Consider the following 60,948-nt stretch of genomic DNA (forward strand, 5'->3'; position numbering starts at 1 on the left):
GGACTTGATTGCACTCACCATTAAAATTGACCGTAGGCTACGGGAGCGCAGATTGGAGAGGTCTGGTCAGGGTCGCGGAAATACCTGGGGGTCATTCCAAGGATCCAGGCAACATACCAGGCCAAACATCCAGAACCTGCCGTCTGAAGATGCTCCCGAACCCATGCAGCTAGGCCTGGCACGGCCTAAACTACCGCCAGAGGAACGCCAGCGCAGACGCTCCCAGATCTGTGTCTCTACTGCGGTGAAGCTGGTCACATGGTACGTTCCTGCCCGCAGAAACTGAGTAAGTTCACCTCATCTTCTTTATCTACTGGCAATATGAATCCGTCCCAATACTTAGTTGTCCCCCTCTCCTTTCAGCTTTCAGAAAGGACCGTGGAGGTGACGGCCATAGTTGATTCGGGGGCATGCAGCTGTTTTGTGGATATCAATTTTGCTCACCAGCAGGGTATCCCCCTCCGTCCAAAGGAGAAGGGGTTTCACATCTTTTTGGCTGATGGGTCCCGGATAAAGTCAGGGGTGGTTAACCAGGAGACCCCTTCCATTGTGACTTCCATTGCCGGTCAGCACCGGGAACACCTCCGCCTGGATGCTATTGCATCACCCCTTTTCCCAGTCATTCTGGGGCTCCCATGGTTGCGGGCCCATAACCCCCAAATTGACTGGGAAACTGGGGTTGTCTCGTTCCTTTCCCCATACTGTCGGGAACTTTGCCGAACTTCGGGCCCGGAGGTCCCCCAGGTCCTCCTGTGCTCTGAAGGGGATGCCAGCCTAAAACAAGTGATTCCTGCAGCCTATCATAAGTTTCTTGATGTGTTCAGTGAACGGGGAGCAGATACTCTACCCCCCCCCACCGCCCATATGACTGTCCTATTGATCTGTTACCCGGTTCTGAAATTCCCTTCGGGCGAATTTTTCCCCTTTCTGAGCTAGAATTAGGGGCCCTGAAGGATTATATTGAGGACAGCCTCCGGAAAGGATTCATCCGTCCCTCCACTTCCCCAGCAGGTGCAGGGATCTTCTTTGTAGAAAAGAAAGACAAGACTTTGAGGCCATGTATTGACTATCGGGAGCTGAATAGGGTCACAATCAAAAATCGTTACCCATTACCACTGGTACCAGAATTATTCCAGAGCTTAAAAGCTGCAGTAGTATTTACCAAGCTGGACTTAAGGGGAGCCTACAACTTGGTTCGCATAAGGGAGGGGGATGAGTGGAAAACGGCCTTCCGCACCCGTTTCGGCCATTTCGAATACCTGGTCATGCCTTTCGGGTTGTGCAATGCGCCGGCCACCTTCCAGCACTTTGTAAACGACATCTTTAGGGACTTCCTGGACATCTTTGTCATCGTCTACTTAGACGACATTTTGATTTTCTCATCCTCCCTGGGGGAGCACAGGGTACATGTAACAAAGGTGTTGGGGCGGTTGCGGCAGCACGGGTTGTACGCTAAAGAAGAGAAATGTTGCTTTGAACAGGCTAGCGTTACATTTCTGGGTCTGATTATCTCCACCACGGGGGTCGCAATGGACCCTCAGAAGGTCTCTGCGATCCTAAATTGGCCTGAACCCACGGACAGGAAAAGCGTCCAACGTTTTATCAGGTTCGCAAACTTCTACCGGAAGTTCATCAAGAACTTCTCGGGTCTGGTCTCCCCCATCACTCAGTTAACCAAGCTTGGGACGCGATTCAGATGGACGCCAGAGGCACAGGAAGCTTTTGAAGCACTAAAGAAGTTATTTACCTCGGCACCCATTCTGGGTCAACCCGACGCCTCCCTGCCCTACATCTTAGAAGTAGATGCGTCAGAAAACGCGGTTGGCTCCATCCTTTCCCAGCGAAAGGGCGCCAAGGAATTACTTCACCCAGTAGCATTCTTCTCACGGAAATTTACCCCTGCGGAGAAGAACTACGACATTGGGGATCGAGAACTACTGGCTATCAAGACCGCATTAGAAGAATGGAGGTACCTGCTGGAAGGTGCCTCACATCCCATCCTGATATTCACGGACCACAAGAACCTGGAATATCTGAGGACGGCCAAACGTCTGCGCCCACGACAAGCAAGATGGGCATTGTTTTTCTCGAGGTTCCAGTTCCACATCACATACAGGCCGGGATCAAAAAACACGAAGCCAGACGCGTTGTCACGTATGTACGAGGACGCCAAGGAGATCCCAGTACCTGACACTATTCTGCCTGCGGGAAACTTCTTGGCCCTCCAGACGAACCTTCGCTCCGAGATCCTGAGAGCGTCCACAGCGATGTCTACCTCCGATGGTCCTCCAAAACAAGGGGGGACTCCTATGGAGGGAGGACCGGATTGTGGTGCCGGAGGATGCCCGAATCTTAGTCTTGGGACATTGCCATGACCACCCGATGGCAGGACATTTTGGCCCGGTCAAGACCCTGGAACTTCTCCAACGTTCCTTCTGGTGGCCGGACATGGCCAAGGATTGTAAAAGTTACGTGGGCCCCTGTGCCATCTGCCAGCGGAACAAGCCTTCAAGAAATAAGGCGTGGGGCCTGCTACGTCCATTACCCATCCCTGAACGGCCCTGGCAGAAAATATCTATGGACTTCATAGTCGAGCTTCCACCTTCACTGGACCACACAGCAATTCTTGTGGTCGTGGACCGCTTATCCAAGATGGCCCATTTCATTTCTTTACGGAAGACTCCATCAGCAGCCGAGACGGCGCAAGTTTTTATTCGAGAGGTTGTTAGACTGCATGGGGTTCCCGAAGACATCGTCTCGGACCGAGGGGTGCAGTTTACCTCGAGATTTTGGAGGGCATTGTGCAAAGCCCTGGATATCAAGCTATCCCTTTCCTTGGCATTTCACCCTCAGACCAATGGTCAGACTGAAAGGACCAATCAGACCCTAGAGCAATACCTGCGATGCTACACATCATTCTCTCAGGACGACTGGGTGCCACTTCTCCCTTTGGCGGAATTCGCGTACGACAACGCTTGCCATTCAGCAACAGGGCAGTCCCCATCCTTCTCCAACTATGGGTTTCACCCTGTCTTCCTCCCGGATTTAGTCCCGGAATGCCCAATTCCAGCGACACAGGATGCACTAACCTTTTTCACTTCAAACAATAAAAAACTACAGGAAGCCATCCGTCAAGCCCAAGAAGACTACAAGAGGGCTTTTAATAGGAAGCGAAGAGGGGATCTGGTGTTCCAGCCCGGAGAGAAGGTTTGGCTGGCTACATCGAACTTGAAGATGCTCTGCCCGTCAAAAAAGTTGGGACCTAAATTTATAGGCCCTTTTTGCATCAAACGGATGGTCAATGAAGTGGCCTATGAACTTGTTCTCCCTGAGACACTCAAGATCCACCCTGTCTTCCACGTGTCCCTGTTGAAGCCGGTAGTCCCTGATGCCTTCCCGGAACGGGAATCCAGGCCCCCGGAGGCCGTAACAGTTGAAGAAGAAGAAGAATTCGAGGTGGAGGCAATCCTGAAGTGCCGACGAAGGGGGGGCCAGACCCAATTTCTCATCAAGTGGAAGGGCTACGGCCCTGAGGACAATTCGTGGGAACCAGCCCATAATGTCCATGCACCTAGACTTGTCCGGAGGTTTCTTTGTGATCACCCGTGGTGGAGAGATCGGGTGGGCATCCGGAGGTTGCCCGTAGGGGGGGGGGCAATGTCAGGGATCCCCTCGCAGGCGCACTGCTCCGCCCTGTACACGGGCACTAGGTCCGCGGCGTTCGAGTTCGCGCATGCGCATTAGAAGCCGCGGCCGCCCGCTGGGCACCAATGGCAGCGCAGGGCGGGATATTTAAATGTCCCTGAGCTGTCATTTCGTGGCCTTCTGGTCTTACCTGCTTCCTGTGATTCTGAACCTGTGCCTTGTAGGTTAATTGACCCGGATTGTTCTTGACCTGCTGATTTCTCCTGCCCAGACCCTTGCTTTGCCTGACCTCTCTCCCTGGATGCCCCTCATTAGATCTGACCTACTGTTGCTGACCTGGCGTGTGACCCGACGATTCTCTGCCTGCTCCCTTGTACCTTACCGTCCTCTACGTTACCAACTCGGCCTGTCTGACTTCGCAACTTGCTCAGCCATCCATCCATCCATCCCATCGGGGTCACCCGACCTCCTCACATCTGGCTCTCCCTGGTTGGAGCCCCTGGCGAACACCCCTACCACTGACAGGTGTGCTCAGTAGTGGCGACCTGGTCTCGGGGTACTACAAGTCCATCCCCACCATCAGGGGCCCTGGTGAACAAGTACCCTGGGGCTTAGACTCCGCGCTCTGGGCACGCCTGACCAGTGGAGTGCTAGTGGTGCCGCTCGGCGGTCCCTCACAGGTAAACCATATGTATTTTACAAAACTGCATTTATTGATTACAATATTAAATATATGTGCATATAAAGTTAAAAAAATGAATCTAAAAACAATAAACCAAAGCCAATATCCATCACCTCACCCCAGACAACATTGTCTATCCCCCTTAAAATGAAACATGACATCACGGTATGGCCATATAGTTACGAGTATAGGAGACCAGACAGCAACTTACACTGGTCGTCTACTCAGAGTATTATGGGCTAGCCCCCCTATTTTGGATAGTCAAAGATGGGAGTGATGCAAAGTATTTAGGGAATGGTAGACCATCGTGTGGCTGTGTGAATGCAGCTTGCACCAGGTGGATGTCCTGCTGTGAAGAGTATTCAACTGTAATGAATTCGTTCTCCAGAAAGATCATTTGTTGTTACAAGTCCCACGACTTCTATCACTGGATTCATTGTACAGTCTTATGGTGGGAGACTGAAGAAACATCTAGTGGTAGGCAGTTCAGAACAGGTGAAGTTCTCAGCGAGGCAGTAACAGCAGTAGTTCATAATCAGAGAAGATGGTAGTCGGTACATATAGTTCAGCACAAGCTTCCAGCTTCATAGAGAAGTAAGGTCAAAGTGAGAAGCTGCATATATATGAATAGGTGTGATTACTCACCGCCAGGCCGTGCGACATCTACTATGATTTGGCTCGCCCTCTCTACATCAGGTATGTCATCCTCCGTGATCATTTCTGTACTGTGCTCATTGCCGTCCCAACTCGTTTGTCTCCTTTTCCTCCACCTGGCATTTCACATATTGTTCACATCTGAGCCGCTATTCATGTCTCCATTCAATCCTTAGCTCATCCATGTGTGTATTTCTCCCATCATGGTTTTGGGCTACCTCTATGGAATCATGGCCAATCCGCGACGTCACTGACACATGACATCAACACATTTCACTGATAGGCGTGTCTCAATCAGCTTCATCAGGACCAGCATTTATTTTACCTTTACAAGCTGAACTCACAACATGATCCAATCCTACAATTCTTCATAACCCCAAAATATTGCACATTTATTTTAGCAGCTAGGGATGAGCTTCTGGTAGGGATGAGTTCAACCCAAAACCAGCCTGTGTGCAGTTTTGGTAATGGGCGAACAAAACAGCCAGACATGACCCGTTGGCACTCCTGAAGACATTCATTTAGCTGTGGTATCACTGCCGCCACTGAATGACAGCTTCCTGACGGGTTGTGTCAGAGAATGCGTATATCTATGCGCAGGCACAGAAGCCCTGTTAGCCCTACTCATTGCCGATTAGCAAACGCACGTAAGTGCGCATGCGTGACGGCGCATTGGCACCAGGCGGGCTATTTAAGTTAGCCTAGTACCTTGCATTGGTGCCGTTTGGTATATTACTTTTGAGCACCCGTGCATCCTGTGACCTGTGATTCCGTTGCTGATCTGACCTGTTACTGACCCTACTTGAACACTGCCTGCACTGACCCCTGGCCAGCCCTTTGTCTATTCTTCTGTCTGCTGTTTCTGCTTACTCTGCCTGTTAGTTGCCGACCCGGACCGCCTGACCTTGTCTTACTCTGCTCCTGCACCGGCTTTTCCTTGCCAGTATCCTGCTCCTGCACTTCTGCCAGTGTGCCATCCACCAGCTGCTGCTGCATTCCTGACGCACGTCAACATCCATCCCCAGAAGTCCTACCAGGCACTTGTGCACCTCTGTGCTCCGGCGCTCCCTGTTACTCTACCAGGGCCCCTGACCAGAGCTGCAAGGGAAGCCTTCCTCTGCACTTCAAGTTCTGCCACCAGGTACGTTACAGATTGTTTCACATTGTAAACACAATGGCAGGGATCCTGCATGATGTCATTGATCAAAAGTGGCCATGATCATACAGTCAGGTCCATAAATATTGGGACATTGACACAATTCTAACATTTTTGGCTCTATACACCACAATGGATTTGTAATGAAACGAACAAGATGTGCTGTAACTGCAGACTATCAGCTTTAATTTGAGGGTATTTACATCCAAATCAGGTGAACAGTGTAGGAATTACAACAGTTTGCATATGTGCCTCCCACTTGTTAAGGGACCAAAAGTAATGGGACAATTGGCTTCTCAGCTGTTCCATGGCCAGGTGTGTGTTATTCCCTCATTATCCCAATTACAATGAGCAGATAAAAGGTCCAGAGTTCATTTCAAGTGTGCTATTTGCCTTTGGAATCTGTTGCTGTCAACTCTCACTATCAGTGAAGCCATCATTAGGCTGAAAAAACAAAACAAACCCATCAGAGAGATAGCAAAAACATTAGGCGTGGCCAAAACAACTGTTTGGAACATTCTTAAAAAGAAGGAACGCACCGGTGAGCTCAGCAACACCAAAAGACCCGGAAGACCACGGAAAACAACTGTGGTGGATGAGCGAAGAATTCTTTCCCTGGTGAAGAAAACACCCTTCACAACAGTTGGCCAGATCAAGAACACTCTCCAGGAGGTAGGTGTATGTGTGTCAAAGTCACCAATCAAGAGAAGACTTCACCAGAGTGAATACAGAGGGTTCACCACAAGATGGAAACCATTGGTGAGCCTCAAACACAGGAAGGCCAGATTAGAGTTTGCCAAACGACATGTAAAAAAGCCTTCACAGTTCTGGAACAACATCCTATGGACAGATGAGACCGACATCAACTTGTACCAGAGTGATGGGAAGAGAAGAGTATGGAGAAGGAACTGCTCATGATCCTAAGCATGCCACCTCATCAGTGAAGCATGGTGGTGGTAGTGTCATGGCGTGGGCATGTATGGCTGCCAATGGAACTGCTTCTCTTGTATTTATTGATGATGTGACTGCTGACAGAAGCAGCCGGATGAATTGTGAAGTGTTTCGGGAATATTATCTGCTCATATTCAGCCAAATGCTTCAGAACTCATTGGACGCTTCACAGTGCAGATGGACAATGACCCAAAGCATACTGCAAAAGCCACCAAAGAGTTTTTTAAGGGAAAGAAGTGGAATGTTCTGCAATGGCCAAGTCAATCACCTGACCTGAATCCGATTGAGCATTTCACTTGCTGAAGACAAAACTGAAGGGAAAATGCCCCAAGAACAAGCAGGAACTGAAGACAGTTGCAGTAGAGGCCTGGCAGAGCATCACCAGGGATGACACCCAGCGTCTGGTGATGTCTATGCGTTCCACACTTCAGGCTGTCGTTGACTGCAAAGGATTTGCTACCAAGTATTAAAAAGTGAAATTTTGATTTATGATTAATATTCTGTCCCATTACTTTAGGTCCCTTATTAAGTGGGAGGCACATATGCAAACTGTTGTAATTCCTACACCGTTCACCTGATTTGGATGTAAATACCCTCAAATTAGAGCTGACAGTCTGCAGTTAAAGCACATCTTGTTCGTTTCATTTCAAATCCATTGTGGTGGTGTAGAGAGCCAAAAATGTTAGAATTGTGTCCATGTCCCAATATTTATGGACCTGCTGTATTTGGTGAGTGACATCACCCAGCATCCACGTTGGTTTGTTGACATTTAGCAGGCTGCCATTGTGGTGGAGCAGCATTGTCATTGTGGTGGGTTGTCACTCAATTATTGTGATTGATGCTGAATCTACATCGCGAGATGGCAGGACTGTTGTTGGATTTACATCAGGAGACATCCAGTACATATGTTTCTTTAACCGCCTCCCACTCGCCATATAGTCCAATGCTGGGGCAAGGCGGCTCTCTCATTCTGGGAGGACGTCATATGACGTCAACCCATTCTCACCACGCATGCGTGGCTCTGGGAGTATGCAACGCAGCGATCGGCGGTGCGCTGTGTCCCTTGGACACAGCGGATCACCGATCCATGGAAAGAGCCAAAGCTGTCGGCTCAGTCATGTGATCAGCTGTGTCCAATCACAGCTGATCACATGTAAACTGGGAAATGCCAGTTATCTGCATTTCTCTCCTCACAAGCTGTCACACTGACAGCTCGTGAGGAGAGGACAGTCGGCATTCCTCGTAGGGGACATCTACACTGATCATCAAAGCACTGATGATCAGTGTGCCCTGATGATCAGTGTAGCCCCAGCAGTGCCACCTGTCAGTGTCCATCAATGCCATGTGTCAGTTCCTCATCCATGCCACCTGCCAGTGCCCGTCAGTGCCACAGCAGTGCCACATTTCACTGCCTACCAGGGCACATCAATGCCACATATCAGTGCCCATCTGAGCGGCCTTTCAGTGCCGCCTATCAGTGTGCATCAGTGCCTGTCAGTGCTGCCTATCAGTGCCACCTAACAGTGCCAGTCAGTGCCACCTAACAGTGCCAGTCAGTGCAGCCTATCAGTGCCGCCAGTCAATGCCATATATGAGTGCTGCCTTTCAGTGCCCATCAGTGATGCCTGTCAATGCCCATCAGTGCTACCTACCAGTGCCTCCTCATCAGTGCCCATCAGTGCCACCTATCAGTGTCCATCAGTGCCACCTATCAGTGCCCATCACTGCAGCCTCATTAGCGCACATCAGTGAAGGAGAAAAATCACTAATTTACAAAATTTATAACAAAAACTAAGAAAAAACTTTTTTTTTCAAAATTTTCAGTGGTTTTTGGTTTGTTTAAGAAAAAATAAAAAATCCCGAGGTGATTAAATACCACCAAAATAAAGCTTTATCTGTCACAAAAAAATGATAAAAATTTCATATGGGTACAGTGTTGCATGACCGCGCAATTGTCATTCAAAGTGTGATAGCGCTTTAAGCTGAAAATTGGCCTGGGCAGGAAGGGGGTAGAAGTGTCCGGTAGGCAGGGAGGGGGTAGAAGTGTCCGGTAGGCAGGGAGGGGGTAGAAGTGCCCGGTAGGCAGGAAGGGGGTAGAAGTGTCCGGTAGGCAGGGAGGGGGTAGAAGTGTCCGGTAGGCAGGAAGGGGGTAGAAGTGTCCTGTAGGCAGGAAGGGGGTAGAAGTGCCCTGTAGGCAGGAAGGGGGTAGAAGTGTCCAGTAGGCAGGGAGGGGGTAGAAGTGTCCGGTAGGCAGGGAGGGGGTAGAAGTGTCCTGTAGGCAGGAAGGGGGTAGAAGTGCCCTGTAGGCAGGAAGGGGGTAGAAGTGTCCGGTAGGCAGGGAGGGGGTAGAAGTGTCCGGTAGGCAGGGAGGGGGTAGAAGTGCCCGGTAGGCAGGAAGGGGGTAGAAGTGTTCGGTAGGCAGGGAGGGGGTAGAAGTGTTCGGTAGGCAGGAAGGGGGTAGAAGTGTCCGGTAGGCAGTGAGGGGGTAGAAGTGCCCGGTAGGCAGGAAGGGGGTAGAAGTGTCCGGTAGGCAGGGAGAGGGTAGAAGTGTCCGGTAGGCAGGGAGGGGGTGGAAGTGTCCGGTAGGCAGGAAGGGGGTAGAAGTGTCCGGTAGGCAGGGAGGGGGTAGAAGTGCCCGGTAGGCAGGAAGGGGGTAGAAGTGTCCGGTAGGCAGGGAGGGGGTAGAAGTGTCCGGTAGGCAGGGAGGGGGTAGAAGTGCCCGGTAGGGAGGAAGGGGGTAGAAGTGTCCGGTAGGCAGGGAGGGGGTAGAAGTGTTCGGTAGGCAGGAAGGGGGTAGAAGTGTCCGGTAGGCAGGAAGGGGGTAGAAGTGTCCTGTAGGCAGGGAGGGGGTAGAAGTGTCCGGTAGGCAGGAAGGGGGTAGAAGTGTCCGGTAGGCAGGGAGGGGGTAGAAGTGTCCGGTAGGCAAGGGGTTATAGGACCTTTCTACTGAGCATGTTGTATTTTATCTGCAATGTCATTTTTATTTTGAATGAGTTACAAGGTACTCTGTACCCCTTACTCATTCATGAAGAGGGTAGGGTCAGATATCTGTGGGCCCCCCATTTTTTTTTTTTTTTTTTTTTTTTTAAGTGCCTCCCAACACACTCCCACATCCACTGGGCCAAGGATGTGAGGATGAGTCACTTGTCCCAGGGCCGGTGGTAGGCTAATTTGTGCCCTAGGCAAGACCAGCTACTTGCACCATCCCAAAAAAAAACAAAAAAACTTCACCTGTATTTCTACTTCACCCCTCCTAGCACACATCCTCGTTCCTCTGAAATTTTCCACCCTAGCACAAATCCTCTCCCCCCAAATCCCTCCTCCTAGCCTAAATACCACCTCCTTCTTCACAAATCCCCCTCAATCCCTCCTAGCATAATTCCCTCCAAATTACCCTTACCAGCACAAATTCCTCCTCCCCACCTAGCACAATCCCCCCTTTTAGCACAAATTTCCCCCCTTTCACAAATCCCCCCTCTTAACACAATACCCCCCAAACCCCCTCCTAGTACAAGTCCCCCCCTCCAATCCCACCTCCTAACACAATCCCCTCTAAACCTCCCTCCTAACACAATCCCCTCTAAACCTCCCTCCTAACACAATCCCCTCTAAACCTCCCTCCTAGCACAATCCCCTCTAAACCTCCCTCCTAGCACAATCCCTGCTTTTAGCACAAATTTCCCCCCTTTCACAAATTGCCCCCTCTTAACACAATCCCCCCCAAACCCCCCTCTTAATACAAATCCCCCCCAGTAACCCCTCCTATCACAAATCCCCCCTCCTAACACAATCCCCCCTGAATCTCCTTCCTAGCACAATTTTCCCCAATCCCCCCTTTAGCACAAATCCCCCCAAACACCCCTCCTAGTACAAATTATTATTATTATTATTATTACATCGAGTTTATATAGCGCCAAAGGGTTTACTCAGCGCTGTACAATAGAGGGGGGGACAATACATGAAACAGCACAGCAACAACAAACAGCACACGAGGGGTTAGAGGGCCCTACTCTTTCGAGCCTACAATCTAGGAGGGAGGGGGTAGTGGTACAGGAGGAAGTGGCTGGGGGGATGGAGTGGTAGGAGGAATGAAGGAGAACGGCTGTTAGGTGAGGGTGGGGTAGGCTTCCCTGAAGAGGTGGGTTTTCAGGGAGCGCCTGAAGGTGAGGAGGGAAGGTGACAGTCTGATGGATTGGGGTAGTGAGTTCCAGAGGATGGGGGAGGACCTGGAGAAGTCTTGCAGTCATGCGTGGGAGGAGGAGACCAGGGAGCAAGATAGAAGGAGGTCCTGTGAACAGCGAAGGGTACGGGTGGGGTGATACCTGGGAATCAGGTTGGTGAGGTAGTTAGGGGCAGTGTTGTGAATGGCTTTGTAGGTCAGAGTGAGTAGTTTGAATGTGATGCGTTGGGCAATAGGGAGCCAGTGGAGGGATAGGCAGAGGGGGGTGGCAGAGTTGGAGCGGTTGGTGAGGTGGATGAGTCTAGCCGCTGAGTTCAGGATGGTCTGAAGCAGGGAGAGCCTGCGCTGGGGTAGGCCAGTGAGAAGGGAGTTGCAGTAGTCAAGGCATGAGATAATCAGGGAGTGTACGAGTAGTGGGAATGGGAGGTGGCACCATTGTAGGAAACACTGAAGGAGGGTCAGGATAGGTAAGAGGAGAACCAGGAGAGAGGGGTGTCTCTGATGCCAAGGGAGAGTAGTTTATTAAGGAGGAGGGGATGGTCAACTGTGTCAAAGGCTGCGGAGAGGTCCAGGAGAAGGAGGACAGAGTAATCGCCTTTGGCTTTGGCGGTTAGTAGGTCGGTGATTTTGAGGAGGGCGGTTTCGGTGGAGTGTAGGGGACAGAAGCCGGACTGTAGTGGATCAAATTCCCCCATCCCCCTCCTATCACAAATCCCCCCTCCTAGCACAAATTCCCCTCCCCTAATCTCCCTTCCTATCACAAATCCCCCCCCCTCCCAGCACCAATCCTCTTCCTTGAATCCCCCCACCAAGGGCAAATTCCCCCATATCCCTGCTCTAGAGAACCCCCCTCCAAATTACCCTTCCCAGCATTAAATCCTCCCACCTTAACCAACCCCCCTTCTCCTTTTAACACTCAGCAGCCAGGCACAGTGCCCATTGAGAGACCGGCCTGGGGGGACCACAGCTGAAATCTGGGGGTAGCCTGCCCCAGCACCCACCTAGATCCAGCCATGGTGGAGAGTACATAAACTAACAGCCTTGGCTGCGCCCCTAGGAGGTTGTGTGCCCTAGGTGGCTGCCTAGATCGCTTAGTGGTAGCTCCGGCTCTGCTTGTTGTCCCCATCAACCTAGAGGCAATCTGTCTTGTGGGGGAGGAGGCAATGTTGCCAGATATGGTTCAGGAGGAGGGAGGGGACATATGCACACTGCCAGTCCCCTCTATTGCTGGCCAGCCTGGATAAGGGCCTGATACAAGGTCAGTGTGGGGTACTCCTCAAAATTCATGCCAGATACTTAAACAGGGGACAAAGGTTTTAACCTCCCTAGCGATCTGATTATGTCAGTATTTCTGTGCTCAAAGCGGTACATTTTTGTGCATGGAAATATGTATTTTTTTGTAGGCCTGTAATTCTTAGGAATAACTCACTGAAATCTTTCTGAACAAGAGTCTAGGAAACATCCCCGGTATGTTAAAATTTGAAACTCAAAATCATAAATTATAATTTAATAAATCCTAAAAAATAATAATATAATAATAATAAATGTAATTCAATAATATAATCAAACCAAAAACACTGAAATGTGAAATATAGCGCCAAGTTCACACATCGCTGAGCTCAGTCGCAGAATTGTTTTCAGTGTCTGATGAGGAATTTCCCCCACCAATCATTACACTGTTCAACAGGTAAAAAGTTTTGGGCATAAAATTAGCTAATCTTACATAATTTTGGGGTGCTGAAAACGAAAATGACCCTAAAAAATGTTGATTGGCTCTAGTTTCCATGATATATTCACCCATCTAATGACGTAAGCCATTCAAAATGATGATGCAACTTCAGCTGCATATTGCGCAATTGATACTGGTGACCAATAGAAAATTGCATGTATACTGAGATGATGCAATATTAGCCTTTAATTGCATCACTTCACTGCATAAAAGCTGCAGTATCTGTAGCTGATTGTAGTTCGTCTTTACATTTCGTTTTATGCTTATATAGGCTACTCAGTAATGCCTCGAACTTGTGTGAATAAAGCAGATAATTTCTGCTATATCTGCGGTGAAATAACTTTTATCTCACAAAAAAGGAGGATAACAGGAATGATTAAGAAAGCTTACAACTTGTATTTTGGCTGCAAGATAGGAGACCAGGACAAGAGCTGGGCACCACATACAGTATATGCTGCAATTCTTGTGGGACGGCACTGGAGCAATGGTTGAATGGAAAAAAGGCATCTATGCCTTTCGCTGTGCCAATGATTTGGAGAGAGCCAACAGATCATGTTAGTAATTGTTACTTTTGTATGGTGCCTCCAATTGTAAAAGGGCTAAATAAGAAGAAAAAGTTATCTGTGCACTATCCAAATATTCCATCGGCAATACGTCCAGTTCCTCATGGAGAGGGGCTACCAATTCCTAAAGCACCAGAATCCTTCGTGGTTGAGTCAAGTGAGGAAGAACCTGAAGCGTGTAGTCATCAACCGTCAACCTCACATGACCCAGACTTTCTTCCATCCACACCCACTGAACCACACCTCATTACACAAGTGGAATTGAGCGATCTTATCAGAGACCTGGATCTTCCGAAGAACAAGGCAGAGCTTTTGGGGTCAAGACTACAACAGTGGAATCTCCTAGCAAGTGATGTTCGTACGTCTTTCTACCGTCATCGTCATAAAGATCTGATTCCATTCTTCATCCAGGAAGGTGATATTGCTGTATGTAACAATGTTCATGGTTTAATCTCAGCCATCGGCGTATGCTATGATCCCGATGAGTGGAGGCTGTTCATTGATGCTTCAAAGGCGAGTCTTAAAGCTGTTTTGCTCCATAATGGCAATCAGCTGCCGTCAGTTCCAGTTGCTTACGCAGTTTCAATGAAAGAATCGTATGAAAACTTGAAAGAGCTTTTAAGGTGCATCAACTATGATGAACATCAATGGTCGATTTGTCGTGTCCCTCTGTGAGTGGGACAGTCGTGCGAGAGAAATGCACTATGCCAAAAGAGACTGGCCATTACGCCAGTCATTGCAGCCTGGAGAAAAAAATGTTAACTATCCAGCACTTGTAGACAGCAATAAGATCTTATTACCTCCATTACACATCAAGTTGGGATTAATGAAAAACTTTGTTAAGGCAATGGACAAGAATAAAGCAGGTTTCAAGTACCTGATTAGCAAATTTCCAGCACTTAGTGCTGCAAAAATAAATGAAGGAGTCTTTGTTGGGCCACAGATTCGTAAACTTATTCATGATGATGAGTTTCTTTCTCTGTTGCGTGGAAAGGAAAAGGCTGCCTGGACAGCATTTGTATCAGTGACATCAAATTTTCTTGGAAACAATAAAACACCAGACTACAAGAAAGTGGTAGAAAAACTCATCCAGACTTACAGAAATCTGGGTTGCAACATGTCTCTAAAAATTAATTTTCTACATTCGCATCTGGATTTTTTCCCACCAAACTGTGGAGCAGTGAGTGATGAACACGGAGAGCGCTTCCATCAAGACATTGCAGCTATGGAAAGAAGATATCAAGGTAAATGGAGCCCATCAATGCTTGCTGACTATTGCTGGACAGTTGTAAGAGATAGCCCTTTCCTCGAATACAAGAGAAAAGCCAAGAGAAGCAAAACCGACACAAACTGAAGACAAAACTAGTGAGAATCCTAAGTATTAAAATGATTCAACTTAGCTTATGGCTATAATTTTTCTTGGTAATCCTATGCAATATATTATGGCATTTAGGCTTTGTTATGCAGTCAATATCACTTGCTTTATATTTGTGGAAAGACATCTATCTATATAATTATTGTGCATTATGTAGTCATTACGCCTATAGTAGAAAACTTTCCGTTTACAGAAAAACTAGAGCCAATTGACAAATTTCATTGTTATATTTGAACTCAGAATGCGAAATTCATTAAGAAATGGATCCTTTTGTTTCCAAAACTGGCAAAAAATAAAAATTTGTTGAACAGTGTTATCACTCAATTCTGCAAGTGGTTCTGATTTACTATCGCTGTTCTCTAGCCGGTCTAAAACCGCGTCTGACCTAAAGGGACGCTTTTTGGACGCCATGGACGTTTCTCAGTTTCCAGGCAGAAAGAACAGTAAAAATGCAGGCAGGGCGCCGGACAAAGCACTCGGGACACAATGTATGTGAAATGGTTGGATACAGGAATGTTATACTATGTGATTTTAGTGTATTTAGTGAATGTCACTTTTTCACATTTCTAGATTTCCCGCCAGTTCCGTCCCGACGTCGCAGGGAACGGAACCCAGAACACAGATGCCGGCATTGGCCGGGGACGCTGCAGGAGGGACATCGCAAGAGTGAAGGACAAGGCAAGTTAAACATGAAGTGCCACGCTTCACCTATGATCTAAACCAAATCAAATATAAACGTCTGTTAATAAGTGTCCATGTGATGATAGTCCTATATAGTTGTATATCTTCTCAGATGCTTAAATTCCACGTTACTTCTTGGAACGTCCCGTGCTTCTATACACTGCAAACCATAAGCGTGTCTGTACACCTTCACCGGATGTGCTCTCACCTGATGTATATGACCAAACCGCTAGGTGAGGTCATAAATGGCCCGTGTCCCTTCTATGGACTGATGTCTTGTGTCCAATGGGCATGAATCTCCTCCTCTCTGTTAGCTCTCCTCCTCCATCAAATATGCACCTAAAACACATGACTAAAACATAGAGCTTTATCCTTACAAGACATTTATTGATAAACAATATCCAGTATTCCCATCACATGTGTGTTGTATTAAAGTGCGTCTTGTGAAGTAACTCCAATATGATACTCTGAATGGTACGAATCCTCCAACCGCTTGTGTGCAGCCAGCTGTATCACACTCTCCTGTCCTATGAGGGAAGTGGAAGAGAAAGGAGGATTCTGCTATCAGGGGAAGAATCTTTAAGTACGGATGTATTGGGAGGCCCATGGACAACAGAGAAAGTTGGCGTAGGAGAGGAGCTTTGATGTCACAACATTCGTAAGACAGCTGGCTACACACAAGCGGTTGGAGGATTCGTGTTCGAAGTATCATATTGGAGTTACTTTACAAGACGCGCTTTAATACAACACACATGTGATGGGAATACTGGATATTGTTTTATCAATAAATGTTGTGTAAGGATAAAGCTCTATGTTTTGGTCATGTCTTTTCGGTGCATACCGTATTTTTCGCTCCATAAGATGCACCTAGGTTTTAGAGGCAGAAAACAGAAAAAAAAAATTCTGAACTAATGGACTGCAGACATAGTACAGGAGATGACCAGAGACTGCGGACACAGTACAGGAGATGACCAGAGACTGCGGACACAGTACAGGAGATGACCAGAGACTGCGGACACAGTACAGGAGATGACCAGAGACTGCGGACACAGTACAGGAGATGACCAGAGACTGCGGACACAGTACAGGAGATGACCAGAGACTGCAGACACGGTACAGGAGATGACCAGAGACTGCAGAAATAGTACAGGAGATGACCAGAGACTGCGGACACAGTACAGGAGATGACCAGAGACTGCAGACACAGTGCAGGAGATGACCAGAGACTGAGGACACAGTACAGGAGATGACCAGAGACTGCAGGCATAGTACAGGAGATGATCAGAGACAGCGGACAGTACAGGGATGACCAGAGACTGTGGACAGTACAGGGATGACCAGAGACTGCGGACACAGTACAGGAGATGACCAGAGACTGCGGACAGTACAGGAGATGACTGCTGACCTTTGGGGAGGGGGGGGGGGGAGCGGGTACCTGAATTTGACAGGTACCCGCTCTTTCTTCTGTGGAGTTGTTCTTTGATCTTACCTGTTCCTCTATCCAGCCGCGCGCTGTCTACCCGGCTTCTGTAGTTTGGGCGCAGGCCGGACAGCCGGATACCCAGTACGCATGAACGTGAAGCGCTGCGCTTTGTGATTGGTCTGGCGGCTTCTGGGATCTGTCATGTGTCCCAGGTACCGCCTTACCACTCAAAGAGCACCGCTTCTTGCGCATGCGCACTTGGCACCCGGCTGTCACGCTCACTACAGAAGCCGGGAAGACAGCGCGCCGCTGGATAGAGGAACATGTAAGGTCCCAATGCAGAGCTGAGCGGCCGGCCCGGTATTCTGACACGGCAGCAGTGGAAATACCGGACCGACCGCTCCATATTCGCTCCATAAGACGCACTGACATTTTCCCCCCTTTTTTGGGGGGAAAAAAGTGTGTCTTATGGAGCGAAAAATACGGTATTTGAAGGAGGAGGAGAGCTAAGAGTGGAGGAGATTCATGCCTATTGGACAGAAGACTTCAGTCCACAGAAGGGACACGTGCCATTTATGACCTCACCTAGCGGTTTGGTCATATACATCAGGTGAGAGCACATCCAGTGAAGGTGTACAGACATGCCTAGTGGTTAGCAGTGTACAGAAGCACGAGGTGTTCCAAGAAGTCATTTGGAATTTAAGCATCTGAGATGATATACTTGTCACGGAGTGGCCATCCCTCCACCACCCCCCTGTGCCTGCTGTCCCCCAGCCTGTTGCGGCCTGTTGTCACCTCACCCCTCTGTTGTCACCTCACCCCTCCCTCTCCCCTTGCCAAGTCCTCTCATCCTGCTGCAGCCTTTGAAGACAGGCTGTGCAGGATGAGAGGAAGTGGCCCCTGTAGCGAGGATCACACCTCTCCTGGAAATATCGCTGGAAGAGTTGTGACCCCCCACCAGGAGACCCCGGCACAGTGCAACCAACCTGTCTCCACGCGCCCCCCCCCCCAGCGGGCGCAGCGCAGGCACGAAGCTTCCCGCGCTCTGCCCCTGCCGGAGACAAAGGCTGCGCTCGAGCTCGAGTGAGGGGGGCATGCTTCGTTGCCCCGACGCTGGGTCGGCCATTGCCAAGACTGCGGTTCGTCCACCACTCGGGACAGGATGCTATGCGGGATCTGAGCTGAGGCCAGACCCCACAGCCAAGACCCTACTGAGCCCTTGCAAGCCTGCTGTGTCCCTGACAAGCTGACCGCTGTGTTGGTCCCCTGCACGAGAGAGAGAGAACACCTGTTGGGAGGTCTGAGCTGAGGTCAGTCCCCACAGCCAAGACCCCGCTGAGTCCCCGTGAGCCTGCTGTTGTCCCTGGAAAGCTGAGCCCCGTGAGGATCCCTGTCTGCTGACCGCTTTGTCCCTGGAAAGCTGTGTGAGGTCTGAGCTGAGGTCAGACCCCACAGCCAAGACTCTGCTGAGTCATCGTGAGCCTGCTGTTGTCCCTGGAAATCGGTGTGAGGTCTGAGCTCAGGTCAGACCCCACAGCCAAGACCCTGTTGAGTCCCCGTGAGCCTGCTGTTGTCCCTGGAAAGCTGAGCCCCAGGAAGATCCCTGTCTGCTGACCACTTTGTCCCTGGAAAGCTGCCTCCTGTCTGCTGATCGAGTGTCCCTGGAAGCCACATGCTGCTGAGTGTCTGCAAGCCGCCTACCGTGAGTGTCCCTACAAGCCGCATGTTGCGGAGTGCCCTGAACTGCCCCATTGAGTGCCCGGATTAATACTTGCTCGGACTGTCTATTGAGTGTCTGGAGTATAGTAGCTACCTGGACTGCCCCCACTGAGTGCTCGGGCCATCGCTACCTAGATTGCCCAATTGTGGGCCGGATTACAATTATTTTGGGCTCCTCCCCTCTCTTCCCCTTTTTGGGTACCTGGACGCCACCTTCTTACCCTGACTGAGTGCCTTCCATAGTTCAATAAAGCTTTGTATGTTTACCATCTTCTTTGTGTGTTCTGTCCCGCCTACGCTTCTGTCACAATACTATATTGCCCAAAGGTATTGGGCCGCTGGACTTTCCACGCACATGAACTTTAGTGGCCCCCCAGTCTTAGTCCGTAGGGTTCAATATTGAGTTGGCCCCGCCCTTTCCATGCACATGACCTTTAATGGCCCCTCCCAGTCTTAGTCCGTAGGGTTCAATATTGAGTTGGCTCCACCCTTTGCAGCTATAACAGCTTCAACTCTTCTGGGAAGGCCGTCCACAAGGTTTAGGAGGGTGTCTATGGGAAGGTTGGACCATTCTTCCAGAAGCACATTTGTCAGGTCAGGCACTGATGTCGGGGGAGGAGGCCTGGCTCGCAGTCTCCGCTCTAATTCATCCCAAAGGTGTTCTATGGGGTTGAGGTCAGGACTCTGTGCAGGCCAGTCAAGTTCCTCCACCCCAAACTTGTTGATCTATGTCTTTATGGATCAGTAGTGGCATGCTTTATACCACTGCATCTGAAAAAAGAATAGGCTAAAACAGAATAGAAAATAAAGCAAGAGTATAGACTAGAATAGAGAATAAAAAAAAAAAAAGAATAGAATGGAAAAAAATAGAATAGAAAAGAATAGAATATAGCCATCGTCTGAAATTCAAATTTAAAAAAGAATAGAATAAAATAGAAAGAATATAGCTGTCTTCCAAAATTCTAACTTAAAAAAGTATAGAAAAGAAGATAATAACAAAGCTAGAATAGACTATAGCTTTTTTCCAAATTTCATAAAGAATAGAATAGTATAAAATGGAAAATAAAACAATACAACAGAAAAATAAAATAGAATACAATATAATAGAAAAAATATAGCAATCTTCTGAAATCTGAATTTTGAATAGAACCAGCCATTTTTCACAATGAATTTGGATAGATTAAATATTATTGATTATGAATTTGATTCCAATTTGAATTCAATTTGAATTCATTGGAAAAATTTTAATCTGGTCGAAAGCAAATAAACTAAATAAATTTCATTATGTTAGCGCTATAAAAATCTTGTATAATAATAATAATAATAATAATTATAAATGCAACAAAATTAAAATTAGCAACATAATGAACTGATCCAAAATGAAACAAAACTGATGATTTTGTTCTGCACATGTCTAGACTTCAATGGAAGTGTCTGAAAAAGATTTTTTTAAAAACATAAATAACCTTCTCCTACTCCCAGTAACTAGATTTCCATTGGCTGAAAAAAAATTGCCCAAGCCTGAATACATCTGATCAAAAAAAAATGCAAAAAAAAAAACCACACCAAAATCACCTGTAAACGCTTTTCCTGGGGACTGAATGCAGCCCAAATATTTGGTGTTTCGGAAACATCACGCTGAGAAATCTCTGGATCTAATCTGAAAGATCTGGGATTTGTGGAAGGCAGTCGGAGCCGAATTCTGCTGATATCCTATTCTAAGGCTACTTACTTGGCATGGTAAAGCTGAGAGTCATTTCCTCCTCCAGGGATCTGTGGCTGACAATACAGAATAATACATCTCCAGGTTCAAGGTCGGTAGACGGCTCCACAGTCAGCACACTGGTCACATTAAATGTCCCATCGCTGTTCCCCAATAGAGTTGTGAAAGAAACGTCCTTGTCCCAAGATGAGCTCCTGATGTTACTTTTACTGGATTTAACCCATCGGATCTTCACAGCTTCTGGGTAACAACTGCTGACTTCACAACGGACAGATCCCGTGATTCCATCTTCAATCTGTTGATCATGGCTCAGCGCCGTCTGCGGCTTAACTGTACAAGGAAAGACACAATTATTCATTATTTCTATACTAAAGGCTAATTTCACTTAAAGTGTTACTGAACCCCCAACAGTACAATCAGTCTGTAGATGCAGCAAAGCATTCTTGTTATACTCATTGTGGAACCTAAGGGGTTAATCCTCTGCATTGTGTAAAAATGCTGTTAGATCCTGACTTCTCTGATCCTCCCCTTATTCCAGTGTCCCTCTCTTATCTCCTGATAAGAAAAATCATGTAGAGATGCTCTGTACATGTTCAGTTTGGTGTGTATTGCTAGAGAGGTGTTTTTTTTTCTTGGGAGGGTGCATGTGATCAGCAAAGGGCCAATCAGCACTATCCAGACAGAGGGTCAGGGCTTCTGCATCCTCCTAGAACAGAAAGAAAACTCCTCCTACTAGGTGTAACCAGTGCTCAGCTAATGTGTTTAGGTTATAAGTCAGGTTAATATAACCCGGCTGTTTTGTCACCTGCGTCCAGCTGGAGGGATTTCCCTTCGATTTCAGTCCCATAGACAATTAACCATCATCTCAGAAATTAAGGGGAAATCCCAGGTAGCCACCAAGATCAACAGAATAAAAGGTCCCTCGATTTCTGTTCTGGATTTGGTGGAATGGTAAACAGGGCAAGTGGAGGGCGAATCTCACCAACTGGAGCACAGAGACATCATTGAACACTGACATGACTGTCACAGATCCACGGTCGCCTCCACCAACATGCAACAATCGCACGACCGCGACTAACAGTAATACGTCACGCCTACGGCGTCAGACCCCAGAACTTCTCACCAAACTCATGACCGAAGGACCGGCCGATCTAAAACCACAGTGTGACGCACGTAACAAGGCCCCACCCAGCTGCACCCAGCACAGCGATTGCCCAGCTAATGGTCTACAATATATGCCTGCAGCCTGAATGCGCTTGTTACTGGGTCGGGTTAATTACCAACCAACCCTCTCAAACTGCCACCACCGTCTTTTTTGTCAGAGAAGAAGGAAACTCTGTCAGAAATACACTATAATTGAGAAGATGTCTGATTGAGAAGTCGTCTGTCCAATATGGTCACCTACAGGCCAATTGGGCAGGGAGTAGACAAACACAGTAGCGTCTCTTCAAAAGGCAGGAATTTGTGAATTGCAAGTAAACGCTTAAAAACAGTTTAACACTTTCAAGAAAGATTTATTACTAAAAGAGTCAAACAGGTGCAATAAAATATTTACAAAGATGTCACGAAAATATATATATATGTATATAAAGACACAGCAAAGAGATAATAGGAAGGAAGTTACAGGGTTAAGTTACTCGCCAATAGCCTTGGTTTGTAGCAGATCCACGTTGCAGAGCGGGAAGGATCTTTGATCTCCTTTTGTTACGATGTTAAGTTCAGGAGATGTGTGTAGCTTAGCTTCAAGGCTTGCAGCCTATCCTTTTTAAAATCCCTCTGGGGGGGGCGGCTCTGAACACTGGCCACTACGCTGTTTTGGGAGGGGTCAGGAGAACTTTGAATTAAAACTAACAGCTTCATACTCCATGATATGAAACATACAGTTGACCTGAGGAATGTTCAATTAACTGCTGGTCAGTTTTATGAGGTTCCAAGGGGAGAAGCTGCCTTATCTGTTTTATGATGGGTGAGAAAGGTTACACTTTCTGCCTGGCACCGGACTCAGGATGTCTTAACCTGGGCTGACCCACACCATCTGTCAGGAGATAACGTTTGCCTCTCAGGAAGGGAGGGGGTAGGGAATGAAGGCTGAGGAATACTTCTACTAAAAGAAAAGAAAAAGGGGAACTCCACGTCCAACTCTGATGAGCAAGTTTGCTACAATGACAGATACCAAAGAGTCAGAAATGCCAACGCATTGTTCAAATAACAATTTGTTAAACGATCTCTATACCCCTGATGAAGGAGGTGGTTGGGGATGTCTTCCCCTGATGAAGGAGGTGGTCAGGGATGTCTATAGCCCTGATGACGGAGGTGGTCAGGGATGTCTATACCCCTGATGAAAGAGGTGGTCGGGGATGTCTATACCCCTGATGAAGAAAGTGGTCGGGGATGTGTATGTCCCTGATGAAGGAAGTGGTCGAGAATGTCTATATCAGTGGTGGTTGGGGATGTCTATACCCCTGATCAAGGATCAAGCATCTCAGGAAGAACTGATGACCATGTTGTCTTCCACATCAGACCTTCAAGGTGAGTTCAGCATGGCACCCTGACATCAAACAATACACAAAGTGTAAACAAATGTAATTAAATAATGTAAAAAAAGTAAATAAAAAACACATGTGCAGGCAAATGCTGAGCTGTGCACACCTTTATCCCCAGGAAGATCAGCCCGGATCATACACACACACACTGCTGTGCTCTCACCTGGAGGAGAAGATCCATCTCCATCATACAGCCGATTGCTCATTGACTGACAAAGACAGATGCCCGCCTGGGCCACCATCCCACCACTATCAGCTGTGCACAATGCATGAGATAGCCGCCAGATTCCTCTTTTTTATCCAGCACACAGACAGCCTATCATCAATCAGCTCTTGCTGATTATACAGAGGTGTTAATAACCATTGGAGGGGAGGGATGTCAATCTGGAGCTTCAGGTAGTATGTCTAAATCCCCCCCACCTGCTGGTCCCAAATTACATCTTGGTGGGGCGGGAGAGCCGTCACAGGCACAGCTGCATAGCAGGAGGTGAATGGCAACCTTCTGCTTTACAGCCCGATCATCGACAGGTAATGGACCGGGCAGCCCCGGGCCGTCAGACAAATGCCCGGTATGCCCTATGGCCACTCCACGCTTGGATGTTCCCATGTGAAGGTTTCCCCTCACCACCTGTTTCAGTGAAAACCGTTGCAACAGACCACCTTCCACAAAGTGAATACAAAAAAGTAAGGGGGTTTACAGATATAGTGGGGAACCTTCACATCAGTTACCCCCCCCCCCAAAACTGGTCTGGTGGGGCACTGTCATAGACATCCTCTCAGGTGCACTTTTCAGGAATCAGCCAGATGGTCCTCTCCAGGCTCCAGCTTGGCAACTCTGGTTTTATCCAATATTTTCTGACTGACTCCTGTGAGGCCTGCTCTTGATTCCTTTCCAGACTGCAGTCATTATTCAAGAGATGGTCAGAGACTGCAGACAGGAGACAAGAGATGGTTGGAGATTGTGGACAAGGTACAGGAGATGGTTAGAGGCTTCAAACAGCATATAGGAGATGATTTGAGATTGTGGACATGATACAAGAGATGGTTAGAGACTGTGGACAGGGTACAGGAGATGGTTAGAGGTTGCAGGCAGGATACAGGAGATAGTTAGAGGATGCGGAGAGGATACAGGAGATAGTTAGAGGCTGCGGACAGGATATAGAAGGTTAGAGGCTGTGGGTAGGATACAAGAGATAGTTAGGGGCTGTGGACATAGTGCAGTTAATATCTCACCACTGCTTGTGCATGGCTGCCATGACCGTGCCTCCTCTCTTCTGCAGCAGCATGTAATTCCTGGGCAAGCTGGAATTGTCTCATGTTTGCAAAGTCTAACAACTTAACCAGTTTTGTGATCAACGAAACATGCTCGTTATTCAAGTTACTTTATATTAGGGATAGGTTGTATGTTCATGTGTTCACCGAATAACAACAATACAAAAAACTCGCCATTCCTCTTATGAAGTACGTCAGACTGTCTACTCTGCAAAAAGGGGCCATTTGGGGGATATCTGTACTGTCCTGACATTTGGGGGATATCTGTACCGTTCTGACATTTGGGGGATATCTGCACTGTCCTGACATTTGGGGGATATCTGTACTGTCCTGACATTTGGGGGATATCTGTACTGTCCTGACATTTGTATTTTTTTTGTCATAATTTTTCGGGAAAATGAAAAAATAAAAAAAATTATTTTCACTATTTTTTTTACATACTGTCACCAGTGCAGTACAGCATCATCATATAACTGGCATGGCAGTGATCAGGGACACTGACTGGTGACAGTGTGAAAAACAAAAATATATATATATTTTTTTTTTATTAAATTTTTTTCTTTTTTTTAAGATTTTTTTTCATATTTCCCTATGTCTAAAGTAGTACAATGTTAACATAGTAACATTGTACTACTTTGGGGAAGTGATCAGTATTTTTTTTTTTTTACACAATTTGCTTATAGCAAAGAATTACTTTACAAGCATTTACCTGAATGACATCGATTCATTCAGGGTTTTTTTTTTTGTGCTTAGCTGTGATTTGGCCACAGCTAATCACATGACATGTGCATGTGATTAGCTGTGACCATTCACAGCTAGACACTAGTATACAATGGATGGCATGAATGAAGCCATCCACTGTATACAACTGTCATGTGATCTGCTGTGATTGGTCACAGCAGGTCACATGGTACCGGCAACGTGCTGTGCGGCTCTGCAAGCGCGCGAACTGCGCATGTGCGGGAGGACGCCATATGGCGGCCTCCCGGAAAGGTAATACATTTTTGCGGACGCCATTTGGCCATAGGCCGGGCGTCAAATGGTTAAACAGTTCTTTAGTCCTCGGCACCCAGGGCTGTTTAAGCACCCATCGGCAGAATCTGCATCATACGGTGCAGGATTATCTAGGGGCAAGAGTAGACTTGAAGACCTTTCCAACTGAGCATCCACTGGGTTATGGGTCTTGAGGATGGATCACTGGCCAGAACTTGCTCAATACGCCATCGAGCTACTGGCCTGTCCTGCATCCAGCGTGCTTTTGGAATAGACATTCAGTGCTGCTGGAGATTTTGTGACATATAAGAGTGCATCTGTCCACAGACTCCGTTGAACAGCTAACATTTATCAAAATGAATCAGTCCTGGATCAACAGCAACCATCTTGCCCCTGATGCTGATGTAACTGATTACATTTCTTAGGGATCCGGGATCCCTTGAAGACTGCCTATCCTATTCATGAATCCTGATTTCTCCAGCCTTCCTCTGGATTAACTGTGGGTGTAGGATTATAACTTTTTTTTTCTATGGTTGAACTGGATGGACTTTTGTCTTTTTTCAGCCAGACTAACTAACTATGATTTTGCTAGCTTCCAACAATTGTTTTGGTTTAGAGAACCACCAACACCCAAAGCCCAATTTTTCGGCACCTGTTTCAAAGTGCATGTAATTTTATTCCACCATTTTTCTGTATTAGTTAACAATTTTTAACTACAGGACCCATGCCTGTGCCCATCAAGAGTAACTGTGAGGGGTTACAGTGTTCAGGCTCCACCAACACCCCAGGCCCAGTTTTTCTGCACCTGTATGACAAGTGCATATAATTAGAATTTTTAGAGCAGGATCCAATCCTGCACTCGTCAAGAATAGAAGGGTTACGGTGTGAGTCCTGCTGCAGCAGGTTCTATACATTGTACGGATGTGCAACTTCTCATGTAGTTTAAGGGGACCCCCAGGCATGATATTTAAAGGAACTTTTGTAATTATTTGTTTTTACTTTACCCACTTGCCTACCAGGCACTTTCACCCCCTTCCTGCCTAGGCCAATTTTCAGCTTTCAGTGCAGTTGCATTTTAAATGACAATTGTGCAGTCATGCGACACTGTATACATATGATATTTTTACAATTTTTTTCACACAAATAGAGCTTTCTTTTGGTGGTATTTAATCGCCACTGGGGTTTTTATTTGTTGCTCTATAAACAAAAAAAGAGCATAAAAAAAGCACAGGGGGTCCTTTCTGGGAGGATGTCCATGGACGCCCTCCTAGAACTGGACAACCGCGCTGTAGCCTGTAGCAATTGTACGTACAGAGATGGACGCGGTCATCCATCTTGCTACAGATCCCCCATCTTGTATCATTCTCTCTCCCTCCAATCCCCCTCCCTCAGGAATGTGGTCTGTATGTATGCTGAGTTCACAAGGCATCAGGCACAGCGGGATAGCTTCATGGTTAAAAAACCCCAATTAGCCTGGGCCCAGTATGTCTGTGAGACTCTTGCTTAGAGCGGATTGTAAAGCTATAAACCAGTCCTTCATTGGACACGAAAGACATTCCGAGTTAGCCGTAAAACAGACATTTAAAACCCACTTTTCCATATAATTTCATATCTTAAGATAAGAAATAATTACAACGAAACAAAGCATATATTCGGATAGCTCAGTTTAATGCGAGTCGCCTGATATCTTACACCCCTAGTTAAAGTCTACAGGAGAGCAGAAAGCCATATAGTTCTAGCTGAAATAGTAAGATATGGCATATTTGATGTCTGGATGTTCAGGATATAATTCTGCATATTAATCTACTAATGGCTAGGCTACTACATGTACCTAGGGAAGGTTATTGACCATGATATAACTTGGGAGGGATTTGGTCACAGCCTGAATTCCCCGCCTAAAACATCCCTCCCCAAATGAGGCAATTGGTTCTCTGCTTTAAGGAGACACCCTGCTGAGTTCCTAAAAAAGAGGTTGTCAGGCTTAGAGCAGTAAGATGAAGAGATCTCCCTTTTAACATCAGGAACCAACTTTGGGAGAAAAGGCACCCTTTTGTTCAGGACCCTTGAATCTGCTTAAACCAAGACTGACGGCAAGTATTCTACCTCCCTAAACTTCTGTTATCTCCCTGTGTTTTTGCTCTCTGTATTTATATATATATATATATATATATATATATATATATATATATGCTACATCTTTTTCTGTAAATACTTTTATTGCACTATTTTGACCTTTTTAGTAATAAATCTTATTTTCTGAAAAGGGTTGAACTGTTTCTAAAGCTCTTTAATGCAAACTAAGAATCCCTGTCTCTGAAGAGCGCTACTGTGTGCTTTTTAAACTTCTGCATACATCTGCCTGCGGTGACAGTGTGTATACAGACGCTTATGTGACGGACGCGGCGTCAGACCCCAGCCCTTCTCACCAAACTCGTGACCGAAGGACTAGCCAATCTAAAACCGCGCTGTCATGTGTGTAACAATGCCACGCCCAACTGCACCCTGCACAAAGATTTTCCAGCTAATGGACCAAAATCTGTGTACTTGCAGCCTGGGAGCGATTGTTACTGGGTCAGGTTAATTACACAATTAACCCTTCACACTGCCACCACCTCCTTTTTGTACAGAGAAAAAGGAAACTCGGCAATATCAGCAATAACACTATGATGTTGAATAATCGTCTGTATACCACTGTCACCGCAGGCAGGATATACAGAGGTTTAAACACACACAGTAGCATATATATATATAAATACACAGAGAGCTTCAGACTCCATACTATTGGGACCAAAAGTGCAGTTAGACCAATCTTTTTTCACATTTTAATTCTTATTTTTTATATTTTATTTCTTGTGTTAAGGGATATATATGTGTGTGTGTGTGTGTGTATATATATATATATATATATATATATATATGTGTGTGTGTGTGTGTATATGTATGTGTGTGTGTATGTATGTGTGTGTATATGTTTTATTTTCATTTCAATTAATTTGTATTCATATTTTGGTGTATTAATTTTTTTTTTTTTCACATGTGATTATGAAGCGCAGCACTAATTACCAGATACACTATTTCACTATTTTCCCTACTGAGACACAGGCTGTGTGCACTAGCGGCTACCGTACTAATATAATAATATTTTGACCATAGTAAGTGCTTAAGGTATATTTTTATATTTTCATCATTATTAGATTATATGGCTGCTCGGGTTGCAGTCTGGACTATTCATCTCCACATACTATATAGTAGCGAGGGAGTCCAGATTTTTTTACAATTTTACACCTGGTAAAGACAGCTCTTTGTGAATGACCCATGCACTATTGGGATGACTTACTAAAGGCAAATAGACTGTGCACTTTGCAAGAGCAGTTGCTCCAGAGCTTAATGAGCAAAAGCTCTGCTGACTTCCATTGTCCAATTATGCAATTTTTTAAAATTTTCCTTGCACATGATTGGGTATTTGCAAAGTGAATCTTTATCTCATTTACAAAGCTCTGGAGTAATTGCACTTGTAGTGTGCAACTACACCTTGTATGGTGCACAGCCAATTTGTCTTTAGTAAGTCAACCCCCATGTGTGAGTATAATTCTTTTTATTCCTTTCATTATCAATAAATGCATTATCGGCGCTGTCTAGTGCACCTAATTTTTCTCTTTCCTTGCGGATCTCACTGTGTACCTGATACTTGCAGAGTAGATGTCGCGGAGTCAGAATCTGGAGTGAAGATAACAAAGCAGCGATAGTCCCCTTCATCTGTGATCTGAATGTTGGGTATGAAAAGACTGGCATTGCCTTGTTGGAGGTCTTTGTCATTCATGTGAGATCCGGGCCTCAATGGCGTATGGCGGGAACTACGAAAAACATAAACCTCACGTTCAGTTCCATTCTGTAATCTGAGAGTCCAGATAACTGATAGTTTCTCTAGATTCAGCGGTATTGGGACACCAGACAGCAGACAAGGGATGGTGACATCTTCTCCTCTAAGAGCTTCAGTAGGAACATCTTTCCTAGAAACTGTCAACCTTCGAACCTGAAAATCACCTAAAAATTAGAACAAAAAAGAGTGATGACAATTGTACAGGATCACTTGTGACAGAGGAAACTAAACTGCTAACGTAATCCAGAATAACACTGCAACGGCACCCAAACCACTTATGGACCCCCCCCCCCCCGCAATGTACTGTGGACAGGCGGGCCGTGCAGGCAAAGCAACATACTGGTCTGTCACTGCCTGCTTTTGGGTTTAGGGCGCACGCATGCGAGACCCCACCACCGACACCTGCTGTGATTGTACATAACGGAAGTCTGTTAATATGTCCGACTGGTTCCACAACACGATTCAGGACTGGGACTTGCTGATCAGCTGTGTCCAATCACAGCCTAGAGTTCTGTCTTGATGGACAATCTGTACACAGAGAAAGATCTGTGGTTCTTACTCCTGTAAAGCAGGGATGAGAAACAAAGATCTGCTAGTAAAAGCAGCACATAATACACACATTTACAATAGGGACCTCCTGCACTACTATTTAAGCAATAAATTCTAATAAGGGGGAGCTGCTAACACCTAACCATACAACAAGTGGAAACAAATAAACTGGTGCAGCGCTACCCTGAATATAATCATATAAATATATAATAAGAAAAATCTAAAAATAGCAACGAAATATATACAGTGAATAAATAACACAATACCTTATCAGTGAATTGATCTTCTCAGGGATTACAGTGAGTAGGTAAACGTGTAATATAATAATAATAAAGTGAATCCCTAAATGGGATCAATATACTCATGAGTAGTGACCACAATGGCTAAATTAAGCCATATACATACAGACAAGTGACACTGAGTGGATCCCTAAATGTCACAATGGTGACAGGTGCCGTGATAACACTTCAAGAAATTACATCAATAAACAATTATGAAAGAGTGTGATAAAATACAATCGCATCAACAACCCTTAGACATAAATAATTACATAAAACAGTCCAAAAAAAGGAAGGAAAAGTTCAAAGGTGCGTGAACACCTAAAGTATTCCAAGAGCTTTAGGTGCAAGTGATACTGTGCATGCATAACCGATTGGAAATTATCCATGTGTGGCTAAATTGCCCCCTTACCTCCTTGAAGTGACCCCATAAGGGCCAAATTGCTTATTGGAACTCAGACCGGGGATCTTCCATGATTAGGTTCCCCCTGCGCAGTTGATACCAGTCCAGACTGGCGATATCCCCCTTCAGTAATAAAGAGAAGCAGCCCGGTCCACTCCAATATTGATATGGATAATGCAGCCAGCTCACAACACAAATAGGGCAAAGATAGAAAAAAGACCTCCCATAGTGTAAATCAGTTTTAATATCTCTTAAAAATAAATAGCAGCCAAATGCCCACTCACTTTACATCAGATAAAACAAGCAGTAAACCTCATGCTATGGGTGTACTTGCATGGGTTAGTTGGGTGCAGCAAGATGGCGTCCGTGCCGGAAATACGTCACCACGCTCACGTCCTACGCGTTACGTCACATTGTCACGTGACATCATCAGGGCCCTGTACACCCAAAGCATGAGGTTTACTGATATTTGTGATGTGAGCTGGCTGCATTATCCATATCAATATTGGAGTGGACCGGGCTGCTTCTCTTTATTACTGAAGGGGATATCACCAGTCTGGACGGGTATCAACTGCGCAGGGGGAACCTAATCATGGAAGATCCCCGGTCTGAGTTCCAATACACACATTACACATTGTTGGGTACATATTTATTCCCCTCATCACCCCTAGATGTTAACCCCTTCCCAATTTTGGTCTTTTTTGTATAGCAAAAAATAAAAAACCCAGTGGTGATCAAATACCACCAAAAGAAAGCGCTATATGTGTGAAAAAAATGATCTAAATTTCATTTGGGTATAGCATTGCATGACCGTTCACTTACCAGTTAAAATAGTGCAGTGGCGAATAGCAAGAAATGCCCTGGACATGAAGGGGGTAAAACCTTCCAGAGGTCAAGTGCTTAAACCGGGATCCAGCAAGGTGCTTTGACAATGGAATCAGTAATAATAACCCTCCAGTATGCTTCAACCTGAGATTCTACACTCCTATAAACCCTCTGAATCCAAGATGTGCTGCAGATGCAGACAATCAGTTGGCGTTTTCTTTCATATATTCTGGCTATGCCCTCTGATTCGGCCTTTCTGGTAAAAGGTAAAAGATGTACTGTGTCAAGTCTAGGGAGGGTTACTCCATTTGGACTGTGTCTTCAATTTTCTTGGCCTCCCTTTCACAGATATACCCAAAACCTCAAAAAAAAAAATGACCACCCATATTCTAACAGAAGGTATGAGACCTATCCCTCTCCACTGGAGGAAACTGTTGTCCTGTCTCAGACAGACCTACTGGATGTGATTATGGAAAATAGGAAGATAGAACATCTGATGGCTAACATTTGGGATAGACTGGAGACATCCTCTCAGATATGGGCACTGTGGGATCAGCCATCTTTTAGAGCTTTCTTTTGGTGGTATTTAATCACACTGGGGTTTTTTTTATGTAATGCTATATAAAATAAAATACTCAAAATTTTGAAAACAAAAATCAATTTTTCTTAAATTCTGTAATACAATTTTGCAAGCAAAACATCTTTCATCATAAATTTAGACCAAAATGTACTCTGTTACAGCTCTTTAGTAAAGATACCCCAAATCAGTGTTTATTATTTAGTCTGTACCAAAACTATAGAATCTACAAACTACGGGATATACAGTATATTTGAAACTTGATCCATCCTGCTGTTCTGACGTTCGGTTTCAAATTTTGAGGCCCTAAAATGTCAGGACAGTACAAATACCCCCCAAACGTCAGGATAGTACAAATACCCCCCAAATGCCAGGACAGTACAATACCCCCAAATGCCAGGATGGTACAAATACCCCCCAAATGTCAGGATAGTACAAATACCCCCCAAACGCCAGGACAGTACAATAACCCCCCAAATGTCAGGATAGTACAATAACCCCCCAAATGTCAGGATAGTACAAATACCCCCCAAACGCCAGGACAGTACAAATACCCCCCAAACGTCAGGACAGTACAAATACCCCCCAAATGCCAGGACAGTACAAATACCCCCCAAATGCCAGGACAGTACAAATACCCCCCAAATGCCAGGACAGTACAAATCCCCCCAAATATCAGGAAGGTACAAATCCCCCCCAAATGTCAGGACAGCACAATACCCCCCAAATGTCAGGACAGCACAATACCCCCCAAATGTCAGGACAGTACAAATCCCCCCAAAATGTTAGGACAGCACAATACCCCCCCAAATGTCAAGACAGTACAAGTACCCCCAAATGTTAGGACAGTACAATTCCCCCAAATGTCAGGACAGGACATATACCCCTCAATTGACCCCTTTTTTGGAAACTAGACAGTCTTAGGTTGCTATGATTGGCCATAACACTCACATGATACCCCGGCTCACAGCAGCTGCGTATTGAGCTCAGTGATTCACTGCGTCCATCAGATGGCGCATGAGTTCCTACTTACCATTCAAAGGGAAAATCCTGACATCCTGGGTCACATTGCGTGGAATTACAAGAGTTTTTTGACCTTCCTAGATGTAGGGTTCATATCATACACATAATCTGCTTTCCATCGGTGGTGGGTTGGAATGCACAGATGTATTTTTGAACATGAGTGGTGGTGGCGCAAGATTAAAATGACTTCCATTATGACTGACACTAATTATACATTTTACTTGTTATAAAAAAATAACAGGCTTTATGTATTGTTGATATGAGGTATAATCACTTGGGAGCACTTCCTATTTTTGGGGGAGGTGTCCATGCTGTACGTAAGAAACATCTTATTAAAAAAGACAACTTCGAAGTAGGTAGTTTTTGCAAAAAAAAAAAAAAACATTGATTGTTTTGTGTAGCAGCAATAATTGATGTGTTGGAAGCAGTAGAGTCAATACAGCCAAAAACTAACATAAAGTATACACTTTAAAACAAGAAAGCTAAAGCTATTAACATCATATACACTGCCAAACCGGGACAAAGAAAGTCACAGCACATAGCTTGTTGGGATCTTCTATTCAGTAGCACAATGTATTATGTAAAAACCACAAACCATAATCCTCAAACCCACATTGCAGAGATGATGCAGTTAAAAAAAAAGAGGCAAGAACAAAAAAAAAACAAAACGATGCCATGTTTCAGATGCAAAAGCAAAAGTTCTAAAACACAGCTGGAGAGCATGCAAACAATTGGAATGGGGCCCAAGGCAGCAATGTAAGAGAAATATTGTTTTTTCTCTCTAGAAAAAAAATGATTAACTATTGGCCATTAAGCAAGAATCTCTACTTGGACATTACGTCAAAAGAATAGATGAGGCATATTTGATTTAGATAAAACAAATTTCATCTTATTATGTCACATTGAAGAGCCAGAAATACTGTACAGACACGCAGCACACCATATAAGCGTTCTTACTAGGCTGCAATGCAAGACAAAGAGATTAGGTACAGTTGTGCTCAAAAGTTTGCATACCCTGGCAGAAACTGTGAAATTTTGGCATTGATATTGAAAATATGACTGATCATGCCAAAAAATGCTCTTTAATTGAAGAATAATGATCGTATGAAGCCATTCATTATCATATAGTTGTTTAGCTCCTTTTTAAATCCTAATGATAATAGTCAGAAGGGTCAAATTTAGGATAACAGAAATCACACAAATGGCCCGGATCAAAAGTTTTCCTCCCCTGGAATATTTGGCCTTGGTATAGACACACAAGGTGACACACAGGGGTTAAAATGCCAATTAGAGGTTAATGTCCCACATCTGTGGCTTTTTAAATTGCAATTAGTGTCAGTGTATAAATAGTCAATGAGTTTGTTAGCTCTTACATGGAAGCACTGACTAGGTTAGATACTGAGCCATGGGGATCATAAAGGAACTGTCAAAAGTCCTGCGTAACAAGGTAATGGCACTTTATAAAGATGGAAAAGGACATAAAACGATGTCCAAAGCCTTGAATATGTCAATCAGTACTGTTAAATCACCTTTTAAGAAGTGGAAAGTTTGGGGATCTCTTGATACCAAGCCAAGGTCAGGTAAACCAAGAAAGATTGCAGCCACAACTGCCAGAAGAATTGTCCAGGATTTTACCTCCAATGTGAAAGAGACTTTTGCTCAAGTCCCTGCCCATCAGACATGCAACTGGGTGCACAGCACAGCATTGAAGAAATCTAAGACCCTCAAGAAGGCACAAAGTGAATGCCTCCCCTGGGCCCAAAGAGTCCAGGTGGGAAGATTTTGGACAAAACTCATCCAGAGTCAGGCCTGGGTACAGCAGTGTGTGATCCAATCGAATCCCTGCAGAGTCTTTTTATAGTCGATCATTCAATTAAACAACACTGCTCAAAAAAGTGAAAGGAAGACTTTGAAAACCCCTCAGATCTCAACAGGGAAAAAATCTCCTGCTGGATATCTATACTGACATGGACGGGGTAATGTGTTAGGAATGTAAGGATTCCCCATCATTTGATGGTAATGAAAATTATCCACCTACAGAGGACTGGATTCAAAGACACCCCGAAAATCAAAGTGAAAAAATGATGGAGCAGGCAAGTCCATTTCATTGAAGCAACTCAGAATGGTCCTCAGTAGTTTGTATGGCCCCCATGTGCTTGTATGCATGCCTGACAATGTCAGGGGAGGCTCCGAATGAGATGATGGATGGTGTCCTGGGGGATTTCCTCCCAGATCTGGACCAGGGCATCACTGAGCTCCTGGACAGTCTGAGGTGCAACCTGGCGGCATCGGATGGACTGAAACATGACATCCCAGAGGGGTTCTGTTGGATTTAGGTCAGGTGATCATGGGGGCCATTCAGTGGTATTAATTCCTTCATCCTCCAGGAACTGCCTGCATACTCTTGCCACATGAGTCCACCAGTCCTTCTGTAAGGGGCTCTCAGGACATCAGGGGGTCCCGAGCAGCTGGGTGAATCGAATGTTGACAGGGAGGGTGATCGGCGCTGCAGGGGGACAATTACTGGAACTGATCCCCTATATGGCTCTCTCTGCAGCAACTGAAAGCCAGCTTCTTCTCTTCTTCCTGTTGGCTTTCAGCTGCTGCAGAGAGAGCTGTACAGTGGATCGGTTCCAGTAATTTTCCCCCCATCGCAACCATCACGCTCCCTGTGCACCATATATTTCCCCACTGCTGCCCAGACCCCCCGTGTGCTCCCACCCCTGCAGTGCTGCCAGCTTCCCTCATCTCCTTCCATCCAGCAGCTGCAAGCACACAATATGATCCTTCAGGATAGAGGAAAGGATCCAGTGAATATGTTACATTTACTAGCTCCTTCCTTTCCTGAATGAACACAAGTGATCGGTACCAATCACTTAATGTGTTCAACCATAACTGAAGCATAGTAAACTGTGTTTTTTTGGAGGGTGGGGGTCCTGTCAGGTTGGCTGTATGGGGCCCCATGGTTTCTCTGCTTCTTTTATTCCTTCTGTTGTGTAGGCATTCTGAGCATCTATCATATTTTCCAGCTCCTCAAACCTGGATCAAAATGGTCAATAATATCCTGACAAGAGAAAAACTGATGTACAGTATAGCAGCCACATAAAGTAAATTATGGAGTTATTGGATTAAAATGATACTAAAGTCTCTTATGTTTATTTTAAAACAACAAAACAATATCTATACCTACCTGCTCTGTAATGGTTTTGCACAGAGCAGCCCCGATTCTCCTCTTCTCATGTCCCCCACCAACGCTCCTGGCCCCTCTCTTCTGTCGGGTGCTCCCAGAGCAAACAGCTTGCTATGGGGGCATCCGAACAGGTGTACTCCTAAGCCGCTGCACCGTGTCCATTCACTCGCAAAAACCACAACTTGGCCCCAGCCCCTCCTGATTGACTCACTGGCTGTGATTGACAGCAGAGGGAGCCAATGGCTTCCGCTGCTGTCTCAGCCAATGAGGAGGAAAAGTCCCTGGAGAACTGAGGCTCTTGTGAACATTGGTTGATCAAGAGGGGGGCTCAGGTAAATATTAGGGAGGCTTGGGGGGCTGCTGCACACAGAAGTTTTTTTACCTTCATACATAAAATGCCTTTAGAACCACTTTAACACTCTTCCGGTCATAGCCCCAATACTAAAAATATATATTGAATACACAGCAGAGCTGATCCTCCTACACATGAGGATGAGATTGAAAAATCAAAGAATCCCCTGCGCTCAAGGGTGGTGGGCTGATGATGGATAAATGTCAGGTCTTTGGCACTTAAAATGGCGGCACAGACTTTGCTGCCCTCTAAGGGTCGGGGAAACCCAGAAGAATCTCTGTAAAATAATGGAAGAAGGGCGCACCAGCCTAGTGCATTACCTGAGACAAAAACAAGAATAAGTACATACTCACAAGCAACTGTGATAACAATAGTCCAAAGCGACCTGGTCACCAAGTCAACTCCCAAACTACAAGAGGACCCTCCAGATCCTCCAGCCCTGGCTCTAAGGAAGAGAGGAGCACCCCTCGAAACGTGTAAGCCATCTGGGTCCTTGTAATATTAAAGTTTTTGTCTCAGGTAATGCACTAGGCTGATGCGCCCTTCTTCCCTTATTTTACACGAGGATGAGACCCCTATTTTGGGATATTTATCACATTCCCTAATTCTAACTCTGTACTGAGACATTTTGACATTAGACCATGGGAACAGCTTCTTGATCCATCTCCTTATTTTTACATAAATGTCATCTTATCAATAACTGATGTCTATTGGATGTTGCATTTCTCTATCATGTGTATCTTCTTGGTTTCTGAATGATATGTAAAAGGCACATATTGTATTGCATATTGCTCCAATTGGTTATGATAAGCCCTACCAGCATATGTTTCTTTTGTGTACGCCCAATGTTGGGGCTATTGTTGGATTGGAAGGTGGGGGCTTCATTCTTTTGGGGGGAAAAAATTATGGTTCTTTACCTGTAAACATGTTCAACGTTCAACAAAAAAATCTTCTCCAGTTAGCATTAATTACATTTTGATTTTTTTATTGTAAGTACCGGTGCTTTTCTATAAATGCGGTTTGACTTACTGGAAAGCAAGGGGCCCAAAATGTCATCTTCCAATAAAATCAGCCAATTACATTATTGCACCTTTCTATCTGTCTGTGTTAACATTAAAGTCACAAATAAAACTAAAACCTTTTTGTTTCACTAAAAGTCAATTTCTAGTTTGATCTCTTATTAACTCCATTCTTTCTATAAAGTTCTACTTTGTAAATCTTCTTTTCTTTTAATACCCTTTCTGCCTACACCTTCCTTTTAGTAAGTTTTGTTTCCCATAAATAAATTTTCTTGTTTTTCTTGCTTTGACCTTTACAAATCTTGTAGAACTTCATGAGTTGTTGGCAGATAGAGAAGAATGTAACCATTCCTGTTTGTGTCTTTAACCCCTTAACGCCGGATCGTCCCGGCGTGAAGAGGAGTTTCTGCGCCGGGAGGTGGGCGGGACAGGGCTTAGTGTCATGTGACCGCCGTCACGTCACGGCGGTCACATGATCGGGAAAGGTCCCGATCGCAAGAGGAGACCGGGACCTTTCGGTGAGTACCTTACATGTGTGCTGGGAGTGCGCAGGGCATGCGCTCTCAGCACATATGTATTTTGTATATTGAACGCAAATGTGTGGTTACTCGGCGTCTAGGCCCAAACGCCGAGAAGCCGCACATTTGTGTGCGGCCGGCGTGAAGGTGTTAAAATGAGTATTTTCATGAATTTTATCTTCCTGTACACATATTTCTTCCTTTACACAATGTCAGGGCTCCGGGTATGACCAGAGGTGTGTGGACTGACACAGGGAAACGCAGGCTTCAGATATGGTATAAACAATATGATTTATTAAGACTAAATACAAAACGCAGTGCAAAACTAAACATAAACACAGTGCAAACAAACCAAACCAAACCACCTACAGATAACAATACATACAATGCAAAAGTCGTCAGGCAGGCCGGGTCAGTAGCAAACGGTCAAACGGAGTACCAGGAACAGGCGGGAGAGTGGTCGGGGTCACAAGCTGGGTTCAGTAACTCACGGGCAGCGCGGTGCAGAGGGTCAGGCAGAGAATGGTCAGGGTCACAAGCCAGGGGTCAAACAGGAGAAGTCAGCAGAGGTCAGGATCAGGCAGGGTCGGCAACAAGTCAGGCAGAAACAGGAACACAGGATACAAGATACAGGGGCCCATGGAAAAACACACCAAGGCCCTGACTGTGAGTCTGGCCATTCCTTAAATACAACCCCTGCAATCAGCTTCAGGTGTTTGGCTGACTGCAGGGATGAGTCTCTGATTGCTGAGAGCACCCGCTGGCCAGCCCTGGTACTGCAGCCCACAAGGCAGGTGAGTCCCACCATTATTGGCAAGTCCATTCCTGACACACATATACAGTTGTGTCCAAAATTATTCAACCCCCACTGAAATTGAGTGTTTTGGCCAGTTTGACATTGCTTTTGATCATTCAGTCATCTTGCTTACATTTACATTAAAGAGGCACTTGTAGGTCAGACAAATATAACATAACAGTTATAATGAAATAACCACAAATGTCTTTTCTGTGCTCACAGCATTATCAGTTTTATTCAACCCCCAAGTGACATTCAATCTTAGTACTTAGTACAGCATCCTTTTACAGTTATAACAGCTTTTAAACGTGAAGCATAGCTTGACACAAGTGTCTTGCAGCGATCTACGGGTATCTTCGCCCATTCTTCATGGGCAAAGGCCTCCAGTTCAGTCACATTCTTAGGCTTGCGCACTGCAACTGCTTTCTTTAAGTCCCACCAGAGGTTCTCAATCGGATTTAAGTCTGGTGACTGCGATGGCCACTCCAAAATGTTCCAGCCTTTCCTCTGCAACCATGCTCTAGTGGACTTGGAGGTATGCTTGGGATCATTGTCCTGTTGAAAGGTCCAACGTCTCCCAAGCCTCAGGTGTGTGACGGACTGCATCACGTTTCCATCCAATATCTCCTGGTACTGAAGAGAATTCATGGTACCTTGCACACGCTGAAGCTTCCCTGTACCTGCAGAAGCAAAACAGCCCCAAAGCATGATTGACCCTCCACCATGCTTCACAGTAGGCAAGGTGTTCTTTTCATCATAGGCCTTGTTCTTCCTCCTCCAAACATAGCGTTGATCCATGGGCCCAAACAGTTCTAATTTTGTTTCATCAGTCCACAGAACACTATCCCACAACTTTTGTGGTTTGTCCACATGGCTTTTGGCATACTGCAGTCGACTCTTCTTATTCTTTGGAGACAGCAAGGGGGTACGCCTGGGAGTTCTGGCACGGAGGCCTTCATTACGCAGTGTGCGTCTTATTGTCTGGGCTGAAACTTCTGTACCCACATCTGACAAATCTTTTCTCAGTTCCTCAGCAGTCACACGGGGACTTCTCTCCACTCTACGCTTCAGGTAGCGCACAGCAGTCGAAGTCAGCATCTTCTTTCTGCCACGACCAGGTAGCGTTTCAACAGTGCCCTTTGCCTTGAATTTGCGAATGATGCTTCCTAAGGTGTCTCTTGGTATGTTTAACATCTTTGCAATCTTCTTATAGCCATTGCCCTTCCTGTGAAGAGAAATCACCTCTTCTCTTGTCTTCCTGGACCATTCTCTTGCCTTCACCATGTTTGTAACCACACCAGTAAATGTCTAGAAGGAGCTGAGTATCACAGTCATTTTAAAGCTGCCTAATTGGTGCTTATTATGCTTGATTGCTGCTCGGTGACATCCACAGGTGTTTTCAATACCTGATGGAAAGCACCTGTATGAACCTCTGTTCTTCAGAGTGGTAGTCTTTAAGGGGTTGAATAATTGTGGCAATGAAGAAACCACATAAGAACCATTTACTACTGTATTACATAAACAATTGATGTCATTTTAGTTGCATTTGGGTAGTTACAACGTCCTTGTAGGATTTGATTCTGAATACAATTCCAAATGTACACTATAGTCCCTAAACCCCTTTACAGCATTGGGGGTTGAATAATTTTGGACACAACTGTATTATCTTTAAGTATCTTCTCTCTTTTTGATAATTAAAGCAAAAGCTAAAAAAAACAATTCTTATTCACTTCTTCTAAAGATAATAAAAGGGATCTCTAATCTCTTCACTAAATTATAGATATGTCACCTACGAAACGTTTTACTTGTAACGTATACTTGTGCCTATTCTTTCGGTAGATGATTTCTCTCTCCCATTTATCCATATAAAAAATTGGAAGACTTGGTGAAAATGTGGCTCCCATTGCTGCTCCAACATTTTGTGAATTATACTGTCCACCAAATCAGAGATGATGTTCTAAACAAAAACACAAGCATTCAATAACATTCTTTCTGTGCTGGAGGTCTCGGTCTCTCTCTCTCCCACTTCAATGCCTTCCTTATGTTGGATAAAAGAAGCGGGAAACATCTGTTGTAGAAAGTATACAGCAAATCCCTTCTCATAATTAACTTCCTGTAAATATTGAATAAATGTTTTGTATCCCAAAGATATTTATATAAAAAATATAAATAATTGTGCGCTGTCACAAATAAAATGTGCCAAATGTGATATCACTCTGCTGCAAACACCAAATGTGTGTTCCTCACATAAACAGAGACCAAAAAATAAAATACAAGTGTTGTGCTGCCATAATAATATATATACCCAAATGATGAATAAATATTGTTGTGCAAATTGTAAAACCTTCACTTTCAATCATATAAGCCGGGGGTGTCAAACCCAATGTCTTCGACGGTCGCATCAGCCTTATAGTTGCCCTCAAAGGGCCGGTTGAATCTGTAAGACCATATAAATGTATCTACCATATAAATGCTCATTCAGCGTTACCTATAAGGCTACGTTCACCCTAGCTTTGTCAGCAGGCGTCACTCAGGCGTTTGGGAAGCATTTTTAATGCATATGAAAATTCTGTACATGGCAGCACACAGTGCTGTTCACACTGAAGCATTAGCGTCACCTCACATTGTGTCATGGCAAAACTGACGCCTCATGTCCAGTCAGGAGGAGTTGAAGCCTCCCATTCAAGTCTATGGTGACGCTCCTCAAACACCTGGCAGGCGTTTGTGGAGCGTTAACACCATTAAACTTCATTATAGGTGGTTGTGGTGCGGTTTTAACGCTTTGAAAATGCCTATCAAACGCCCCACAAAGCGCATAAGGCATTTGGGGAGCATTAAAAATGCTTCCCAAATGCCTGTCTAACGCCTGTCAAATGCTATAGGGGCATTTTGGCAGGAGTTAGAAATAAAGTCAAGTGTGAACACAGCCTAACTATGTCTCCTCTCCACTTCCTCTTCCTCTTTCTGTAGGATTCCCTCAAGGTTCTGTCCTTGGGTCCCTCAAGGTTCTGTCCTTGGACCCATTCTCTTCTCCATCTACACCTCTCCCCTTGGTCACTTGATAAACTCCCATGGCTTTAAGTACCATCTCTATGCTGATGACACACAAATCAATATTTCTACTCCTCACCTCAGCCCTTCAGTCGCATTACTAACCTACTAAGTGACATTTTGGCATGGATGTCACTCCACTTCCTCAAACTAAATATTTCCAAAACTGAGCTCATGCTATTCCCTCCAGCCTGTCCCCCCTCCCTTGACTTAGCCATCAAGATCAATAACACAACCATCAGTTCCTCCCCTCATGCCAGGGTACTAGGTGTAATCCTAGACTCCCATCTGTCCTTTCATCCCTAAATCCAATCACTGTCCAAATCATGTAGACTTCTCCTCTGCAACATCTCCAAGATACGCCCGTTCTTAACCTCGGAAACAACAAAGCAACTCATTCACTCCCTGGTTATATCTCACCTTGACTATTGTAACTCCCTCCTCACTGGCCGACCTCATCGCAGGCTATCCCCTCTTCAGTTTATCATGAATGCTGCTACCAGACTCATCCACCTTACTAACTGTTCCATATCTGCGACCCCTCTCTGCCAATCCCTCCACTGTCCTCCACCCCTCTCTGCCAATCCCTCCACTAGCTTCCCATTGCCCAATGAATACAATTCAAAACATTAACAATAACATATAAAGCCATTTATAACTCCGCCCCAAATTACATCACCAATCTTTTCTCCAAATATCACCCAAACCATCCTCTCCGCTCCTCCCACGACCTCCTGCTCTCTAGCTCCCTTGTCTCCTCCTCCCAAGATCGTCTCCAAGACTTCTCCAGAGCTTCCCCCATCCTCTAGAACTCTCTATCCCAATCTATCTGACTATCGCCTACTCTGACCACTTTTAGGCGATCTCTGAAAAACAATCTCTTTAGGGAAGCCTATCCCGCCTTCAGCTAATAACCAAATCTTCTATTCCTCCTATCAGTTCATTCCCCACAGTTATTACCTTCTGTACCACTAGCCACTCCATCTTAGATTGTAAGCTCCAAGGAGCAGGGCCCCCCTAACCCTCTTGTATTGAACTGTATCGTTGCTGTATTGTCTCTCTTTATATTGTAAAGCTGTTTGCGCCATAAATCCTGTATAATAACAATAATAATAATATCTACTCTTTATCATATTAAATGTTAATATATATTGCCTCTGCACTTGATAATTACTTGTTATAGTAATAACTTAAAAGAGAAGCGCAAGCTTTTAAAAAAAACAAACTCACATACTCACCTAGGTGGATGCAGCATCAGTCCGAGGCTGGGCCAGCTGCGGGTCAGGCATCTGGGTAAGTCCTGACAATAAATGCGGGATCCCTCCAGAGTCTGGACCGGCTGAGTGATGTTAGCTAATAGAAGACTTTAGCCTGCTGTCGGCTTAATATTAGTCGCAGGAGTGCAGAATAAAGTGCAAGTGGTTGACCAGACAAATATTACAAACCCTGTTTATTATATTAACTAGGGGAGGCAGAGACGTGGAGGTGCTGTGGTTGCACAAAAAACCCAGAATCTGTAGGAAGAGTTCTGTCCTCCTCACTGCCGCCGATTGTTTAGACAAGGTGGAGGTGGAGACGAGTGGGGTGCAGCAGCAGCAGGAGAGGTGCAGAGGACACATGAAATGGCCACATTTGGCCTGTGGGCCTTGTGTTAACACATGTGATATAAGCAATAAAGTCTCTCAAAACATATATACAGCATGAAGAGTTCCAAGAATCAAAGTTTTTAATTTTTTTTTCTTGTTAATGGGGATCTATGTGCACTCCTGTTGGTGAAGTACTCCCACAATCCCAGTGCTGTCACAAATGCAGTGTGCACCACCACATGTGCTGAATAGGTGGACTCTCACCTTATGACATTACCCTACAAATTATAATAGGTCAATGTACACGTTTGTGAGCCTTTCCTCTCTGGGCAGCTCTCACATCGATCTCAGGTTCCCTCCTTCTCTATCATCCTGGGCTCTCAATATCCTGTACAGCTGTAGCACCGCAGTCACTCTAAATGTAGACTCAGAACCACAGAAAGGCAACCATATTGTAGTACATTAAAATCTTCACATTTATTGCAAATTACACTGAAATGAGCACACTGACGATACACATGCGGAGGAGCCGGATGAGAGAGAGGACGCTGATTACAATCTGTGAGCCCTGATTTGCCATTTTTGGAATGACTAATTTTATTCATGAGACTTTATTGCTTATATGATTATAAGAGAACGGGTTTACAATATTTCTCCATCATTGGGTATATGATATCATTACAGCAGCACAACACTTGTATTTTATTTCATGTTTGGGTAGATGCCAACAATGGCTGGAGATAGAGGTCCACATACTCCACCAACCTCTCCATTATGGAGTTTCTGGAGTTTAATATCAGCCTCCTTGGTGGATGTTCAGTTTTAATGTATTTTTCATAAGTAATAAATCACCACTGGGGATAGCAGTAGCCTGTGCCTGTGGGGCTGGGCCACTAGCTGGATGAGGACAGCTGCTTGCTCCAGTCTTCTCCAACCTGCCCCTTCCCCTACACAAAATATTCTCATGTTGTTCTACCTCTTCAAGTCTTTCCTCCTCTCCAATCAGTGACACCCAGAGATGGTCTGCGACCCCCACTTTCCACCCCCCTTCAATGCTGGAGCACGTTGAGCTTAAGCTACAGCCTAGTTTTGATGTCTTCTCCATCCATGGTCTATCTTTGTGCTATCTTCTTCATCCTCAATATCCGAAACAAGGAACACTTGCACATGACCAAGATCATCCTCCTGAAGCAAGTTAGTGATCATGTTATGAAATAATTCTGCTGACCTCTCATTGCCAGTTTGGCAATATTAGCCGACGAGGGAGAAGAAGAAGAAGAAGAAGAAGAAGAGGGCACAGTAACAGCAGTTGTTTTATGCCTTGGAAGAGAATCAAGAGGAAGGCTTTATCAGCCATCCAATGCTTGCCACACTGAGATAATAGAGGCAGACCTGCCCTGCCTGTAGATGGTCCTCTTCAACCATTGTTTTGTCCTGCAGAACCCTGCTCACCTCTACTCTCCCTGTGTGCAGAACCTCGCTCCCCCCTACTCTCCCTGTGTGCAGAACCTCGCTCCCCCCTACTCTCCCTATGTGCAGAACCTCGCTCCCCCCTACTCTCCCTGTGTGCAGAACCTCGCTCCCCCCTACTCTCCCTGTGTGCAGAACCTCACTCCCCCCTACTCTCCCTGTGTGAAGAACCTCGCTCCCCCCTACTGTCCCTGTGTGCAGAACCTCGCTCCCCCCTACTCTCCCTGTGTGCAGAACCTCTTTTTTTTTTTTTTTACTTTTTCTTTCGCAGAGGGAATAGGATGGGGGGAAATGATAGGAAGAAATGAAGCGCAACAATACAAGACTCATCCACCTCACCACCCGCTCCACCTCTGCCACCCCCCTCTGCCTCTCCCTCCACTGGCTCCCGGTTGCCCAACGCATCACATTCAAACTACTCACTCTGACCTACAAAGCCATTCACAACACTGCCCCTAACTACCTCACTAACCTGATTCCCAGGTACCACCCTACCCGTACCCTTCGCTCTTCACAGGACCTCCTTCTATCTTGCTCCCTGGTCTCCTCCTCCCACGCACAACTGCAAGACTTCTCCAGGTCCTCCCCCATCCTCTGGAACTCACTACCCCAATCCATCAGACTGTCACTTTCCCTCCTCACCTTCAGGCGCTCCCTGAAAACCCACCTCTTCAGGGAAGCCTACCCCACCCTCACCTAACAGCCGTTCTCCTTCATTCCTCCCACCACTCCATCCCCCACAGCCACTTCCTCCTGTACCACTACCCCCTCCCTCCTAGATTGTAAGCTCGAAAGAGTAGGGCCCTCTAACCCCTCGTGTGCTGTTTGTTGTTGCTGTGCTGTTTCATGTATTGTCCCCCCTCTATTGTACAGCGCTGAGCAAACCCTTTGGCGCTATATAAACTCAATGTAATGTAATGTAAACAATATATAACACCACGTTGTGTCTGTGAATGAATATGTCAAGGTGAGACTGAGTAAAATATGATATAAATATATATATATATAAATATATATATATATATATATATATATATAGAACAGTACTGTGCCCAATACTTCACTCCCCCCCCCACCCACCCGGCAAAACAAATGGTACCTAGCAGCAAGGGTTTCTTCCCCACAACCCTAGCCAGGTGTCTGTGGGCTTCTTCTGGCGGGGGGGGGGGGGGGGATGGGTTGAACCTTAGGTTTTTTATTGTATTTGTGGGTGAATTTCCCCTTTAAAATTCATAATAGATCCAAGTTCAGGTGATGTCATTAACTGCCAATTAAAACATCAATTCTTTTTGTAAATGTCAGTTGCATTCATGGTACTGATGTGCCCCTTTACAGGCATGGTAAAGGCATCCCCCAGGCATGTTATTTCAAGGAATTTCGCAATTTTAATGTTTTGTTCGAAGCATTATTAAAATCTCTGCATCCCCCCCCCCCCCATAGGGTATTTAAAACCTTTTTTTTTTCTGCTTTGGTACATGTTCTCCAGGGCAATGCCATGCCTCCTCATGCTATTTGTTTGACAATCTCTTGTCTACTTACCTAGAAAATGGCCATTTGCTGATTTCTACGATTTGCACCCAGAATGGAACCCGGGTGTGTTGTGTTCATCAATAATAGCAGCATTGCATTGCCTGAGAACCTCCATTGTCCGGCTCTGTAATGTATCCTCAGGTACAATGACATTATACACAGAAGAGTGACACTGACCTGATCCCAGGAGGAGCAGAAAGGAGATCACATGCAGAATTTTCAGCCTGCTCCCCATTGTTCCATCCGTGCCGGAAACACTCCAAGAGAATTGTGGTGTCTGAGCTGTACAAAGTAACGAGCCTTGCCTGAACCTTGTTTCACTTTCACATTTTTACATTTTAGACAAATCAGACTCTGATCACATGATGCCCACATAACCTCTTACACTGTAAATGTACCAAAAGGAAGAGCACAGAGACAACGGTATAGAAGAGAACATACCAATTGTACAAAAAAGAACAAAAAAACTATAACAATTTGCCACATACTTGTAACAGGGTCATTGTTTTACTGTTTGCTGCAGCTTTAAGATGTTGCCTCTCCTTCTGTTTCTCAGTGAAAGCTCTTTAAAGTGATAATAAACCAAAAATCAAACATGTATTACGTTGTAGCTTACCAGCGCATTAGTTTTCTTCTTTAGGCTTTCTTTCTTCTATTTTCATCTGGTAAACCAGTCTGTTGTTTTTCAAAGCACGACCCCTCCAGCAGAATGGATCAGTTTACAGGAATTAGGCAAACCATTTACCACTGGCAGGGGCTATTAAAGTGATTATCAAGGCTTACATTTATTCTTTTTTTAAATAACAACCATGTCTACACTTACCTGCTCTGTGTAGTGGTTTTACACAGAGCAGCCCGGATCCTCCTCTGCTTGGGTGCCCTGCCGAAACTCCTGGTCCCTCCCTCCTGTTGGGTGCCCCCACAGCAAACAACTTGCTATGGGGGGGCACCCAAGCATGCGCACTCCCCAGCAGCTGCTCCGTGTGGTCAGCCCCATCCCCTCTCTCTTCTCATTGGCTCACTGGCTGTGATTTATAGCAGCGGGAACCAGTTGCTCCCACTGCTGTCTTAGCCAATAAGGAGCGGGAGTCTCAGGATAGCCAAGACTCCAGTGCACATCGCTGGACCGAGAGGGGGTTAGGGGAGTATTGGGGGGCTGGGGAGAATGCTGCACACAGAAGGTTTTTGTTACCATCATGCATAGAACTCATGAAGGTAAAGAACCTCCAGCTTTTACAACCAGTTTACAATCAGCTTTAATTATTTATATAAAACCTTTATCTCAAAAGGAAAAAAATAATTGTTTGCTGTAACTGATTACAAAGTGTGAGCTGAAGTTTGGCTTCTATCTGTTACTGTATCTAATTTTGCTAGTACATTGAACACTATCCTCCCCCCAGACTGACAATGCCACTGCCTGCTGTGCCTCCTGTGCTCCTTCATCCAGAGTTGTGTCTCATGAACACCGGAGGTGTGTTACTGGTGATCAGGAGAAAACAGAGGGGGAAAAGCCAATGAAAAGAAAACGAATGCAGCCATCACATCTAATGATTGACACACTGCAATATATACATTTTTGGTCTGGGGTTTAATATCGCTTCAAGGCCCAACTCCAAACTGTGCTGCCCCCCCTTCCCTCCCCCCGTTTAAATGTGGGGCGCTTCCTTTGCACTGCAACTTTTAAATGTTCACTAACTCTACATAGTGATGGAGAGGCTGTTACTCCTTTAGACAGGCCTTTGGGAAGAGGTTTTAAAGCTACTCAAACGCTCTCCTATGCGCATTTTGAGGCATTTGATCGGCGTTTTCCGAACCACAAATACCTATAATGTAGTTTACTGGTATTAATGCTCCGCAACCGCCCTGCAAGCACCCCGCAAACGCCTGCCAGGCATTTCAGGAGCATTACCATAGACTTGAATGGGAGGCTTCAACTCCTCCTGACTCGACATGAGGTGTCAGTTTTGCCGTGACAGGATAAAAACGCTTCCCAAACACCTGTCTGACGCCTGCTGACAAAGCCAGTGTGAACGTAGCCTTACCCCTCCAGGCTGCGGGCAGTCCCTGGGCATTCTCTCATACAAAAGAAGGGCAATTTGTCCTGGATTGTATATAAAGGGGGGGGGCCCTTAGAGGGGAAGCTTCACGGGACTAGTCACAAAGAGGCCTGCAGGAGTGAAGAGTAACGTGAGCAGTTCCGCACTGCAAGGGTCATTTTTGTCTTGTGCCCAGAGTTGGGCTTTAAAACTGCTATTCACAACAGCACATCGTCAGCGCTGACTTATAATATCTAAAAAATGAGTGCGCTGTACACTAAATAATCATAAACAATAATCAATCAAATAAACGCTGCTACATAAAAAAGCACATAAATTAATTAAAGTGATATAAGTCCACATTCATATATTAAATAATTACAAATCCCAAAATCCAATAACACAGTGCTGTGTGCTAAAGAAATCCTCCAACGGAAAGTGCATAGGTGTCCACAAATGTTTGACACAAAAGAAAGAAATCAGCCTCTTACCAGACACTATGATCTCCAATCAAGAGATCAAACGAGCAGATGGTGTTCAGATCCCACACTGACACCCTAGTTAGCCGTATCAAGGAGATGAATAGGAGATGAATGGACAACTGCAAGTTCTCCACATCATGCAAGGAAAGGTTTAAAACAGAAGAAAACTTCATAGTGCAACCCGATAAACCAGCAAGAAATTTATTAAAGTATTGCACTTACATAGATAAGGTGCATAAAGGCCGTGTAAAAATGTAAAGTTCCTGCAGTGTCAGACCACCGGCTGGAACGTGGTGACGTCACAGAAAGCTCCGCCCAGTGTGCGTTTCTCCAAAAATGATATTATGATCAGTGGGGTGTTTTTGCTTCTAAATGGATGAGACGGAAGGTGACAGAAGTGCCAACAACACCCTGCGAAGACATCAACACCGGATAGGATATGCATAGTGAAAAGTATACCTTATGGGGCCGCTCCAAGCTGTGGATGGAAGGGAAAAGATCACCCCACCGGGAAGTGAGAAGAGGGGAGCATGAGTCCGAGCGATTCCAGTGTCAGACAATACAAGTGAAGGGATGGATACTGCTCAGTTGTCCCCAGGAATCCAATGTTGAGGAATGGACTCAGCTGGCATTCTTGCCACACTCTCTGACATGTTTCACCTCGCCCACTGGGGCTTGGACACCTCTGTGACCTCTGTGACCAAGCCCTGGTGGGCAGAGTGAAACGCGTCAGAAGACGTGACCAGGTCATTCCTCAACATTAGACTCCTGGGGCCGGTTGAGCAGCGTCCAGGGGCGAACTGACCATTGGGGAACTCGGGCACTGCCCGAGGGCCTGGGGTCAGTAGGGGGCCCCATGAGATGTCCCTGGCACCTTTCATAGGCTTTTTTGAGTGTTATTTTGAGTGTGGGCAAGGACACAGGGGCCCCATGAGTTGTCAGTCCGCCCCTGGCAGTGTCCCTTCACTTGGATAGGGTATGCAGTTACAGTGGGTGATATCATGAAAACCTGCTTCCTGCAGAGTGTGGCACCTTTTCCTATAGCAATTCTGCATATGGCCTTTATGTATTGGAGACTGAAAACAGCCAAGTTGCCTTGGAGTTCTTTCTCAAAAGTACAGGAGTTCCTCTCGGTACTTTACATTATTATCACCAATCAGCCTCTAAAACGCAGTTTATGATTTCATACAGAGGCTGCTCCATACAAAAGTTTTCCGCGTGCTGCAGAATTATTTTGAGTAAACTGGACCAGTTATGGAGTATATATTTGGAGGTGATGGATTTCCTTCTGCTAATTGGATCTGTTTTGGAACACCTTTGGGAGTTTGGTGGTGTACTGTAGGTGTCAGCTGCAGCAGGCGGAACCACCATCAACGGATGAACTGCCTACGCTTTCTGATTACCAACCAGCCTCTGTTGATGGGCTCCAAAGAATTCACATTAGGATTTATGGAAATGACTAAAGCTTCCAGTCAGTGGTGATATGTAGCAGTGGGCTGTGTTTGCTGAATGATAAATATTGCGGTTGCTCTTGTGATCCTGGAAGTTTTTTTGGGATTAACTCCCAATCCATGGCCATGTGGTGAAGATCGTTTTGGAGAACCTGATGTACCTCCTCCATAGACTCACTACTGGCCCATTAATGTACAGGGTAGCTTCACTTGTGAATATTTAGGTAAAGGAGGCGGTCCAGGCAGTCAGTCATAGGAGATGGTTAAGATTTGGACTTCAGGTTTGGGGGCTTCTGGTGCACTCAGTATAAAAGCTGGAGCTGTCATCTTTGGCATAGCATTGGAGTTCATGCAACATTTAGGTGACTAGAAGAATGCTTTAAATCTCATCAGTGCTTTTTGAGAAACTCCAACAGTTTGTGAAGACACGTTTAATAAATGAGGTCCCAGCTTTCCTTGTTGTGACACAATTAGTTCCAGCTCATCCTTTCAGTTGAACTAAAGGCTCAGTAAACCTTGCTGAGGTTGTTCCAGTCAGGAGAATCCCATGCCACCTCCCTCAAAATGCATACCAGACCTTTGGGTCTGGTATGTATTTTAAGGGGAACCCCACGCCAACATTTTTTACAAAATGGCATGGGGTCCCCCCCCCAAATCCATACCAGAGCCTTATTCAAGCATACAGCCCAGCAAGCCAGGAAAGAGGGGGATCGGGCTCCCTCCCTCCTGAACCATACCAGGCCATATGCCCTGAACATTTGGGGGTTTCCCCCTAAGCACCTTGTCCCCCTAAGCACCTTGTCCCTATGTGGATTAGGACAGGGGCCTCTTCCCCACAACCCAGGATGGTGATTGTGGGGGTCTGAGGCTTATCAGAATCTGGAATCCCCCTATGTGAATGAGTATTGGGTATACAGTACCCCTGCTCATTCAGCAACAAAATGTGCAATGTAAGGAAAAACACAGACAATCCCTAATTCAACCCGCCACCCACCCAGGCTGCCAGAAAAAGTTAATGAAACATGTTAATGGAATATGAAAGGAAAGAAACCACACGGGGAAACAATTTTCATGGGCTTGATTAACTCCACACCCCTTAAGGAGTCCAGCTACTAAACAAAGATACGCAAATCAGAGAGTGACCATGATCCCTTGTGTGACTCCACACCCACACGAACTGGGAAATTATGATCATTTGGGAAACCACACACCCAACATTAACCACACACACCTTAAGGAGACTCCACACCCTCTCAAATCACACACTTTACGGAAGACCACAACCCTTTGGTGGGACTCCAAACCCACATGAATAACATACATAAGGGTCTGGTATGGATTAGGTTCTGGTATGGATTAGGTTCTGGTCTGGATTTTTATGGATAGGGGTCTGGTATGGATTTTGGGGGAGACCCCACGCTATTTTTTTTAAACATTTTGTGGTTTCTGTTAAAATCCATACCAGACCTACAGGTCCAACTTTTTCATTTCTGTTAAACATCATTTTATACAATGCATACCAATGATTTTGCTGTTCAAATAACTGTCCAAAACCTGAAAAAAGGAAACAGATGGAAATATCAGGAATGTGAATGGCAGGACCTGCAAACGTAGACCTTGTTCACATGGGCGTATGCCTGTGCAAGGATCATGTTTGCCCACACAGGATGCACAGGCTGCCAGGACCTGGCTCTGAGAACCGGTGACCTCTGTGGTGTCTGTCTTTGACTCTTCTCGCTGTGCCACCAGGGATGCTGCTCCCTGCCTTGTCTCTTGTTTCTCTTGAACCTTGAATCCTTTGCTCCTCCCATGAACTTCCTATTGAAGCCATGCCTTTGCACATCCTGTTCGCCAGATTATTGTGCTCTCTCCAGCCAATATCGTGCTCCTTGTGTACCTGTTGCTGTCCTTATCTTCCCTACCACTTGTTATTAACCCTTTGTTTGTTCATTGGCTTCATTTTCATCTGATCCCATCCAGCTACTAATTGTTGGCTTGTATACTGACAACGCTGCTGCTTGATCCCTACCTGCTATATCTGCTGCTGGACCCCCATGCTGGAAAGGACCCAGGCGAAGTGCAGTTGGTATCAGTCCACCGGGGACAGGAGCCAGCTCTACAGAGGAAGCATCAGCTTCTGTGGTTCCTTTTGTGGCTGCCTGCTTCCTCTGCTGCCGGCGCGATGCACTCTGATTCTCTAGGATGGTGGGTCAGCAAGTCCAGATCGTGGTCAACGGGTTGCCAACCCCCCAGCATGCACTTCCCTGGTTGGATCTCAAGGGCCATGAGCCACAGGCTGAGCACCCTTGCGCTAGGGGGATCTGCTTGTGCATTTCCATCTGACTACATGTGAACCTCTACTGCTACAGCCACTGATCTCTGAGTCTGACCCCAGACCGTGGCACAGTTGTTCCATGTAGCCAGTCTCCTTCATGTCTATTTGGATGCAGCGGCTGCATAGACACAGCAGCTGTTCCCAATTTGACATCCATGTGGGTGCTGGTGCGTGTCCCCAAACTCACACCGTCTGCATTTGGGGACACTCATCTACAGTCGCTCGGATGTTAACCCCTTCACACCTAAGAGTAAAACAGACCTTAATGCCTAAGCACAATTTTGCAAAGTTGACATATGTTAGTAAAACCGTACAGATCATCACAACTACTTCGTACATCCAGGTGGATTATACCGCGTTTTTTTTTCAGGACAAATTGGGCTTTCATTTGGTGGTAAAAGGTAATGGATATCTCCTGATTATTTTTATTATCAAAGGAAAACTGGCCCAAAACAGTAAAAAAAAAATATAATTTTTTTATTTAGCTGTGTGTTTCTTGTTACTACCATCACCTACCACCAAAGAACAGCCCAAAATAAATTTTCCAGCTCTTGACGATCGCAGCGATACCCTATATGTGTATGTTTTTGTTTGTACCCTCAGTACAGCCCAGAAACAATAGTGCGCATTTTGTTTTTGGGTTTTTTTTTTTTTACCTAAAACACACTGACACTGATACCAATTTAAAGAAAAAAATGACCTTTGACCCTGACCTTGAACCAAACAGTTGTCCTGGCACTAAGCTAGATCAAACTTCATCTAGGTATTTTTTCTTTATTTTTTAATATTTATATATCTTTTTTATTGCCCAGATTATGGACAACCTGACAGCATTCCTGCACTTGTTCCGCTAGAGAAGATTGTTCACATTTTTATGCTAAGTTGCTTGAAGCTTGAAAAAGTACAAGAAGGTTTTGGTCCCGCAGCCAAACACTAATCCTGGCACTGAACTTGGTCAAACTTTGATTTAGGCATTTTTTCTTTATTTTTTCTTTTATTTTTTAATATTTATTTATCTTTTTTTTTTTAACAAACATTTTTTTCCTCTATGCCATGAGATCGAGAGATACAATGCATCTCTCTCCTCCATTCACAGAGAGAGGGAAACAAACAAGGGGGCCGTTCTGTACAGTGATTGATCATTGTGATAGCCAATCAGAGGCTATCACAGCAAACCTGTGACCCGGAATTGGGAGGCTCTCAGTGACACCCTGGTCTTTGTGCTGGGGGCGCGCTGTGCGGCACACTCCCAGCACAACGACAGGTACGCAAATATGCGGCCCCATGGAAAAAAAGCCCAGTTCTGTGAGGCCGCATATTTGCGTGACTTCGGCATGAAGGGGACACATTAGAAGACCGCACTGCATCCCAATAAACATGAATGGGACTGCTTGCCCATGGGATGCACAGAACACCCATTCATCCTGTGCAGCCAAAACGGCCCGTGCATGGGTGTACGCTTGAAGGTGTAAAGGCTGAAGGTTTTTTTACCTTCTTGTATTTTTTGCATGAAGGTAAAACACCTTATGTGTGCAGCATCCCCCCCACCCCAGCCCCCCTAATACTCACCTAAGACCTGTCTCAATCCAGCGATGTGCACTGGAGTCTCGGCTATCCTGCAATTCCCTTTCCCCATTGGCTGAGACAGCAGTGGGAGCAATTGGCTCCTGTCGCTGTCAATCACAGCCAGTGAGCCAACGAGGAGAGAGAGTGGGCGAGGCCAATCCGTGGCTCCGTGTGTGAATGGACAAATGGAGCAGCGGGTGCCCCCATAGCAAGCTACTAGCTATGTGGCACCCAACACAAAGGTGGAGCCAGGAGAATCTGCGGGGGACCCGAAAAGAGGAGGATCCGGGCTGCTCCGTGTAAAACCACTCCACACAGCAGGTAAGTATAGACATGTTTGTTATTTTACAAAATAAAAGAACTTTTAGTATTGCTTTGTGTGTGAATGAGGCCTCCAAGCGCACCCAATCCTAGACTATGGACATTCAAATCTTTACATATTCTTAGCCAACACTAAACACTAAACTAACTTTAAAATGTGTACAAAGAAATCTATAACCCCCAACCTGACAGCATTCCTGCACTTGGTCTGGCAGAGCAGATTGTTCACATTTTTATGCTCAGTTGCCCGAAGCTTGGCCCAGAATGGTTTCTGTGTGGAGCTGCGTCATGCATTTCTATGGGGAGAGGTATACTTCCGAGCCACACCACACTGCCTAGGGCTCATCTAAACATGTCAACAATCCCCCCCCCCAAATTCTTTCTCTACTTGGGCCACTCAGACATCACTTGCTGAGTTGTAGGGAGTGTAACGTGTTCAAAAAAGGAGGGGCGTGAAAAGAGATTCACAAAAAGGTGGTTACATTATGGACAGAATGCGATACTCAAAATAATTCCAAAAATGATGCTTTATTACACATTATGAATGTAGACAAATGGGGTAAATACCCTGGTTACCATCACCTCAGTATGAGATAATACAAAAAGACCTAAAATCACATAAAAGCAACATCAAGGCCGGTCTTCATTATTAGGTGCTGCATATGTAGTGACAGAATAACTGTCTAATACATTTGCAGCACCGACACATTGGTTACAACACAAGTAGGGGGTGTGTCAAAAAATTGTACCATCAGGTATGAAATATACTATACAATGTTGAGCAATATAGGCTAATCTTAAGCACCAAATAACATAATTACCCATAACCCCATGAGGCAGTGTGGGTGAAAAATTGTAGATAAGTATAGGGATATGGATGCCCCTATGGTGACCAGATAGTGACAAAACCACATCATAGTGGAAGGCAGGGGCGGACTGACAACTCATTGGGCCCCCAGGAAATAGGGGATCATGGGGCCCCTGTGTCCTTGTCCAAACTCAAAAAAGCCTATGAAAAAGGTACCAGGGGCATCTCATGGGGCCCCCTACTCACCCCAGGCCCTTGGGCAGTGCCCGAGTTTCCAAATGGTCAGTCCGCCCCTGGTGGAAGGCGTGAGTAGGTGGTGAACATATAATAATTCACAGTAAATATGTCCATTAGAATGGATGTAGAGTCAGTTATAGATAAATCACCGTTCATATCCTGAACGTAATAAAGATGGCAGGGCCCTGCTTCAGGGGGTTTCTTCACCACACCATGCGGGCAGGGGCGTATTTGCTGCGAGGCAAACAAGGCGTTTGCCTAGGGTGGCACTTTTTAGGGGGGCGGCGCTGTGCCGCCGCCCCCCCCCCTTCAACGAAAGGGACATTTAGTACAGGGGCGACAGGGGGCTGCTGTGTCTTACCTGGCTCCGGTCCCAGTCCCACGACGATCCAGTCCAGGAAGCGCTGCTGGAGGAGGGGTAGAGAGGTCCTGTGCCTGGGCGCAATGTGTGGGAGGGATGACCCCCTCTGCAAGCTCCGCCTCCTCACCAGTGATTGGGCACCAGAACTGTAGCTCAGAAAAGTAACACAGGCAGCCAATCACCGGCGAGGAGGTGGAGAGAGAGGCAGCACGAACATCGAGTGAGGGAGTGGCCGGCCCAGATTGAATGAAGGAGAGGAGGACAGCTGATCGCCAGGTAAGTGTGTCATGCAGATGGTGCTGCTGCAACCAGGTATGCTGGCTGCAGCAGCATCTAGGCTGGAGCAGGGGTCAGCAAGTTCACTGTCATTGGTGTCAGTGGGAGGAATAGTGCCCCATCATTAGTTTCACTGATACTAATGATGGGGCATTATTCCTCCCACTGACACCAATGATGGGGCACTATTCCTCCCACTGACACCAATGATGGGGCACTATTCCTCCCACTGACACCAATGATGGGGCACTATTCCTCCCACTGACACCAATGATGGGACACTATTCCTCCCCCCACTGACACCAATGATGGGGCACTATTCCTCCCCCCACTGACACTAACGACGGGGCACTATTCCTCCCCCAACTGACACCAACGATTGGGCACTATTCCTCCCCCAACTGACACCAACGATGGGGCACTATTCCTCCCCCCACTGACAACGATGTGGCACTATTCCTCCCCCCACTGACAACGATGTGGCACTATTCCTCCCCCCACTGACAATGATGTGGCACTATTCCTCCCCCCACTGACAACGATGGGGCACTATTCCTCCCCCCACTGACAACGACGGGGCACTATTCCTCCCCCCACTGACAACGATGGGGCACTATTCCTCCCCCCACTGACAACAACGATGGGGCACTATTCCTCCCCCCACTGACACCAATGATGGGGCACTATTCCTCCCACTGACACCAATGATGGGGCACTATTCCTCCCACTGACACCAATGATGGGGCACTATTCCTCCCACTGACACCAATGATGGGGCACTATTCCTCCCACTGACACCAATGATGTGGCACTATTCCACCCACTGACACCAATGATGGGGCACTATTCCACCCACTGACACCAATGATGGGGCACTATTCCTCCCACTGACACCAATGATAGGACACTATTCCACCCACTGACACCAATGATGGGGCACTATTCCTCCCACTGACACCAATGATAGGACACTATTCCTCCCACTGATACCAATGATGGGGCACTATTCTTCCCACTGACACTAATGATGGGACACCATCAGTGGTGACAGTGGGAGAAATAGTGCCCCATTGTTGTCAGTGGGCGGAGCTCTAATAGGAAGAGGTGGAGCCTAAAGAGGAAGGAGTGGAGTTTGCAGATAAAAGGGTGGGAAAAATTTAGATGCAGGGCGTGCCCAATTTTAGTCTTGCCTAGGGCAGCACAAAACCAAAATACACCACTGCATGCGGGCTATTTAACCACCTTAAAATGGATGAAAATGTAAAGCCCACTGGGTCCTCCGTTTCTTGTAATATGTAAAGGGTGCCTCGCACCTGGACAGTAAATCATTATGTCCCCATCCTGTAATGAATTGATGACAAATGGACAGTCAATCAATGTGTTCTGGCATCTAATTATGTGAAATGGCGAACAAACACCTTGTTCCATTTTGCTTTATAGCAGTCCACTCACCACCCAAGCCATAGGTGATACTCTCTCAGAGTTTCCTTCGTCTGGATTACCAGGCATAGTCCCGGAGGCAGCCGCCACCATCGGGACCGTATCCGGCGGGTTCCGTACTCCACCCTGGTGCTTGTGCAGCCTTGCACAACTCGTGGCCAGCAATGGCCGCTTCCCTTCTGGTCGGCGTGTGTGGCGCCAATGTGTATGACCGGAGATGACGTGACTGACGTATGACGTCAACGCGTTTCACCGATGGGCGTATCTCACACGGCTTCTTCAGGACCAATGAGACATCTGCCTTTCACATTCCTACTTATACTGGGCTCAACACCGCCCCAATATGCAAATCAGTCATTGACAATCGTTCTCAATGGGAAAAGAGCTAATTGCTTAGCAAAAACAACTGGTCATATAATACAATTAAACGAATAGACACCTGGGCACACCGACAGGAGAATCATCTACTTTCTTAAATCTCTTAAAAGGATTCATGGTAGTCATCAACATTTCCACAAGGTGGCACTAATAATTTGTAGTTCTACACAGTGACCTATTTTTCCAAAAATACTTGAAGATCACATTCAATATTTAACCTTTTTGGAAATAGAGTATCAAGCTTATAAACCCAATATTTTTCACGTTTTAAAAGTTCTCTATCAAAATCACTTCTCCTCTGTGGGAAATTTAATGCATAGATACCCTTAACCTTAGTGCCCTCTAATTTACCTCCATGATGTTCAGCATAATGCTGAGCTAAACTACTTTCAGGGTCATTGGACCTAATATCTCTAAAGTCTTCACCTATTTGTACCTTAAGCTGCCTTTTAGTCTTGACAATATATATTTTTTTACATGGACAAGTCAACATATAAAGTACTCTGGCTGTAGAACAATTAATAAGGCTTTGGATTTTAATTGAGCTCTATTATTGGAACAGAAAAAACCATCTGTGTGGTCCACAAACTTACAGATCTGACGTTTTCCACATCTATACATCCCTTTTGTACGTGACTTCAGCCATGTTGATTGTTTTAATGGCTGATAGAGTGAATAAGTAAGTCACCTAAATTTGGTGCTCTCCTCGCTACCATTACAGGACGTTCACCTACAATTATACCCAGATTAGGGCTCTGTGTAAGGATCTTCCAATGTTTTTCCATGATATGTTTTACTTCCCCCCATTGTGCTCCAAACTGAGTAATCATCCTGACTGGTTGTACCACTTGTTTCTCTTTCTCCTCTTTTTTTGGGGACAGTAACGTCTTACGATCAGTTTGATATGCCCGTTTTCTAGCTTTTCTAATCTGAGAGTGGGAATATCCACGCTCCCTAAACCATTTATAAAGTTCTTGTGCCTCTATTTTAAAGTCATTAATGTTGGAACAGTTTCTACGACATCTCAGAAACTGTCCAACTGGAACCCCAGTAATTAATGAACGTGGATGATAACTCCTAGCCTCTAACAAAGTATTAGCTGCAGTTGGTTTTCTAAACGTTTTGGTGAGGAGCCTGTCACCTTCAAGTCTAAAATCAAGGTCATATTACTCAACATTGTATAGTATATACTTTATATACAGTATATAGTATATTTCATACCTGATGGTACAATTTTTTTGACACACCCCCTACTGGTGTTGTAACCAATGTGTCAGTGCTGAAAATGCATTAGACAGTTATTCTGTCACTACATATGCAGCACCTAACAATGAAGACCGGTCTTGATGTTGCTTTTATGTCATTTTCGGTCTTTTTGTATTATCTCATACTGAGGTGATGGTAACCAGGGTATTTACCTAATTTGTCTATATTCATAATGTGTAATAAAGCATAATGTTTGGAACTATTTTGAGTATCGCATTCTGTCCATAATGTAACCACTTTTTGTAAATCTCTTTTCACGGCCCCCCTTTTTTGTATGCAGATTTTTGGTTACTGGGCAGAAACCATACGTTGGGTGATACAATATATTATGAAGCCTCTACTGCTTCTTCTTTCATTAGTGCTTATATTCGGGTTCTTATGGACCTATTCTTATAGAGGCTCGACAATAAGATTGTTTATCCATCGCCTCAGTTTTGAGTTTATTATTTATGATACCTGGTGCACACCGAGAGGGAGGATTTTTTCCATGGCGTTGATTCCTGGAGAGGATATTGAACTAAAAATGCATAGAGCCTTTGTATCTGAGAATTCTAAAATAACAACTGAAGATGAAGAGATATAGGTGTCCGTTTTTGAACCAGCGGTAATAGATCGCTGCTCAGTTCTCCGGCATTCTCGGAGAACACAGTTCTCCTGTGAATGCAGTTTATGAAGCAGTTCTCCGAACGAAGGGATAGCGGTCTCCAAACGCTGGAGAACGCTCTACAAACTCTGGAAAACGGCTCATTTTACTATAATCTCGCGAGATTACAGTAAAAGATCAGTTTACTAAGCAGAGGTAAATTATCTCTGCTTAGTTTTCGGTCCCTCTGATTCTCCAGCTCTGGGCTGGAGAATCTGGAGGGAGAACACAGATCTCCAGTGAAGGGCTGACATGATCTCCTGAGTGTCATAAACTGTGAATGACCAGAGAATAGCTGAGATCTGTTGAATCGCAGCTATTCTCCGTGTCATAAACGGACACCTAAGGCAAGGTTTAAGGAACATAAAAAGCTAGTTATTAAACATCTCAATTGAAAATGGGACGTTTGCTTCTAGGAGGCTTATATTAAACAGAATATTATTCCACGCAGGTTGAGAAGTAAGGTGGTTCCAGCTGAACATCTACATAAGGAAAGATTCTTAGAGAAATGGAAGGCCCTATGCATTGAGCAAGGAATTAGTGGTATGAAACTTATTGTTGAGGAAGAGAGATTGCAATTGGAGGAATTGGATCTAGCTATCAAAAAAAGTGTGGAAGGATTAGATCCCTATAAAAATCAGGATTGTTTTGAAAAACAAAATGAACAACTTAAGAAGACAGTTGAGAGAGTTCAAAAAAAATCTTAGAACTACAAAACAAATTAAATTTAGATGGGATCTTAGAGATTGGGAAACAGGAGAGATATTTGATCTCACCACAAAAAGAGGTAGAAGTCGATCTAAACAAAGATTTTTTCGCTCACATTCTAGATCAATGGGAGAAACTATGTCTAGTGAGAGTGACTCGGAGAGTCTAGGAAAATCAGTATCTTTTTTAGATCAACAAGATGGAGAACATTTCAGAATCGATCAATCCCAAATAGGAAGAGGAACCAAAAAGAAAACAGAGGAATCCTTAAAAAGCAAACAACAGGAGGACAAGGGCAGGGCAA

At 45.4% G+C, this 60,948-nt stretch overlaps 1 protein-coding gene across 1 annotated transcript; it reads right to left on the reverse strand.

The window, feature by feature from the left end:
- Positions 1 to 16,045: 16,045 nt before the first annotated feature.
- Positions 16,046 to 57,742, reverse strand: LOC149452912 (natural cytotoxicity triggering receptor 3 ligand 1-like). The gene is made up of 5 exons (XM_089688813.1): positions 57,662 to 57,742; positions 51,826 to 51,859; positions 28,971 to 29,333; positions 20,491 to 20,811; positions 16,046 to 16,143 (listed from the first exon to the last, which is right to left on the reverse strand). Exons 1-5 carry the CDS (start codon positions 57,740 to 57,742, stop codon positions 16,046 to 16,048), a joined length of 897 nt encoding a protein of 298 aa, XP_089544939.1.
- Between the last annotated feature and the right edge of the window lie 3,206 nt (positions 57,743 to 60,948).

The sequence above is a fragment of the Staurois parvus genome, unplaced genomic scaffold, assembly GCF_062004578.1.
Source record: "Staurois parvus isolate SC_StPar_1 unplaced genomic scaffold, SC_StPar_1.0 ptg000455l, whole genome shotgun sequence".
Classification (NCBI taxonomy): domain Eukaryota; kingdom Metazoa; phylum Chordata; class Amphibia; order Anura; family Ranidae; genus Staurois; species Staurois parvus.

Coding starts and splice junctions, on each gene's coding strand:
- LOC149452912 (XM_089688813.1), bottom strand. CDS start 57,742: ATGGTGGCGGCTGCCTCCGGGACTATGCCTGGTAATCCAGACGAAGGA. Junction 29,334..51,825: donor TTTGAACAGCAAAATCATTG/GTATGCATTGTA, acceptor TCTAATTTTTAG/GTGATTTTCAGGTTCGAAGG. Junction 16,144..20,490: donor TCTCAGCTTTACCATGCCAA/GTAAGTAGCCTT, acceptor CTTCCCTCATAG/GACAGGAGAGTGTGATACAG.